At 40.9% G+C, this 72,089-nt stretch overlaps 1 protein-coding gene across 3 annotated transcripts; it reads right to left on the reverse strand.

Annotated features, from left to right (window-relative positions):
- Positions 1 to 14,099: 14,099 nt before the first annotated feature.
- Positions 14,100 to 27,096, reverse strand: LOC148024790 (DNA replication factor CDC6B-like). Of its 3 annotated transcripts, none has more exons than XM_087694440.1 (16): positions 26,355 to 27,096; positions 25,913 to 26,021; positions 25,603 to 25,823; positions 21,565 to 21,639; positions 21,339 to 21,478; positions 21,052 to 21,158; positions 20,874 to 20,933; positions 20,697 to 20,770; positions 20,184 to 20,234; positions 19,351 to 19,400; positions 19,100 to 19,247; positions 17,287 to 17,370; positions 16,675 to 16,737; positions 15,201 to 15,296; positions 15,030 to 15,119; positions 14,100 to 14,939 (listed from the first exon to the last, which is right to left on the reverse strand). In XM_087694440.1, the coding sequence occupies exons 1-16, from the start codon at positions 26,853 to 26,855 to the stop codon at positions 14,907 to 14,909; spliced, it is 1,902 nt and encodes a 633-aa protein (XP_087550566.1). In that variant the 5' UTR covers positions 26,856 to 27,096; the 3' UTR covers positions 14,100 to 14,906. The 3 variants fall into 3 exon arrangements, with proteins under 3 accessions (XP_087550566.1, XP_087550565.1, XP_087550568.1); XM_087694439.1 differs by having other exon boundaries at positions 14,101 to 14,939; positions 17,287 to 17,376; positions 26,355 to 27,094; XM_087694442.1 differs by having other exon boundaries at positions 14,103 to 14,939; positions 17,287 to 17,376; positions 21,339 to 21,460; positions 26,355 to 27,091.
- Positions 27,097 to 72,089: the final 44,993 nt, after the last annotated feature.

The raw sequence follows: 72,089 nt of genomic DNA on the forward strand, positions 1-72,089 counted from the left end.
CACTTTGTTGAGCTATTTGAGCTTTTCACAAAAAATACAGGGATAGTACAATGGAGGAAAAATGTTCAAGTGTATTATTCAAGAATTCAAGAAAATGACTAGGATACTATGGGGCTGACAAGAAATATCTCCATCTAGTGTCTTTAATTATACCAATACCTCTTGTTTCTTGTGTCTTTTAAAAAAATTCCTCCAAAAATACCTAAAAATGCTTTTTAAAATCTATAAAAAGGAGGTAAAATACTTCAAATTTGAAAAATCGTAATGATAGCTCTCTCCTATTGGATGAGAGGCTTTCTCTCTTTAAAACTAAAAGGCCTAAACTTAAGTCCAAATCTCCCCTAATGCTTGTCCTCAATGACCTCTCTAATAAAGTGGTAACGCACCTCAATATGCTTTGTCTTCACATGGAAGACCAAATTCTTGGCCAACTGAATAGCACTCATAGAATCCAAATGCAATGTAGAACGACATCAATAATCCAAGGTCTACATGTAGATGACCTGACTAGAGAGCCTCCTTGCAAGCCTCAATAGCTACAATATACTCTACCTCAGTAGTGGATAGGGCTATGTATTTTTGCACCCTGTACATCCATGAAATAACACCTCTAGCAAAAGTGAAGACATAGCCAGAGGTGGATTTCCTATTGTTTACATGTCTTGCATAATAAGAGTAGGTGTAGCCCACGAATCCTCTATCATGTCCACCATAACATATACACATATTTGCAGTAACCTTAAGGTACCTCATGATACCTTTCACAACATCCCAATGCTATCTTCCAAGTGTAGCCATATAGCATGCCTCAACTCCCACTACAAATGCTATGTCAAGATGAGCGGCTATCATGGCATACATCAAACTGCCCAGTGTGGATGCATAAGGGACCTTGGCCATCTTGACCTTTTGTTGATTAAACTACAAACAATCTACTTGACCAAACTTCACATAAGAAGATAAAGAATAGCCAATAGGCTTAACATTCTACATATGAAACCACTCAAGGATATTCTTAAGTTACTCCTTCTGCGATAAGTAAAGAAGCCCCTTAGAGCCATCACTTGTGATGTGCATCCCAATAATATTGGAGGCCTATCCCATGTCATTTGTTTCAAAGCTCTTCTTCAGCTAACTTTTCAAGGCATCTAGCTCATCGTGCGTGCTCCCAACAATCAATATATCATCCAGGTAGAGTACCAAAATCATAAGTTTGCTATCATGGGCCTTCTTCATGTATAAACACAGATCCATGTCACTATAGGTATATTCATATGAATACATGAAAGTACTAAACTTGTGGTACCATTCCCTAAGTGCCTACTTAAGACCATAAAGACTCTTTCTCAACTTGCACACTAGGTATTCCTTGCCTTTTTCCTCAAAGCCCTTAAGTTGTTGCATATAAATCTCATCATGCAAGTCCCCATATAAGAAAGCTATATTGGCATCCATCTGATAGAGGTCTAGATCCAACTACATGAAAAAAGTCAATACCAAGCGTAGGGTAGTCATCTTGACTATAAGAGAGAAGAATCATTGAAGTCAACACCATGCTCTTGCTTAAAACCCTTAGCAACCAATCTGGCCTTATAGGCTGCCTTGGGGTATCCAAGGGTACTTTCCAACTTATACACCCACTTACATGGCAATGCATGTTTTTCACTAGGCAAAGGAACCAAATCCCACATATGGATTTTCTACTATGAGTCATACTCTGACTGCATGGCCCTCCCCCAAGAGTGATTTTCACCTCTATGAATGGCCTCATCATAGATAAGAGACTCATCAGCATCTGTCACCATAATATAATCCATAGAGACTCATCAGCAGCTATCACCATAATATAATCCATAGAGGATACACACCGATGTCTAAGTGTCATGACATCTATCTCTAGTATATTGCCACAAAACAAGCTATGGGCCCTATACATCCCATCTAACATCACTGTCATGGGCCATTGGAGCATTAGCTATTGCATGTTATATAGCTAGCTACACAAGAACGAGAGGCTTCTCTTGAAATATCACCCTATGTACCTCACAACAACCTACTCAAGCTGCTTATACGTTTTCTCCTTATGGAAAATAACATCATGGTTGTAGATGATCTTTTGAGATAGTGGATCCCATAGGCGATAGCCCATATCACTTGCATCCCCATAATCAAGAAAGATGCATTCCATAGACTTAGAATTTAGCTTATTGCCCTTCTCCTTAGGAAGATGGCAGAAAGCCTCACAATCAAAGATACAAAAATGAGCATATGATGGAGGCTTTTCATACCATATCTCCTTGGCAACCTAATAATCAAGAGTAGTGCATGGGGATCCATTAACCAAATGGATGGTAGTAGTAACTACCTCAATCCAAAAGCATTGTGGTAAGCCTACCTAGCTAAGCATACTATAAACTTGCTCATGAATTGTCATATTCACGTACTCAATGTCATACCATTCTGGGGTGGGGTATATGGGGTGGTCAACTGATGGTTAATACCCCACTCATTACAAAACAAATCAAAGGATTTAGATACACATTTGCCCCCATTGTCAGATTATAGGCATTTCAACCTATATCCAAACCGGCTCTCAAGAAAAGCAAGCCAATGGTGAAAGGTAGCCAAAACTTTTGACTTCTGCTTAATTGGATAGACCAAACCTTATGTGAGTAACCATCAATGAAAGTAATGAAATACTTCACGCCACCTAATGACTTGCATGGCATAGGTCCACAAACATCAAAATGAACAAGAGTCAAGGGCTCATCTATGTACATAATGCCAAACTTCTTATGCAAACTATAGGTCTACCATAAAGGCAAGAATCAAAACACTTATAGTCAAGGGACGAAAGATATTGCAAATGGATAAGCATTTTCATTCCCTTTAATGACATGTACCCAAGGCAACAATGCCATAATACATGTGATACTGCAACCATTGCCAAAACATGGTCAATGGACCTGGATGCAAGTAAGGGATAAAGAGTACCAAACTTGGCACCTCGTGTGCTAGAATAAGACTCCCACATAGATTAGCTTCCATGAGGAATCACCAAAAGATACAACATAACGTGCATCATCCAACTATCCAACTAAAAGTAGGCTTTTAGTCAAAATTGGAACATGGCATACATCATGCAAAGTAAACATGCTGCTTTAAGAAAACTATAGCTTGACATCTCCAATACCAACAATATCCAATGCCAAGTCATTACCCAATCTAACAGGTCATATCAAGTTGTGGTAGAAGTAGAAGTGCTCTCGATGAGGGGTAACATGAAATGAAGCCCCTCAATAAATTATCCAACATTGAGCATAGATGGATGAGGCCACAATCAACTACAAAACATCAAGAGAAGAAGCTACAAGTACATAGTTATCATAAAAACTAGTTTGCACATCAGAATCAGTCTACACAATATTAATCTCTTCAATATTGACACTAAACTTGCTAGAACAATGTTACAATCATCATTCTTTTTTTGCACTTTATCATTTCCCTTTTCCTTGCATTGTGGTGGTTGAATATGACCCTGCTTCCCACAATAGTGATATATCAATGTGGACTTATGGCCAAAGACTTACTGCAAGACTGTCCACATGACTAACAATGAGACTTCTAAGAGTCTCTCCCATAGAAATCATTACCACTCGTACCATTATTGCCTCTCATTGTCAAAGCATGAGAGATTTAGTCTACATTCTTTCTGTTAATCTCTTCATTCAAGAGTGTATCCTCTACATCCTGCAATTTCAGCCCATTAGCAGGCATATTTACACACATAGCAGCACAAAATGTGTCCCATGACTCAGGTAATGTAACCAACAAGAACAAGGGAGAAATATTGTCCTTAAATTCAATCCCCTATGAAGATAAGTGGATGAAAATAGAATGAAATTTCTTTAAGTGGGTAAACATGGAAGTTCCCTCCTATATACAAAGGTCCATGAGTTGCTTTAGTCAATAATCTAAGATGCAAGGCTTTACTTATCATAAACATTACGAAGATTATCCCAAAAGTGCTAGGCAGTCTATTGGTCGAAGACAATATTACAGTAGACTTGCTTATAGAGTGACAAAATGATTGTAGATTTACATAACTCATCCACTTTAACCCAATCCTCTACATCAAAGTGATCGATCCTTTACACCCTCATGTCTCGATTGCTTAATTTGCAATTTCTACACTAGAACCTATTAGATTTGTGCCTTCCAATAGTTATAATTTGTGCCGTCCAACTTGTCAATATTGAAGATAGCAATGTCATTTGACCCATCAGCCATAATGTAAGAAATGAAAGCACAATTCAATATAAATAGGGTGTTGTAAATGACAACAAAACAATCCAAAAGTACAGCCAAGACAATGTCTAATAGAGAAAAATCTACAAAGATAAGGGTTGTCCACTAACTGCCAAAGAATGACGATCAAGTCAAGGCATCAGCCCTCATAAATGAGGCATAAGCCTATAATTACAACAAGCTGAAAATAGTGACAATAGTAAACCCAAAGGCAAGTGTGAGAAATCAATTGATAAAATACAATCTGCAAAACTGCCGCATATATCCTACAAGAACTAGGATATATACAAACCACTCCACTAATAAACACAATGTGTAGGACTTGTATATCTTGCAACAATTGTCAAACTCAATGTGTCAAATAGAGATACATCCAATAGGCACAACTATCATGCATATAGTCATTCTCAAGATAACAAAAGAGAACAACAAAATACATAATTGACTGAGCAAGTGTAATGGAAGCTCAATACATGGTCATATGGGGTGTATGCGCATCACTGACAACAAACTGGCAGCAAATGTAGATGCTTGGCTCAAAGCATAGATCAAATCATCCCACTAGGCACTAACTGCATCCAATAGCATCTCAGAGCATAAACATAAAACAAGGATCCCAACAATCTCAATGGAATGAGCTCAAGCTCAACTACATTAATCCACGACTCTACCTAATATCCAAAGTTTCATGAAAGGGGCTCCCACTGGAACAAAAGCAAATGCCAAATGAGCAATGCTAGCTCAATATGTCATTGTATAGCATCCAAACATCCAAGATACATGTGACATACATCCGCGGTCATAAGACCTCAATAATCCTCAAGCCTACATGTAAGAGCATGGAAGCAAACCAAAGAAAAGTCCAATGCTCCAATACATGTAACCAAGTCAAATCATAGCTCAATAGCATCCAATCAGCATAAATAAGACTTGTAGAATCAATGTCATACATCAGGAGCAATAAAATTGTCAAGAAAATGAGCCAATGCAACCTCAAGATCAGCCCCAAAGCATGTCGGATCAATTTCATAACATCCACCAACTGTTGAGTATCAAATACATGTCGTACGGGCAATGCAAATGTCCATCAAGAGCTCAAACCGTAGATGAAATGTCTGACCTGTTGTTATAATAAATGTTGTCCACAATATATAGCAATAAGATAACTATCAAAATCAAGTCAATGAGAACGCAAATCAATCCCAAAGTATGTCCATACATCCTTGAATGATTCAGCACTAATGCATAGGCATACGAGCATTTGTTAGAGACAAGAGTGATCCCCAATCCTTGAGAAAGATCTATCATAGATGTGGGACAACAAGTCTATTGTAAAGTACAGCAAAGAATAGAGATATTACACCTCAAAGAGACTTCCCAAAGGATATCTAATGATGCTTGAGGAATGTTTAATAATTTTCCAATGATCCAAGTCCTGCTAAGAGCCACAGGAGTTGCAAAAGAAAGACCAGGTGCCAAGACAACAGATCAAGTGCAACCTGTTATTATTACACTACCTTGTTTGGGCTGAATATGGGTGGGCTGCGCACAATGGAGCTTCACCAATGTTCAATGCAACTAGCCAAGTGTTGCCAAGTAATATAGCAAACAATAGAGTTGTTTGATGGAAGAGGGGAGCTGCTGTGAAAGTCAAGCACAAGCTGTTTGAAACACGCTGGTCCTGACTATGATTAATACCATTATCCACATTAAGTATAATGATCACCAATGTAGCTTGTGGAAGGTTCAATGAAGCCTTAGATAAAGTCCCAACAAGCTCTGATGAACCTCGAAGAAGCTAGAATCAAATCATACCCCAAGTGAAGAAGCCACAACTACGAATGAAACCTCTATTGTAGGTCTTCAAATGCAAGCTAAAGGAATGTTGCTCCCATCCAAAGCTCTGATACTAGTGAAGGGAGAAGCCCTAAGAGGAAGCATGCGAGCTAAAGTAAGACCTATGGTGAAAGAAGCAAGAGAGCAAGAGCAAGAGACACAGGATATGGGAACTCCAATTGTCACAATAAGTGACTGGCCTTCCCTTACTCAAATGCCACTGAAAGAATAAATAATGAAGTGACAATGATTGGCACCCACCACCTACAATGTAGAGGTGTGCAGGTACTTTCAATGTAATGAATACATGGGTAGCTAGGTGCATGTGCCTTTACTCCAAACATTTGATTGTCAAACGATGCATAATGCAAAGAAGATGATCATCCTCTTCGATGCATGATGGCGTGAGTTTTTTGCTTGTTCTTCTTCATTCTCCTCCTATTTCCATAATTTGATCATTTCAAAAAGCATGCCTTTTCACAGCTTCACCACACATCCCCTTTAAAATTGGTCCATGTCCACTCAAATTTGGACCATTTTTTGCCATGCAAATGTCCTGCCACTATTTCCCTCTTGCCTACAATGTTTTAACATGAGTTTTGCCTTGAAATAGATTGTTTTAATGTGGGATACAAGTTGGACCACTGTGACACTTCCCACAATAATACTGAATTTGCACTCTATCTTGCCTTTGCCTTTAAATTGCACCATGAATTGCACCTTGGATACCTTGCAAAATGGACTTCATTTGCATCTTTGATCTTCATTTTGAACTTCAAATCTTCAAAAACCACTCCCACATCCCATAAACTAACTCAAATTTTGTTATAAATCACCTCTCATTGACAACCACGAGAAAGGAGGACTCAACCTATCACATCCACGAGCATAACTTGACAAGACAAAACACGGTGTAAAAGCATACTGACACCTATTGACCATCAACCTAACTAAAATGGTACTTGTGTTCAACTTACAAGCACTGTTAAGAAAGGGAAAAGCAATGGATGCATCCCTCTCAAAGAGACCACTCAATCCCTAGCCCAAATCTTGGTATTAGATCTATATAACACATCACAAATAATTAGCACCCCTTTAGCTCAAAAGAAAATGATAAACAAAGCATGGGCAAGGGATAGAGATACTTAATATCAACAAGAATCCACTTCATAACTCTCAGATACCTCATTGAATGTGAACTGAACAATCTGGATAACAAAACTCAACAACGGTGCACATGTCAAGAGCCCTCACACCCAAGAAAGAGAATGGAATAGTCCTCTTAGCCTAATGAAATATATCAAGTTGGCACAATAGTTAGCAATGTAGTGCTGAGTGAGAAACGCTCCCTTGATCCCTACAAATCTCACGTAATGCACAATTCCTAGACCAAGGGATGGACCATCTAGGCCCCCATACTAAATGCATCAAATTATTTCCCATGTATAAATTGTAAGGCATGTCCAACGAATATGGCATTGAATGATCTAATGCATCCAATAAAGAATTAGAAGGTAGTCCACAGCCACCTGACTCATCACCCATACCAATCATCGATGACCTAAGAAGGACATTTTTAGCGAAGAGAAATTCTCAAAGTAGCTTGAGACTAATATCATCAAATAAGCTTAAAAGGCCCTCATGACCATAGTCAAAGAACACATCTTCAACATAAGTATAATTCACCAAGGAATCCACAAAGTGGTTCCACTAATGAGGAATTAACTAGCATGTTACCAACTCAAATGTCCCAAACATATCCAAAGCAACTATTACATATAAACAATAGGATCATGAATATTGTAATCCCATTCAATTGATTGATTACCAATTGTGAGTCACTTTTCATTGGCAAATGACGAATACCACCATGTCTAACAAGATTTAGCCCTATCATTAAGACCTTGTATTCTAACATATTGTTGGTGAAACTGGCACCTAGATAAATGCTCACCTTTGTAATGGCTTAACGAGGAGGGTCTTTGATGGCAACCCATGTGAAAGAACCATCTAGCCACTCAATAACTTGATAACCTCTACTCCACTGGATAACTCTTCCTTGATGATAACATTGTTTTAAGTATGGATACTCTAAATACGGAATTGGTTTCCCCATCCAACCTTGATACTCTTTGCAAGTTTGGCCTATGTTATTAAACACTTGCAAAGGCACCAAGCTTCATGTCAACCCCTTATATATAGTAGGAATTAATTTACTTGAAATTTATTTTGTTTTGAGAATCTACTCCCTGTAGATTTGCAATAAGGACCACATACCCTTTCTTTTCTATATGTACAAATTTTATAAGGCCATCCCACTTGGGTTGTAATTTCCTTGGGAATAGTTACCAATGCATCATAATAGAGAACCATTTGTCCATTTTTAAATTTATATTTTTTAGCATGAAATTTATGAAGCACTTTCATTTGCTTCTACCCAACCTTCAAATGTAGTAAAGCTTGCAATTTGGTTTCATCAAGATGCACCAAAAAAAGCTATTCTCATAGCACCTCCTCTTCACCTAAAAATTAATTCATTGCGAACCTTATTATAAGCAACTCAATTCCCAAGAGCAAGACACATTTCTCCCCATACAAAGTTGAATGGGGTGTGCCATGTTGCTCTCTTCAAGATTGTACTATATGCCTAGATAGCCACATATAATTTCTTACCCAATCATGCTTACCGTCAAACACAAATTTTTAACAAAATCCTCACAAGTAATTTATTGGTGCTCTTTACTTGCCCATTCACTTGGGGGATATAAGGAGTAGTTTTATAGTGCTTGATCTTTAAAGCTTCAATCAAAGAAAATATGACCTTATTTAAGAAGTGTGTACCACAATCTGAAATGAACTCCTTTGGTGAACCAAATCAACATACAATTTATTTTAAGGTGAAATCAATCTTTTCCTAAGCATTATCATTCATAGTAGCATAGTCTTCAAACCACTCCATGAAGTAGTTTGTTGCCACAATAAAATACTATTTCCGCATTTTTTAGAAAAGATATATCAGTCCAACAAAATCAATGCCCCATTTTTCAAAGGCCAATGTCACTAGAATGAGGTTGACAGATTATCTTCAATTTTCCATAGTGTCATGTCTTTGACAAAGATCACAACACTTTACATATCCAAAAGAATCCTAAAAAACCTAGTCTTCAAACCACTCCATGAAGTAGTTTGTTGCCACAATAAAATACTATTTCCGCATTTTTTAGAAAAGATGTATCAGTCCAACAAAATCAATGCCCCATTTTTCAAAGGCCAATGTCACTAGAATGAGGTTGACAGATTATCTTCAATTTTCCATAGTGTCATGTCTTTGACAAAGATCACAACACTTTACATATCCAAAAGAATCCTAAAAAACCATTGGCTACCAATATCCAATACACAACCTTCTAGGTAGTAAGTTGTCCCACAAAATGACCTCCACATGCCAAATCATAGCATTCTTCTAAAATGAATGACATCTCTTTAGGTACCACACATCGACAATACACTTCCTCCATACCCCTTTTGTACAAGACACCCACTATTAAAGAAAATTGGAGTACTTGCTACTTAATCTTCTTCTTTTTTGACCAATATAGATTTTCCATCGAGTTGCCTATGGATAAATAATGTGTAATGGGGAAGCATACCTCAAGAGAATAGAGATTGTATCAATTGTACACAAATCCTCACAATTCACTGATATCAACCCACTCTTCTTTAGGCTCATTGAAGTCTACTAAACATTCAACAATTCCCTATAGCTTCAATGGCTTACCCTAACTCTCATTGAAGTCCACTAAACATTCAATAATCCCATGTAACTTCAATGGCTTACTCTGAATCTCATAATCATATTCTTAAAAGGAGATCAAGCAATTAGCTAGGCAATCAAGGATTTTGAGCTTGTTCAACAAGATACATAACCTCTTGACCTCTGTGAAAAATACCACCTCATACAAGGTATAATGCCTAAACTTCTTAGTGGCCAAAACTATAGCCAAATAGATCTTATTTGAATAGCTACAACAAAACTGTGAAACTTCTAACTTTCAACTTGCAAACACAATAGTATGATAAAGTTACACTTCCCAAATCTAGGATAGGCATTAACTAATCCTAGGCATTTTTGCAACCATAAAGATATAGAAAACTTCGCTTCTTCTAGGAGCCTTTAGAATTGGCATTTTGGATAATTTCATATTTATATCATCAAATGCCACGTTGAAGATTCTATCAACTCAAAGACATGGATCTGTGGCATAAGATTCATCAAAGGCAATGACTCAACCAAAGCATTGGTAAACCTTCAATAATATCCCATTGATGAGACAAAGTTATGAACCTCCTTGAGGCTGGTGGGTGGGCTCATCGCTACAATGACAACTATCTTTTAAGGATCGGTAGAATGCCAACTACACTCACTTCCAAATATGCGCTTCTATTGATTAAGTGTAATATAATACTCTCGATGTCTCTTAGAGCATTTACAAAATACAATGAGCTATCCATAGCAACTCCTAAATCGTCTATAAACACCTTAGGATTCTCTAGCAAAATATCACTAAAGGTCTTATCAATCATCCTCTATCAAGATCATTACACAAACTAAAGATCATAACACGATACACAAAAGTATCAAAGACTATAATGAACATCGCTTTCAACTTGTCTTCCTCAATTATAGCCATCTAGTTGTAAACCACAAGATAGTCCATGAAAGAATACATCTCTCACCCTACCACAATTGATCCAAGATCTGATCAATAAAGGAAAAAGATATAACAATCCTCGACCGTCTCTTTGTTGAGCTCCTTAAATTCCACACACAAATGGATTTGGTTGTTCTTCTTAATAGTCAATGAAAGAATACATCTCTCGTCACTAACGTTCTACCAATCTTGAGAAGGTAGTTGTTATTGTAGCGATGAGCCCACCCACCAACCCTAGGGAGGTTCATAGTTTTATCTCATCAAAACGGGATACTATTGAAGGTTCATCAATTGCCTTTGATGAATCTTATGCCACACATCCATGCCTTTGAGTGGACATAATCCAATGTAGCATTTGATGATGCAAATATGAAACTATCCAAAACACCAATTCTAAAGGCTCCTAGAAGAAGCCAAGTCTTCTATATCTTTACAACTGCAAAGATACCTAGTAGTACCAAAGTATCTACTTGTTAAGCACCTTAAATTCCACACATAGATGGATTTGGTTGTTATTTTTCCTAATTACTAACAATGAGCACCATTCAATATTCTTCATTAGGAAGATCAATCCAACCTTTCTAAATACATTAGTTCCTCAAAAAGAGGCTTTCCTAATTACTAACATTGAGCACCATTCAATATTCTTCATTGGGAATATCAATCCAACCTTTCTAAATACATCGGTTCCTCAAAAAGAGGCTCTCAAATCTCAAAAGGCATTCGTCTAACCTTGTCTCACCGGCTTACTCCATTTCTTTAATGGGATCATGTGCATGGCAATAATGGGGGAAATCCCCTTCTACTCATCATAGGTCCATGCAAAAACATCCCTAAACTCCAATAAGAGTTTCACATAATCCTTTTGCTCAACTTTAGATAACATAATATCATCTTGAAATAAGCAAGGATCATCATTACTCCATTTCTTTAATGGGATCATGTGCATGGCAATAATGGGGGAAATCCCCTTCTACTCATCATAGGTCCATGCAAAAACATCCCTAAACTCCAATAAGAGTTTCACATAATCCTTTTGCTCAACTTTAGATAACATAATATCATCTTGAAATAAGCAAGGATCATCAAAAGTCCCAAGATTTCATTCTACCACATCGACATTGTGAATCCTATCATCCACCCCCAATTGGCTCATTTAAATAGACCTTGTAGACTTCCTTTGGTGGAGAACCCTCTACACATTCACTAGAACTAGAAGTTCCAACCATAGAGGTCCCCTCAAGTGCCTCCCATTCTATAGTGGGAGATGAAGCCATTTCATTCAATGCGCATTCATGATAAGTATCTAGAATGGTCCTCTTAAAACCATGCCCAAAGATCGACTCGCCATCATTTCTTTCAACCTCCTAAGGGCCTTAACAACCTCTTTGGCTTTCAACTTATACTTACCCTTAACCACAAGCATCCCTCTCCTTCTAACATAGCCAAGTTCAATGCAAGCTAATGCGATTCTAAAAAGTGTTGGCAAATTCAAGCCATGGATCCTAATGTTGTCTGATCACATCATCCTTTGGTTTGCAAATGGCTCCATGCACCATATATCCAAAGGTTACCTACATATAATGTCGAGCATTCACAACCAACCATGTGTGAGCTTTCAATTTTGATCAATTTCACAACCTTCAAGTGTAGGACTGTAGATGAATTGTATAGTCTACCTCTATTTTCAATACCAATAGGAGCCAATTCCTTGTATTGGTACTATACCGACAATCTAATTTGGCTCAATATCCCACATGGCTCATTAAGTTGTATGTGTAAGCTTCCTTCTCCATCTACAAGAGATTGATCATGTTAGTCAATCCGTGTTTTTTGATTGGATTGAGCCAAGCTATGAGTTCTCCATGACATAAGATTGCAATAATTGAAGCATTATCCAAGTCTATAATCATATTGAAATCTCCAACCACAAGGCCTTCTATTGGCTTTGCTCCTCACTATCTTTCTCCCTGCTGTCGTGCACCATATATATTGACAAGGATTATCCTTTGTTTATTCCAACTTGCCTCAATCACCAAAATTTGACTAACTTCAAAGGGGTGTACAATTTATAGATCTCTATTATCCCTCACGATTGTGACATTTCGATCCTTTTACTATACTACCTCCAACAAAGCACTTGAATCCCTTGTAGTCAAAACATTAACCACCCCATGCATGAAACTTGTGCTCTTGCGTCAAGACAACATCAAAGCCTTAGGACTAGAGCCATCTCCAAAAGATGCTTCTCTTGAAAGCACCACTCATCCTTTAGTATTGTAGGTTGCCAACTTCATTTGATTTTTTATCATTGATATTAAGCTTAAGAATGTTGTCCAATCCTCCTTTTACCAAGCTTTTCTCACCACAAACCTTATCAATCATTACATAGGTTGAACCATTGCCCCAAGTTGATTGCCTACTAGCATGCACTTGTGCCTCTAAACTAGTAATTTTTCTCTTGAAGCCCTCAAAACTAGACTTGGACACATCTGAATTTTGCATCCATCCTCAAGTATTATTTGCTAATATGGTCCAAAGAGAGACGATTAAGTTGGGCAATTCAGCTAGCTCTTCCACAACTATTTTTGGGAATGGCAGCTTTATGCCAAGAGTTCCTAATGCGGTATGCAACATCTCATGCACCTTTCATGCACGTTATTTCCACCCCCAATGCCTTGCTTCCTCCCCTTTTGCTTAGTAACCAATGTCCACCCATCCCCATTGCATTCCTTTTGTGCCTCAAAGTCTTTGCTTCCCTTCTTTCCTTGGCTACCTTTTGCCACATCCACCCATACCATGGAGAAATCATTGGCCTCATTCCCTCAAATAGTAGCCCCAAGCCCCACAAGTGTAGACAGACCCAATGTATCAACTCCACACCAACTTAAGTCTAAGGGTACCCACACAAGGGATATCAATATCCACAAACATTGTAAGTTTCTTATTTTCAAGCAACGAACATTGTTAATTGCTTGTTTTCAAGCAATAAACATAAATTACATTAGTGAAATATTCAAGAACAAGCACACGGAGAATTAAGATTTAGGATGGCATTAACTAATCCTAAAGTAATCCTAACTGCAGGTCTCACTAGTTTCCTTCAGTTGATTATGACTTGTGAGGCATGCATTCTTATATTTCAAGGTGTTGAATACCGAACTACAAGTTTTCGGTCCTTTAATGAAAATTTTAAAGGAAAGATCGTAAATGAATACTGTGGATGAAAAGGGGTCTAACATTAGATGCTCTTAACAGTTCAGCTGATAAAACTCCTAGCAGGTCTCCACCAGTGACTCTGCTACTCCACAGATGAAGTGCTTTAAAGACCTTTGCTAATGTCTGGCAATCCTATGCACACTGGATAGGTGAGATGCATGCAAGCGCGTGCCACAGAGAGAGAGAGAGAGAGAGAGAGAGAGAGAGAGAGAGAATGCTGTCGCACTTAGCTTTCTTTCAAATAAATAGCATTCTGAACCCGTCTATTGAGAGGTAACTCTTGCTACAGCCACCTTAAATGAATAGCATCTGTGAATAAACACTTCGCCCGCATATTACCCCCATGGCTTTTGAACGTATAGGGGAAAAACCCCCAAGAGTACAGGCTTCATTTCTTGAAAGTCACTGGATACGGCAACGATGCCTCTCTAGACGGGGATTGCTTTGAGGTAATCCTATATCCCGAAGAATCGTTAGGTCTCAATGTTCTTGCCATAAAAGTTCACCATAGCTGGGCCTATGGCACATGGCTTGAAGTGTAATCCTGCTGTGATGATTGCACCACCGTTTATTCTCCCTCATCCTGTGGTGATGATTGCATCACAGTTCATATGCTCCGTGAAAGGCGGGGGATGTCTAATATAGCTCAGCAAGACCCCTGCCTTCCCTGAAAATGTACTATAATTATCATCAATTATATGTTACAGGCAATAAAATAAGATGATGTCAGGCTTCCCTGACGACAGATGAGGTGGAAAGGAATGAGATAAATTGCTCCTCTCTAATGCGGCAGCACGAGGTTAAAAGTACAAAGCAGCCATGGCCCCAATATCAGGTGAGATGGTTGCAGAAGAAGCGGACCGACTGCATTCACCAAGAAACAAATCAAGGAATCATCAGCTAGCAAAAACACGATGTATGATAAGCAGAGATTGTTGTCGCTAATGATTTTACTTGCAGAGAGAAAACTATGTCCTCTTGATCCACTTGCAAAGTCACTCTCCGTAGCCTTTCTTCTCGTGAAGAACCCAGATTGAGAAGTCCCTGCAACTCATAAACACAGTTTTTTGTTTTAAGCAAGGATCAAACAAGGGTGGCACGAGCATACATCATCAAGTCAAGTACCTGATCGGCAAGAACCCTGCAAACACTTGAAAATTCCGGAGCTGACAATGCAGGCATGTCCGTGGACTTGCAAAAGTCTAGATACCCACCATTAAGCTGAAAAGAAGACATTTAGGCTGTTAACACAATGGGTTTTGGCTGAAGCTGAATCGGTACACATGTTTTTAGTTTTCCTTAAATGAAACTCATTGACTTTGACAGTTTCTTTATTCACTCTATGGAGAAGATATGACAGTTTCTTTATTCACTGTGGCACCTATTAAAAGAATTTTCTGTACTTGGGAAAAAGAAAGAAACACAGCTCATAACTTCGTCAGTAAACTAATGTTCACTGGAAAGCGAAGCTCACTTGAAAAACTATAGCCAACATGGATATTGCTGCTGCTCAGGCTGAAGAGCTTACTTACAACTCAAGATGGCTTGGGTTCTAGGACTTCTGAACCAATGACAGGGTAAATTTGACCTCTGAAACATTATGCAAGTTGAAGGAGCTTGCAACACTTGCTGTAAAGCAGGGACCACCATTAGGTCTCTGTTATGAGATACAAATTTCGTTGACAGAATTCCAGAGGCAAAGATCATGTTGTTATGTTCCATATGGGACCAAGGTTTTTCCATGTTGAGACAAACATATAGATACTGCATACTCTTCACATTTACCAGGCAATCGACCACTTCATCTGTAACCGTTAAAGGTGGTCTTGGAGCTACACAAATCTTTAATCTGGTCAGATAGTTCCATACAGCACCAGTACTTAACAAACACATCTGAGCATCATTACTTGTAGATGCATCTATACCAAATATACTTAGCTGGGTTTTAGCTGGATTGCACGGCATAATGGACTGAAGGAATTACAGCCCACAATTTTAATACCGCCTGAAGTCCCCTCTTCAAGATCCTTTGCACAAGACAGCTAAATTGACAAGACAGAAACCACCACCCCACTATTCCCACCAATGCTTCTAAAAGATGCACCAATGCAGAAGGCCAACTTGCATCCGAGAACAGAAGCTTACATCCAACAAGTCTCACATTCTTTACTTCTGACACGGAACACCTTAGCAAGTCAATAAGTGTCTTAACACAATTTGATACACTCTGCGTACAGTAGAGGTCAAATGTATAAGATCTTTCAAACACATCAACTAAACCTCGCAGATCTGATGCTTCTATAGCACAGCACTGACTTCCTCAGGAACCCAGGCCAGGGCTTGAATTCTTAAATAGTTTTGCAGTAGCCACCCAAATGGCCACAAAATGACTTTGAATGTTTTTGCTTTTTCCATTTGAGCTGACAGGACTGTAAGATCAATTGTTCTTTTGTCACACACAATCTCTTTAAACGTTAACCTCTCCCTCCCCCTCTCCCTTCAGTAGATCACTTTGGAGATACCCTCTTCCTTCCTTCACTGTAAGTATTTGGAGAACTCAAATGCAATTCATACATTTTAGTCTGAAGAATATGCAGACCTGTCCAAGTGTTGTGTCTTTTTTCTTCTGACGAAACAAACGAACAGCTGCACACAGCACCATCTGCATGTAGTTCCCATAGACACCAATGTTCAAACACACAGAATAGATAGTAGCTTCATTACTAATTTTTTCTTATGATAAAACAAACAAACAGCTGCATGTGACACCTCTGGATGTAATTTCCATTAGAAAACAATGTTTAAACACCATGACAGTCACCAAAACAACACCAATTTAAGTACATAGAATGTGTTTCATGACCAAATGAACTCTCATGATGGCAACTTAGATTTCTTGTTTCTCCTCTGCAGTGAGCTGGGGTATATTACCCTTAGACAACACCCTCGATCCTAGAACAAGTGTGGCATTGCAGATAGAACTGCAACTGTCAAGAAGCAAAGCAACATACACCACAAATGGAACCATGAGCTAGACATGATGCCATTATTTATGGCACCACAGGACAATCCCATGGTACAAATACACGGCTTAACTACAAAGCTATCAGATGGAAAACTCGTAATTAACAGTTTCCAAGTATTTGGGCAATCTCTCTCAAACTCAAACATTAATACTGAAAAGGATGAGGAATTCTGCGACAATAATTACCTGTTGATGTTTGGGAAGGGATTTAATAATGTCCACAACAGCAGAACGAAATGTTTTTGCCAAGGCTCCTGCCATGTGGTGTATCTGAACCTGACATGTGCCATTCCAGACAGAACTCAGGCAAAAATCTCATCACTTTCATCAACAGAATTCAGCCTCATAACATAACAAAACAGAAGTCAACTACTATCTCTGTTAAATGAAAACTCAGCTGGCACAAACTTCAGCCTCATGCTATCCCCCTAGTACCCCAATTAAAAGAGATCAACAGAGCCACCAATGATTGGAGCAGTAAGCACCATCTATTTGAGATTTGAGTGATTCATCGTGCAAGAATCCGCTCTAGAAAAGTATAGGAGATTTAAAAATACAGCTCAGATACAGACCTTATCTGTCAAAGACAAAAGGCCACTTATCCCAAATTTATCATTCAAGTGAGTATTTGCAGACAAAAGATATATCAATCTATGTCAGAAAGCAAGGAAGACAAATAACATTCAACTTCTAACCTTGAGAAGAAATCTTTGTAGTCCAAAGGTCATAGTCTAGCAATTTAAACTTCGACTCATAATCTTGAGGGTTCAAGTCTTGCTAGTTGATTCACATGATTGGACACCTATGTTCACATGGTATGGTCATGTAAGTCCAAGCTCATGCCCACTCAAACACTCAGTCGCTCCTTGCTAGGGTCAGGGAGGAGGGTCTCAGTACAACTGCTCTTCATTCAACTCATAAGATATCATGTACATGCATAGGAACAATGCCAGTGTGGTACTTGTGCACTCCGCTGACTAATATGTGCAGGAGAGGCCTCTCCCCATGGAAACATGGGATGAGGAACAAGGATGAGATGGGGATGGAATGGGAACAGGCAGGGACAAAAGCAAGGAACATGGATCGGGACTTATGTATTGATAAGAATTGAGCGGTGTATATGAATTTTAATGCAGAGCTTGGGAGGGCAGGGGGTGTGTGGGTGGGTGGTTGGGTGTCAATATGTGTGCACACATCTGTATGTACAATGAGAGAGAGATTTCCATGCTACGTGTAGAAGTGAGAGAGAAACAATGCAATGACACCCCCATTGTGGGTGTTTGTTTTGTTGGGGGGGTGGTGGTGGGTGGTTGTTCTGGAGAAATTAAACTTGTATGTCAAGTCAAACTCAGTAACACAAATTTGTAAAATGGTTAGTCAATTAGATTAGCAGACTTATGCTTCAAATTAATTTGGCCGACACAGATTTATTCTTGAAATCAATTTATTTAAGACTGCATTTGGATGGCTCCAATGCAGAAAAGATGATCCTTCCAATCTGAACAGCTGATTATATATGATTGACTCATCACACAAAACTTCTTGTTTTAAGACTCCATATTGTGAGAATAATCTGCCTTAGCAACCACTTGTGCGTTGCAACCCCTTCTGTAACTGGGTACCTAGCATAGTGCAATTAAGAATGTAACTTTGGAAGCTTGGGCAGGCACAAAAGTTGTCGCCTGAAACTCCTTCAGGGCAAAAGCTTTGCAACACGAAGCCTGGCAAATGCAAGCTGTTTTTCATAGTGCCAGATAACACACCAAACACCAGTTTACTCTAACTATGACCTCATAGCAGTTATTGGTTTCAAATACGTCTGATTCATTCCATGGCAAAGTTCACATATGATTGTAAGTACAAAAACACTGCGACGTTGTGCCATGAAATCAAGAGCTCACAAGCATGCTGGATGCACACACTGCTTTATAAGATACACAAAATTTGGCAACTGAATTTGATGCTATCTATAGACCAGCAGTGATCACAAAACATTTACCAAATGTTCACCACAAACAGCATGCCTTGTTTGGCCGAGCGTTTTTGATGGTGAAAGTTGTAACTTTAATTCACCATTTCTGATGCTAATTTCTGATTCCCAGTTGCTATCCTTTCTCATTTCTGATTCCAACAGCTCAACAGCAATCCTGAGCAAGTGAAGGGACTTGACTTTGAGAGCTCAGACTCGGATTCAAAGACTGAACTGAGCCTTAGTTAGCAAGAAAAGAGTATATTTAAAAGCAGCCATACCTGCAGACATGCAGTGCTTTCCGCATATCTCCTGATGCAGCTGAAACTTTCTACATATTTACCAATCAATGTCTTGTCAACACATAGTTGAAAACAAAACCACATAAAGGACAAGAATAGATTGCTATTATAAACCCCCCCCCCCCCCCCCAAAACAAAAAAGCTCAATATACGACTACTGATAGCAGTAAATAATTTATGGAGCCATTGCCACATGTTCTCCAGGCAGTCCAAAGAATGGTGTTCTCCATCCTAGCCCTTTGATCATCATAGTTATATATCTAAAGCTTCAAGAATACTGCAAATAATAACAGAATACGAGGCATTTTACTATCTTGGCATGTTGAAATGACAGGTACTCCATGGAAAGCTGGTCAGGTAGGCTTCTGCTAGTGCTAGAAGTGCTTTTCCAATTGTACAATTTGACTACCTAAAAAGTTTCATGCACAATTCTAAAACAGTGGCACGTAAGACCCTAAATAGAACTATAGGTTTCATACTAAGTTCAAGGATGGCATTTCAGCCCAACCCTGAACTTTTGCAACCAAATTCAGTCTAGAATGAGTGCAAGCAAAACTGGATGGAGCAAAAACAATATTAAATAATTTATTTCTGTTGACAGAGGAACTGAAAGGATAGAGAAAAGAGACGGAGACATGGGCCATATATTAGAATAATTTGACAGAAAAAGGTTTTTGATTGAAAGAGAGATCTAAAAGAATATTATCAGGAATATGTGTTTAATAATGTGTCCTTAATTGATTTTTCCTGGAGGATAACGAGCATCACTTCAAGCAAGATAGGTAGAGGGTAAAATCATGAGTGAAGCTTACCCTTGCACAAAGTTCCAAAGCTGCTGGTTCGAACACCTTAAAAGGAAGAACCTGTGGCATACATGATGATAAATGATGTGGATTCACTATCTTAAGCATTTACAAGTAAAGTTACCAGTTTCCACATATTCAACTCACACCAGAAAATCTGATTGTGATCTTGAATTTCTTGCAATGCTGAAGATCAGCATAGATATGCACATTTTATTCACACCCAAGTTTTTTATGAACCAACCATTCTGTTCACACACATTTTATTTACACACACATACTAGTTTAGCAGGATTCAATCCTGCTCTTTCACAGCATCACTTGAAGAATAGTCATTAGTCAAAACCAAACTTTCCGAGGCTAAACTCTGCTCTGACCCTACATCTGAGAGTCTCAAAGCTAATGGAGAATGATACATGGTGCCCTTCTCATTAGGGATATGAGACCTACCTTACCTCTAGTTCTATTTCCACACAAAAACTATGCCTGATTCAATGGTGTGATGAATCTAGTTACAGATACCTTCAAACGCTGTTGCAGAATTGTGATCACTTGACCCTTTGTGTACGGTGAGAAAGGTATCACTACAGGACGACCTGCAATGAAAATTTCTAGGTAGTTAATTCAAGTACATTGATCATCATTATTCCTCTGTAACTGCTACCTAGTGTATGTGAGTCTTTCACAAAAAAAACTTACGACACAGCAGGCTCAGTTTGGGTAGGAATCGATCTGCCAGATCAATTGCATTTGAGATCCCTAAGACAGGAAACCAATAATAATCAACTTTAACCAGTTGAATGATATGGAGCAAGCAATAAGGACTGTTCAGCAAGAAGAATACATGTAGCAAAAGCGTTTCAGGTTATGTGCTAACCAATCAGAATACATCGTGAATCTGTTTGTGCTGAAAGCTCAAACAATTCATAGAGAATAGTTTGATCTCTGCTTATTAAATAGTCCATTTCATCAATAATAAGCATCCTGTAGCAAAAAGTAAAAGTCATACACTGGATTCTGCAATAGCAGAAAAAACTTCATTGCTGGTGTTTTCTAATTAGCAGCCTTACTGTAATTTGATCTGCTAGCATCACAAATACAGTGCTTTGTTATTTTCCTAACAGTCTATTTTTGAATTAGCTTTGAAGAAATGCAGCAGCATACAGCATTCTACTAGTAGACTTCTTTGCAGGTACAGACAAAGCATCCTTAATCTTTTTCACTCCAGCCCGTTTGCAACTCTTGGCATTCTTTGACACTGATGATGGAGAAATACAGGCAAGTATCTGCAGTAAACAAGCTAACTGAGTGATTAGTTTAGTTGTGGCTCACATAATGTAAAAATAGAACTGGACATGGCCCAAGCTAGACAGAGTACTAGTATACTTACACGTTCAAAAATGTCACTGGGGCTCACCAAAGTGGTGCAGTTGAAACTCAAGATTTCTGGAGCTGCCAATGCACCCTTAAATAAAAACAAAAGCCAATGACAAAAAAGCCTCAGTACACAGCCAGACCAGGCAATTGGGCAAAAAGACCAGGGTGTCCATTTTAAGAAAGAGTGCAACAGACATTCCAAGAGAGTTTTAAAAAAGGAGTCATAACTTAAAAGATAGAATTCTGTGTGAGAGAGAGAGACAGAGACAGAGACAGAGAGGCAATAAAAAAGACATATGCCCCTCCTACATCACACACTGACAATCATTGGTCTCCAAGGCCCATGGTGTAAGTATTGGTAAGCTGGAAACCATACTCCGGCTTGAACAGGATCCTCGTCGAAACACTTGGAGATAGTGGCATGCTCCAGCAGGGGTAAGGTAATTCTCCCAGTGAACTTTGCCCCTTGCAAATGCACGCAGCATGGTTATCAGATAATGCATTGACTGTCATCAATCTCCAGATGAAAGGCTGTGAAAACCTGCACCTTGGTGCCCAATACCCACAAGAAAACCTTCCATAATGCCAAATGAACTTGACCACCCAATCTAATGGACCCCTTATGTAAGCTATGAATCATGAATACATCTTTGGTATATTCACCGCTGATCTGATACAAACTCCCTATATAAGCTATGCACCATGAATACATCTCAGATGAATCAGAAGCATCAGCATCATCACCGTCAGTCTCACATGAGATGAGTGGTCCACCACCAAAAATAAAGCATCACCCAAGGATATTCTATTCTTCGAAAGATCTATTACTGCTCTCAACTGCTCCTGGCAGCTTCCTAGTTGCTGTCTTTTACCTTAAACTTATGTCAGATGGTATTCTCAGGCAGTTCTCACAGCTGTATAGACCAGTCATTCTCTGTTTCTTCTGGAAGTACCCCTTGACATTTGCAGTCGTCTAAATTGAAGACTCGCAATTTTCTAGTGACATCATATCAGAAATTGAGCTACCCTAGCTCATCCAAAACCCCCGTCTCTAGTTTGCTCCCTATTCCATCTGGCTTTATCCAGCAACAAGCTATTGAAAGTGAAGATCAAAGACCAATTGGTGTTTGCAAATTGTGAAGGATTGTTGAAGGCAAGGAGGAGATACATTGTCCCCAAAGCACTCTTGAGCAATGAGCCATAATGTCGTTCTTGCAGATGATGGAGTATCAAGAAGTAGACAAATTAAAAGTGGTTAGTCCAAGGCAGCAGCAAATTCAGACCAAAAATATACTTGAGCTAATGCCCTGACATCATGACCATGAAAAACTCAATCATTGCCTTATTCAGATAGCAGACTTCTATTGAGGCTTACAGGAACTTGCCAAATCAAACCAAAGGTTGTCCATGTAGAAAATTGTGTATTGACTGGCTTTGAATGAGGAAGGGGCCCACATTTTCATCACTAAGGTAAAGGACCTACAAAAGGCAACTCAGTCACACTTTGTGGATTAATCTTCCCTTCTCTTATGGAGGTTTTGCAATCCTACTTACTTGGGCTAAGTAACAGAACTCCCCAAGTCGAGGAGGTTGTTATGCTTCTACTTGTGGAGCAAAGGAACCAAATGTCTGGTGGAGGCAATGGTATGAGACAAGCACACAAGCATTAGCAAAAAGAAAAAAGCAAAAAGAGAACTCAAAAATGGAAGGCAGAAAGGTGAAGGCCAAGAGGACATGCAAGCAGAAGAAAAAAGTCTAGGCTAGGCACAATGACAGTTCTTCAAGCCTTCCAACAACACCTGCAGCTTCAAAATCGAAGACACAATGGTGCCTAGGAACCCTTCTAATGCTAATGCTAAAGTCCAATGTTTGTATCCACAAACAATGTGTTATGTGAGGAAAAAGAGAGTTTAAATCCTCACAACACCAAGTCTTGTTCAACATGTCAAAGTGAATAGTACATACTACAGCTAAGGAGACCCAAGTCAGGGATGCTCAAGTCTATGCAGCTCAAAAGTGTGACCTACCCTGATGCGAGGGTATTCAAGACAGAGATGCAACCATCACGCAGTGTGCTAAAATAAATATGTAGGCCCATGCTTGGAGAGGTTGGACCAATGGTTGAAGGTCAGTATATGCCACAGGCAACCAAGAAGGTAAAGTTCTCCCCTGGATATGTGCACTATAGCCAATTATCAGCATAGTCCACAGGATGGGCTGTGGACAGATTACCTACATAAGGAAACCCTGCACCAGCACCAGCATAGTTCACTGGATGAGCTATGGATGAATTACATACATAAGAAAACACTACCATCAACTATGAATGAATATAATGTGAACTGTGAATGAACCTGGAACCTATGTTGAATAGCTATGGACAGATTGTCTACATAATAAAACCCTACCATTAACTATGGATAATCTAATGTGAGCTCAGGATGACCCTGGAATCTGTGCTGAATGAGTGCTCATGAGCATGTGATATTTAATTAATCAACCTGGGTATCAAGTATTCCACTATTGATCCTGAATGCATGGCATCCAATGATTGGACTTGAGTGAATAGAATCGTGGATTCTGACATTGGTCCTAAACAATGAGACAATTGCATGGGAAAAGGAAAACTTTGAATTGGATTCTGCATTTATTTATATGCATTCACTCAACACATTCTTAGTCTTCATATTTGTGTGTTGCATGACCTTTCCTTGCCTATGTAATAGTTGGGTTTTTGGTGACACCAAAGCAAAACCCCTAGTGGTGATTGAGGCATAAAAATTGATGTGTAAGTTGGCCTGTCACATTTTGTGGCAGTTGAATAATCACTCAAATGAGCACTTTCCATGTTTTGCACGAAATTGGCTAAGTCTTGAAAAGTACAATTCTTTACTATTTCAACATCTAACCATTTTGGTCTCGCTAGAAGTGCCTCAATTTAAGGATGGCAAATATGCATTCATTCAAACTACAATCATTTAGCCCTGCTTTGCCTAAAAGCTATTAGAATTGGGCACAGGCACAAACAGTGCTACAAAGGTAAGAATCTCCCAAACTAATAAACACATCAAGAGGATTAAGCAATCCATCCAAGAGCTAGATGAACCCTTGCTCAAGATATAAACAGTCATCATCTTCCACTATTATATCTGATTGAATGAGGGGAATAAATAGCATAAGCAGCTAGATGGTGCTAAAAATAAAAACTAGTTGGGGTTTCCATGTCAGGCAAGTAAACTGTTTTGCTCAGATACAAAGTGTCAGAAGTGGAGCAGCGGTGGAAGCATAAACATGTGCTGAAATAAACTGCTGAAACACAAGACAAAAAGAGAAAAGAAAAGAACACGATACAAATGAGAACTCAGATGTATGCACGGGAAATGGAATCCATATATCTGAACACGAGACAGTCGCATACAACAGTGAGTCACTGGCTGCGTGGGCACTGGCACTGGCACTGGCTCCTCTCTCCACAGAGTCTGCAGATGGTGAAGATGATGATGATGATACTGACTGAGGAGGAGCACTAAGTATAAATAGGCTGAAAAAGTGGGGAGCAATAATGCTGGTCGGACAGCATTTAATGCTAGCTGGCTGGTGCATAAAAATGCTCCACTGGCATAAAATGCCACACCAGAAAAATACCTAAAATACCTAATAAAAATGCCCAGCCCAGATCAAGCTCAGACTCACACATGAGCTGACAAATACTCTGCTAACACAAAGACCCAAGCTATTAGACTCAGATGCAGAAATCCATTTGACTCATGGAACCTCTTCAGTGAAAATCAAAAGTAAATTGATAAGGTTGCTCAGCCTCCTCATAACTAAGGCAAACACATGAAGGCTTGGCAAACAATTCGTGTGCAAAGATAAAGCTTATAGAAGTATGTGTCACATCATAGCAAATACCACGCCAACTAAGAGAACCCAACCTTCACTTTAACAATGTTTAATGAAGATATTCAAAGATAGCATACATATGCAAAGAATTATGAGAATTTCTGCATCCAATGTACAACTAATACATCAATAACCCAAAAAGGATAACCTCGTTTGCCCATATTTCGGCCATTGACTTGACTTTCTCCATAAGCAATGACTTTCCCGTTCCAGGGCACCCACAGATGTAAAGGCTTCCAGGCTGCTGCTGCAAAATGTGCATCTTACAAAACTCAAGTATTTTGTTCTGCTCCATGTCTCTACACAGCATATCATCAGGCACCGTTGAAAGATGTAAGGCTGCCTTCACAACCTGCATATGGCTTGAGTCTGCAATATATGATAAATTGTGTGTGAATCAAAAAATGTTGTTTACAACTTAGTTAAAAGTAACTTGGAAGCAGCAAGAGAGTGCCCACTTGATGCATTGAAATACTGTTGCTTTGCAGATCTTTTGGGTGATGTTGCAACACCCCTGTTGTGAACTTTCGACATGCCAACTTTTGTCTTTCTCGGGCTTTCATATGTCTATATAACAAAGCAACAACATCACCAAGTTATCGATATGAGCAATTGAAGTGTATAGTTTTTAGGAACACAAAAGTTCAGGATAAATGCAAACTCTTCTGAACTAAGCAATGTGGAGTGTGCAGGACATGTCAATTCCATAAAGTGGCCATTTCCTCTATGATGACGTGTGTGTTCCATATTAATTGCATAATTTACCATTTCTTCCATAGTTAAATGTGCTCTACGTATGAATGCCTTGCTGTAATAGAAGCTTTATATTGCATATGGCAAACATCACTTGTTCATGGAGATCCTTGCCAGAACTAGGTTAACAGAGCAATGAGCTGCCACCTGCGTCGATTGTGCAGTTGTTTCGTCATCATGTTGGGAACATCTCCTTTCTTGATTTAACGAATGGTCCTGATCAATTGCCTTCTCTCCATTGTCAGAGATCCCGGATTCAGCTCGGGCCTGACCTGTGCTCTCTGTTGGCTGGGATTCAATCAGAGGAAGGCCTACACTATCTTCTGAGATCCCGGAATTCCCATTTACTTTGCCACGCAGCGCTGCAGATTTTGTTTTGCCGCCCTTGCATGCCCGTTTTTTTGAGGCAAAGCCGCGAGTGGGCCGTTTTCTCTTCTTGGCGCTCGCGATATGAGGTGCTTCGTGCACAGCCATGTCCATCTGAGGCATAGTACTGCTATGATCCCCACAACCGTTAGTCAGGGATGGTTGATGCGGGTGCACTTCACTCTTCTTCTTATTCTTTTTCTGAAGAGATGCTTGTTTCGGCGGATGGCTTGCACAGACAGTTGCTTTCTGCGATGCAGCCCCGCTACTCAGGCCCGCCATTGAAGAAGGAATCGGTTTGGACCGGGAAAGCTCGCGAATCAGCGCGCCAGTTAACGCATGTTCTATTTCTTGGATGCGTTGCTGTACGACAATGGGGTGCACAGTTAATTCCTCGTCTGAAAGAATCACGACGGAATACAGAGACACGGAGAAAGGGTGGCGCGCGCGCGAGAGAGAGAGAGAGAAGAGAAAGGGCGCGCGCGGGAGAGAGAGAGAGAGGAGAGAGAAGAAGAGAGAGCGAGAGAGAGACAGGCGCGCTCACGTATGAAATGCTAGCGCGGGAAATCCTCTCGAGCTATGATGGGGCAGGGCCATCCCATTGAGCCGCGAGCTCGAACCCCGGAGGGTTTAAGCCGCGTTCCTCCCGTGCTGGGTCGAGGGGCCTTACAAAGTTTCAACTTCCACCCACTCATCGCAATGCAATGAGAGCACGGGGGTAAGGCCACCCGGCGCAACGCAATCCTTAACACCACACCACCTCAAAATTTGGTCATTGATCCATCCCTAGGGGTCCATAGCAGCTAGTCAAGGGCATGATTTTACAACAATCTCCTCATTGTTAAGTGAAAAAGGTGCACTACAAACTTAAAACCTTAATCAACTCTTTACAACAACCCCAAAACTCAAGATCAGCCAAACTTTGCAAGGATCCACATCTACAAGTAGGGGGTTGCCCTGCCACTTTACCCATCCTTGTTTTGCAAGTTCATCTACAGTCAACACCCTATTTCACTATTGTCTGCATCCCTTTGCAGGATATCCGAACACATGGTCCTACCCATCAACCAAGTGTCCTATTCAACCCTCCATTCTTGTTGTTTTGCTACACATGACCTATACTGACCATTTCAAAGCTATCCATTACCACAAGATTGTTGACATAGCTACATTTAGTGCTTAGCCTTGCCATACAATTAGCTAATGTCATCGTTCCATCTGGTCATCTACAACCTACATTTGCTTTTTGCAAAGCCATAGCCCTAATCGCACATTCCTCCAAGAGCTAGCAACTATTGCATTGTTGTTATTAACTTCATGAAATTAGTCTTTCTTAGTCTCAACCCTATGTTTTTGGGATAGTACAGCTTGCACTATTGTTTTTTCATCATTTACAAAAGTCAATCATTGCTCAGAGGTTGCTTGCTACAATTCTGAATACTTTCAAAACATGTACAATCTCCAATTCATCTCTACCTAGTCCTTTTTAAGACACAAAGGTTCAAGGTTTTGTATTCATTCTTGCATAATGTGTTTATAACATTTAGCATCCATTCACTCTTCTATTTCTCTGCATTGTCACACCAGTGGTGATCAAGGATAGTCCCTTCCCACAACCCAAAGACACTAGAGAAAAGGAGTGCCAAAAATATGGATGAGTTTGTCTAAGTGAAGAACTCAATTTAAGAAAACCATGAATACAAGGCCAAACACGAACAAAATAACTAAAATAGCGATACCTCTTGTAACCACTAAACATATAATAAGTAGAGCATCAACATCCACAAAATGAGACTAAAAGGTCCCAAGTTCAAATTAAATCATACACACAATTCAATATAAAAATATGAGATGATGACAAAAAATCACTATACCTCAATTCCCAATGGTTATGATTCATTGAGCCACAAATTACTTGCACCAAAGTTGCAGAAGTTTGAAAAAAACTTTACTTCATTCAGCAATGGCCGTTAACCACTTGTCTCCATCTTTTCTTTTGGGTATGACCCTCCTCTCTCTTTACACAAGCAAAATTTCAATTGCGAGAAGGGCCCCTACTCCCTAGTCTTCTCCCTTATTTTCCTTCCCCTTAAATATGATATGATTTTTAATAAGCCTTTAGGCTTTTTAGAAAAATCTTTATGCTTTTGGCTTTTCTAGTACCTTATTTGACTCATTGCCCATGCAACCACCCTTGACTATAAGGTTCACTAACATTAATCACCACCATAGATGTAACTACTCTCTCTACCATTGCAAGATGATCATAGCAAAGATCACACTAGTCTCCTCAATGTTAAAAATATGCCTTCACTTCATGTTGTAGTATGCATGCCTTAATTTCCTTCTACCATAACTATCAAAGCTAGATCTAATCACGAGTCCTCAACATGGTGCTAGAGACTTAGTCGACAACTTCAAAACTCATAGATAGGCATGTTCATGTCATCTTTCTCTTCACCTCAACATTCAACTCCAATCTAGGGCTTAAAACATGTGCCCCTCAAAACACTATGAACCTCACCCTTTTCTCATCAATCTTTCACAACATATGGCGATGCCCCATGCCTATTGCTCGATAACTAGGCCACCATGTTGTCATAATAGCCCATTATAGATGTGGTTGCCCTAACATACTGGCTTCTTTAATCAAAACACATAGGACTGCCCTACTACAGTCCCAACCAAACATACATGCTGCAATCTTTGCTCCAACCAATGCCTCTAGCCAATATGCTTGCAAAAGTATGCCACAACCACCTCCTATTTGGTCGTCTCACCACAAACATATGCTTAATAGCATCTTTGGCAATTTGTGAAAGAAAATACATGTAGCCTTATCGCATGTGCATGATATCATCTAACCAACACGGGAAAAAAAGAGGAAGCTCTTCATAATAACACTTGACTCAAAGCACAAGTCCAGTCCCCACGTATAAGGCAACCACTCTAGAATCATGCAATCTATCTTCAAATATGAAGCACTACACTCTCTGTCATTCTTTGGCATGATAAGTATCTCTTACATAATCTCATGTCAGTGCTTCCTCTTGTGCATGCCTATGTTGATGTCTAACCTCAATCTTTGTTCCGCTGCCTTTTTCAAAAGTAACATTCATTACCATAGTCTCATTAAAACCTCTAAGCTAAACATCAAATAGTGGCATATGCTGATGATAGGAACAATGCTCCTCGTGAAAATTTTTCGATTATAATCGTCCTGTTAAGAATGCAAAACCTTGGCTACATGGATAGAAAGACTCGACAACTAGCCTTCCTCTCATCATGCTATGACTAGTAGCTCAAAGTGAAGCTCTACACTCTAAATGATTGTTTCTTTCACAATAAATGCTTCCTTTATTATGCAACAATGGCTTAACCAAATCGTTGCCACCATAAAGTCTCCCAAAGCCTCTTCAAATCCTCAAATCCAATCATGTATATTGCATATATTGGAACCTACTTGTGGAAAATTTTTGCTAAATGAGATGATTGAATCTTGCTACTTGGGGCTTGCAATGTGTCCTAGCTAAAACATGCTTTAGAAATATACTTGATGCTCAGTCACATATGAATTGAGAAGAAGTGTAAAGTTGGAATACATGCCATGCAATCACACAATCAATGTAATACACGAAAATACATAGACCAAGGTGCTCATGTTTCTTTGCTAGAAGAAACAAGGAAAAAGGGAAGGAAGACTAATAGATATTTGTGGATACATGAAGAGGGATTGAATTAGGTAACTTAAGATAGTTGTGGAGTGATTTGTGTAGAGATTACTGTCAAGATTGTGGGAGAGAAGGAAGGAGTCTCACTTGTAGCTTTCTTGCTTGCACAATGGGGGAATACACACAGAGGTGGAGGCTGAAAACAGTTTTCCTCTTCTTAGTTGTGTAAGCCAAAAAGAACTCAAGTACATAGAAATAGAAGAACCCTATATATGGGTCTCAAACCAAACTCAACTAACTAAGGTGGCATACTAACTGAGCCACAAACTAGAGTAGATAAGGATAGCTGTCATCTAGCTATTATTCATGGGCGGTATACCAACCATATCTGCAAAACTGACAAGTCGGTGACATAAATGCACAACGGTCACCCTGGCATATCACGAGTGGAGCTCGATATCTCAATACTCCCCTCGAGCTCAATCCCAATTCCTGCACACCAAGCATGTCTCTGAACTTGCGCAGCTTCTCCGCGCCCAAAGCCTTTGTGAATATGTCAGCTACCTGATCCTCTGTGCTGACATAAACTAGATTAATAAGACCTAGTAAAACCCTCTCCCGCACATAGTGATAATGCACCTCAATGTGCTTTGTTCTAGCATGATAGATTGGGTTATTTGCCAAGTGTATACTACTCATGTTGTCACAATAAATGACAATTGGCCCATCTATAGGCTGATGCATATCATTAAGTAGCTTATGCAACCAAGCTGCCTCACATGCAGCCATTGCTGCGCCCCTGTACTCAGCCTCTGTGCTTGACAAGGCAATTATAGGTTGTTTCTTGCTACTCCAAGTGACTGCAGCACTCCCAAAACAGAACACATATCCACTGGTAGATCGTCTATCAGAAATACTACCAGCCCAATCAGCATCAATGTATCCATGCAACTATATCTGAACCCTAGTCTCATAAAGTAGTCCATACTGCAATGTGGACTTCACATACCTGAGTATGCTTCTAGCCGCATCCAAATGCGGTTTCCTTGGAGCCTGCATAAACTGACTTACCAATCCAACATCATAGCTCAAATCTGGCCTGGTAATAGTCATATAAATCAAACTTCCTACTATGCGTCTGTACATAGTAGGGTCTTCCAGAAGCTCACCTGCATCTGTGCTCAGCTTCACATTTTGCTCCAAAGGAACTGAAATAGACTTACAACCTGTCATCCCATATTTGGACAGCATGTCCAATCCATACTGCCTCTGCAAGAGCTGTATCCCACTTGGTGATCTAATCACCTCGATGCCCAAGAAATAATGCAGCTCTCCCAAATCCTTCATCTCAAACTTCTGCTTCAATAGCATATTCACATGAAGAATATCTTCATCACTGTCACCTGTCATAATCAAATCATCAACATAAATGACAAGTAGCATAATACCTTTCTCTGTTTTTCTCACATAAAGTGAGAAATCTGCCTTGGAAATCTGAAAGCCAATAGTGACAAGATACTGTCGTATCTTGTCAGACCATGCTCTAGGTGCTTGCTTCAAGCCATACAATGCTTTCTTCAACCTGCAAACAAACTCAGGATGAACATCATGCACATAACCTGGTGGCTGCTCCATATAGACCTCTTCTTGCAAATCACCATGCAAGAAGGCATTCTTTACATCCATCTGATGTAAAGACCATTCCTTTGATGCAGCCATAGCAATGACTGCTCTTACGGTTGCCATCCTTGCAACTAGATTGAATGTTTCTTCATAATCGATGCCATATGTTTGTGCATACCCCTTGACTACTAATCTTGCCTTGTATCTATTCACAGAACCATCTACATTGTGTTTCACCTTATAAACCCACTTACAACCAATTGCATGCTTATCTTTAGGCAAAGGTACCAATTCCCATGTAGCATTTGCTTCCAAGGCATCCATTTCTTCATCCATGGCGTTCTCCCATTTTTCTTTTCCCATGGCTTGCTCAAAAGAAGTGGGTTCTGGTTCATGTATCACTTTGACCATATATGCATAGTGAATGGCTGTAAATCCATCGTATTTCAGCCTATCCACAAGATACCTAGCTCTGGTAGACCTGCGCAAAGTAGGTTCACTCCCAGGTGCTCTCAAAACATCCCTGGTCTTCCTTACTCCAGGTGTAACAATAGAAGGAATACCCAACTCATCATCAATGCTCTGTTCTGAGCCACTGGATTCACCATCCACATACGAGTGACCTGCATTCACATCAAACATGGGCTGATCCACCTTCTCTTTTCCTTTTTGTGATACCTACATACCACTATCTACATTGCTTTGAGAAGATTCTCCTGATCTCAATCTGCATGTCCATGGCCAAGAATATGAACCACTGCTAGAGGACGCTCCAGGTCCACTGATATCTTGTGACTGCTGCTGTGAATTCTGTGCAACATTACTATTATGTGCATCTACATTATCAATCATATTTACTGGTTTATACCAGCTACTCATCTAATCAAAAACAACATCCCTACTCACTGTAAACTTACGAGTAGAATGGTTATAGCATCTATACCCTTTCTGCTGCAAAGAGTAACCAATAAAGATGCACTTCTCAGCTTTTGGATCCGACTTGGATCTCAACTCATCTAGCACATGAACATAGGCAATGCAACAAAAAATTTTCAAATGAGAAATATCTGGTTTCCTACCAGTATACCTCTCCTCTGGAGTTATCCCATGTATTGCTGCAGTGGGAGTCCTGTTCATTATGTAGACTACTGTAGCAACTACTTCAGCCCAGTAAAAATCTGGCAAGTCTTTTTCGTTGAGCATGGCAAGAGATACCTCTCCAATATGCCTCTTTTTCCTTTCTGCAATTCCATTTTGTTGTGGGGTATGACTGCATGAATATTGCTACTTTATGCCATGCTCCTGCAAGAACCTTGCAAACTCATTTGAGAGGTACTCTCCCCCTCCATCTGACGTTAGGCATTTTATTTGCAGGCCTGTTTCTTTTTCAACCATAGCTTTAAGAGTTTTGAAATGCCCAAAAACTTCACTTTTCTTTTTCATAAAATACACCCAAACTTTTCTACTACAGTCATCAATAAAGGTGACAAAATAATGACAGCCTCCAAGAGATGCAGCTTTAGTAGTCCACACATCAGAGTGGATTAATTCCAATGGCTTCTTACTCTCTTGAACATGTCTAGGAAATGGTTTCCTTGCATGTTTTCCAAATTGGCAGGCTTCACATACCTTATGCATTTCTGCAACCTTGAATTTAGGCAATCCTGCAACAATATTTTGGGCCTGCATTGATTTAAGTCGCTGTATATTAACATGACCAATGTGTTTATACCAGATATCAATATCTGCAACAACACCAGTCCCATGTGCAAACATTGCTGCACTCAATTCAGGCATGTCTGCATCCAACGTAAACATTCTGCCCTTCTTATTTCCTTTTGCTATCAAGCGACCTTTATTTTTTATATCCTCAACAAAGCATCCATATGGATTAATTCTGACCTGCAAGCCCTGCTCAACCATTTGACCAACAGAAACCAAATTCTTGGTGATATTCGGGACATGAAATACATTGGACATGTATTTCTTTTTTCCATCCTGCATAGACAAATGAATTTTTCCAATCTGCACAATAGGATGTGCAGTATCATCACCAGTCTCCACAAATCCTGATTTTTTCATTTTCCTTGCATCCTCCATCCATTCTACATGACATGTCATGTGGTTTGATGAACCTGAGTCAACATACCATACATCGTTGCTTTCTTCTGCACTTGTCACAGAATTGTTCATGTGCTGCACCATAAACAAATACTCATTTCTGTCATCACCCTGTCTACTAGAAGATGCATAATTCCCTTGTTGCAATTTTCCATTCATGATGTCATTCTTCTTTTTATAGCAGTCCTTAGCCATATGACCCATTTTACCACAGTAGTAGCATTCAACATTGCTGTTTGCATTTTGGCCTCTTTGCCATCCACCACGACCTCTTTGGCTCCCCCTGTCTCTAGAGTTACCACGTCCTCCTCCATAGGATTGGTTTTCTTGAGTCTGCTGCATATTCTGATTTCTACCACGGCCCCCAGATCGGCCTCCTCTACCTCTGTCTCTACCTCTTCCAGCATTTGAGTAGAAGACAGTTTCTTTTGAAGTTCCTCCTGAAGAAGATGCACCACCATTTCTCTGCTCCTCAGAAATTAGAAGAGCAATCAACTCCTCAAAATCAGGAAATCTTTCACGAACTGAAATGGATGTCCAAAACTGCGCATAATCCTTTCCTAGACCATTCAAGGTCACAAAAACTAAATCATCATCTTCCACTGGAGACCCAATGGAAGCAAGTGCATCTGCAATCTTCTTCACCTTCATGTGGTAGTCATTGATGCTCATATTTTCTCTTTGCACATTATGCAACTCTTGCTTGAGCTGCATTTTCATGGCTTGCGTATTTGTGCTATACATTTTTTACAAAGTATCCCACGCCTCCTTTGACATACTTGCATCTTGAATATGCACAATCATAGAGTTTGAAATGCTAATAGACAGCCAGTACATAACTTTCATGGCTCTCTCATGCCATGCTTTAAATGCCTGCATTTGCTGTTGATTGGGAACATCAGGAAGAACTAGTTCTTCTTCATTTCTTACAACAAATTCCCAATATCCTTTTCCCATAAGGAAATTCGTCATTCTAAACTTCCTTGCTTGGAAGTTGTTATTGTCAAGCTTTTTAGTGACAATCTGTGAGAGAGAATCAGATGCCATTATAGAACACTGCAAAAAATTCTGTCACTATAAAGAACATAGCTTCCAGCCTCACAAGGGCAAATCTGCAAAACTGACGGAAGTGGTATTTGACCACACAGTCACTTCCTAGTGACGATTTTGCATCAACAGGCAACAAGGATGATTCTGTAACTTCCAATGTCTCTGCGCACAGGCATACGATGCAATTTCTACAGTAACTTTTCACCAACCTGTAGAATAGTGGTCGCACAGCATAAAACTGTGTCTTTTCCTGAGTGCGTGCAGAAAACTTCCGCCTCCAAAACAGGCTCTGAAATGGCCTCAAATCAAAAAAACAGGGTCGCAAAGGGCTAAAGCCTTCACCTGCAGCATATAATGCCCTCTTGCTTCATTATGAGGGGTGTCTCAACTTGAGACAATGCACTCTTGCACTTTCCGGCTATGCTACTTGCAGAGACTTGCTCCCAAAATAGAAGAATGAAAGCAATATTGTTCCTCTTACCAGAACACTGCGAACTTGGCTTGCTTTCTTGAGCTCCTTACCACAAACAAGGCTCTGATACCATGTCAAGATTGTGGGAGAGAAGGAAGGAGTCTCACTTATAGCTTTCTTGCTTACACAATGGGGGAACACACACAAGGGTGGAGGCTGAAAACAGTATTCCTCTTCTTAGTTGTGTAAGCCAAAAAGAACTCAAGTACATAGAAATAGAAGAACCCTATATATGGGTCTCAAACCAAACTCAACTAACTAAGGTGGCATACTAACTGAGCCACGAACTAGAGTAGATAAGGATAGCTGTCATCTAGATATTATTCATGGGCGGTGTACCAACCGCATCTGCAACTGACAAGTCGGTGATATAAATGTACAACGGTCACCCTGGTATATCACGAGTGGAGCTCAATATCTCAACAATTACGAATATTCATTACTTTCTTAGGGAGTTCTATTTTGATTCAAGTACAATCTATTGCTCCTAAATTAAAGGCATATTGTGGATAGATTTGAGATTGGCCTAGTTTGCTCTAATCTAGTGAATAAAACAAGGATTTTGGGTTGAGAGACGACTTTTTTGAAGCTTTGGGACAATATATTTTGATATATGTTGGCTATTTTGGATCTAGACTATTCTATGGATGTTCAAGGGCCTAGTTTTGGTCAAAGACACATATTTTGTGCTTGGCTTTATATATAGCACTCATTGAATCTTTTAAGATGAATTAATTTGGGATTCCTTTGAGCCATAGCCCCATCATGCACCATGCAAAATGCAAACACAGTTCCTTTATCAAATTATGTTCCTTAGCCTCACCTCTCATCACTCATTGGAAGAGATAAATGTTGCACTCCTCTCCACCCATCCAAATTTCACAAATACTCAAGAAATAATGGTCCTCGTGATGTTGACCAAGGTAGAAAGCCCATCTCACAACTGAAGGAGTCCTTCACGACCCTTAAACTCGCCCAACAATCATTCTCTCTTAGCATAAGGTTCCTAGTTTAGTGATGAGTATCTCAAATCTTATGCATGCAAATAATTGTATGTGCACAATGAAGGATGCTTACAGCATATAGCTGCCAGCTGAGCATCATGCCGTGCTAGTGCTCAATGATAGTGCAAAGAGTGCATTAACCCAACCCATGGCATGGAAGTATTTAAGGTGAATTAGGAGATGACCCTTGAGTGTAGTGCATCCAACAAGTGCAACATAAAGTGCTCGTGAATCCATAAATCCTGTGATGTGTAAAGATATCGACAAGAAAGTATAATTGATTTAGGATGTCTAATAATTGCAATCAAAATCTGCGATATTTGTAGAAAGTCTGGCCACTTAGCTGCTACCTGTTGGAGTAAGATTAGTTCTCTTCAACGAGGGAGTAAATGGCCAGGTCTAGTTAACCATCACGCACAAGGGAATAATCTCCAACAAGATGAGGGACCAAGACAAATACTACAACGAGGAAAGGCTATTGTAGAGGAGTTGCCTCATGGTAGTGGAGTCAGTCTTATTGAGGCCGTACATGTCAATGACGCAGAAGATTCTAATCTATGAGCTGTAACAAGAGGTCAAAAGACTAAAGAGAGTGACAAAGGAAATGTAGAACTTGTCGAGGGACACCCTAAGCAAGATGCTAGGGGAAAGCAAGTCCTGAATCTTGATATGGAAGGTGGACCTCTAAGGCTTATTGAGAGTAAAGTTAATCCTGAGAAGGATAAAGGATTGCCAAAAGAAAGAAGGCAATAGTTAAAAAAAAGGCACCAAAGCCACCAATCCAAAGACCAAAGGAGAGAATGGTTTGGCATGAGAAGAGAACTTTGGCTAACTACCACGACTTTGACTTAGTAAGTTCTCTTTGCGAAGTTAAATAAGATGTGAATCTCCTGCAATTGATTAAACTATCTCCATGAGTACGTAAGGAATTCAAGAAAATCATGCGTATTGGGTATATTGTAGAACCTTTGGGCATAGCATGATGTCACAACGTGTAGGGTTGAAGGTCACCACAGGGGTTTGGCAAGAAAACTGGACAAGATAGATGGAGATGTGTCTTCAAGAGATAAGTAGATTACAATGAATGTTTAAAGGTTTAAGAGGTACTTCACGGTCAATCATAGGGGTTTGAGAGAGAATAATGTATGGGGGTTCAAGAGCTTAGACTCCGAAGATGGTAGAGATAAGAGAAGGGTTAAAGGTTTCAAGCCAAGTTTTTGAAGATGTTGATAGAGCTTCCAACTGCATGTTCTTAGCAAAGATCACAAGAGTATTATCTCAAATCAAACTTGTTTTCTTGATTGTAAGAGCAATCGCAAATTATAAAATCAAGTACAATATGCTATCATGTATCATAAACAACTCTGCATCCCATCATTCATACATGATGCCATAGCATGAATCAACTTTGCATGATTACATTCAATGTAGTCTGTTAGGGACAAAAGCTTATGAGTCAATTACAAGGCTTGTAAGGCAAAGAGACTTGCTTCAAGAGAGCTTCAAATTGAGTTCCTGATAAGAATAAGTTACCACAGCCAAGAAATAAGAGAAAAAGATCCTCTTAATTTAACTCAAAGCATCTACCAATGATCTACAAACATTGCCCTGCCATAGGGACACATAATACTTGCATATTTTGACAAGATGTCTTCTGTAGAGTAGGAAATGAACTAAAAGAACAATGTTGTAGCTAAATCTCTGAATATGGCTGAAGATATCAGCCCCAAATCAGCCAAGTATCTTTCAAAATTCACCTCTAATGATAGCATAAACTTCCCTTAACATGGTGTCGGTGCATTTGGTATCGAGAGTCCACCATGGGGGTAGGAGACAGCATGGTGAAGGTAGATTCAAGGAGAGGAGTAGACGGAAGAGAAGGGGTTCAAAGAAATTGAAGACGTAGAAGAATACTCCCAAAAAGAATTAGAAAATGTAGAAGAATACCAAGATATAACTCTAATAGACAAAAATGTATATAAAATAATACATTCCTCTACGCTACTCAGATCGCCAATCTGATGCTTCCATTGGTTCCAAAAGGGGAGTAAAATACCAGCACACCTATACACCTAACCAAAATTCTACTAGATCACTCCTTCTTCATCTCCCCCTTCAGAGTGCTGTTCACTGTTTGAAAATAATAATCGTACGTCGCACGATTTCTCAACCTCTCTTTTTACATAAAATCCTCTCAAATTGACTGAAAGCTACATGTTTTCTTTTACATGTCATCCTTATCTAGAAGTTGTTTATAGTTTTATGGATTTTTACAAGAGATAATATCTAAAATATCATAAATTGGCTAAACTTGTCCAAAAATCTAATATTTTGAACTATGGACGCTAACACTAATGTCTAAAATGGCATTCGCTCTCTAAATCAATAAGAAAGCCACACTCTAGATTTTTTTTACACGGTGTGCACATAGCGGCACGACATCCACCCCTTCCTAACCTGCACATCCTCTGGCATGTGCCAAAGTCTTACGGATCTATAGTGTTAGAAGAAGTATCTTCTGCCATGTCAATGTCTTCATCTTCTACCTCTTCTTCTTCCTCTCTGTCTTCATGCTTTTGAATTACATCCAAGTCTTCTAGCTCATATGTTGAACTTTCTATTAGTTTCAAGAGCTTGATTCTTTTTCCAGCTACGGGTATCTTCATGCTTGTCCCATCCAATTCAGCCAATGAATATGTGGCATTGTCATGAACGACCTTTACCACATACAGGCCAAAAGCAACGCTTTACCATCTTCTTAGAAGCACTATATTAATTGTCTAGGCTACTGTCATAGGCAAGCACCTAGTCATTTTATTGAATTGCTCTTGGTCGAAGTCGATGTCGCTTATCAAATCTTCTTTTGTTTTTTAGTCTTGTTGTTTTTAACTTTGCAATAGCTACTTGAACAACTTCAGGCCTTCTTTCTAGCTACCATATGCGCGAAGTGAGCAACTCTTCTCTATTGATGCCTTCCTCCCAATGTAGAAGACTTCATGTGAGAATATATTCTTCAATTGGCATAATTGGTTGTTGTCCATGCATAAGTTCAGCTGGCATAAAGCCAGTCACTGTACTGTGAGTAGTCCAATCAGTCCATAATGCAAAAGGTAGCATTTTAGGCCATTTTTTGATCTTTTCTCTACAAGAATTTGCTAGAGCTTTGAGAATAGGTTGATGACCTCTCTCACTCTTTCCATTGCCTTCAGGATTGTAGGCTGATGTTAAAGCCAACTTAATACCCAATTGAGTAAAGAAGTTGTGTGCCTCATCAACATCCAACTCTCCTCTATCTGCAGTTACTTTACCCACACAACCATATCTACAAAACACTTCTTCAAGAAAAAAATGACAAACAACTTGAGTGGTCTTGGTTGTTAAGGCTTTGTCTTCAACTTGATTGGTTAGATCCTCTCTTGCAAGCACTAAATATCGCATATTCCATATTCCTGTAGGCATAGTTATAAGATCAATAACCCATCTATAATGTATAGACAAAGGATAAGTCGGTTGTAATCCATCTTGATGCTTGACCATAGAATACATCTGACACACATAACAAGTTTTAACAAAATGTGCTATGTCCCGATACATGTTTTTCCACCAATATTTTTCTTTGACTTTACTAAGGGTTCCCCATATGTCTCTATGGCTAGCCCACAGGCTTTCATGAAATTCCTTCATTACCTGTTGTTGCAATCTTTTGTTACCTAAAACTCGGATAGGCGCTCCTTTCTTCTTCTTTGCGTGCTTCCATAGACGCCCTTCTTTAAGAAAAAAGCCATAAGCTTTCCTCTTAATATGCTTGAACTCCTCATCAGTCCAAGTCTCCTTCTTCTTCATTGTGCTCAAATATTGGCCAATCTTCAGCCAATCTTCTTCATAGTCTTCTTCAAGGAAATGAACTAGAACTTGAGCAATGCAATGAGCATGCTGGCTTCTAGTTGACCACCCTTCTTGCATAGATAAATCTTTGATCTTTGTTGCTATATGTTGATTTATAGCAGTACATCCATCTGATGTAGAGACCATCCCTTTGATGTAGCCATAGCAATGACTGCTCTTACGGTTGCCATCCTTGCAACCGGACTGAATGTTTCTTCATAATCAATGCCATATGTTTGTGCATACCCCTTTGAAAGGTGAGAAGGATCGAAGCTTGCATGCGAGCTATGGTGGGAGAGCAAGAGCAAGAAAGAGAGAGACAAGAAATGGGAACTCCAACAGTCACAATGTGTGACCGGGCCTTCCTTTATTCAAACTGTCACTAAAAGAATAAAGAATAAAGTGACGTGACGGGCGCCCGCCACCTGCAGTGTGCAGTGGCGGGTACTGTCAGTGTAGTAATACACGGGGCGGCACGGCGGAGGCGCCTTTACCCCCAACAACCTCCCACTTAAAGGCGAATCTGCCCTAGTGAGAGAGAAAAGAAAAAGAAAAGACAGTACAAATGTACATAGGTGAGGAAAGGTGACATCTCATCCAACACCCATCAACCTCCTGAGGAAGGCAAAGCGCTCAGTAGTGAGGCTCTTCGTGAGCAAATCTGCAGGATTCTCGTCAGTGGAGATCTTGACAAGGTCAACAGACCTGTCCTCCACAACACCACGTATGAAGTGATACCTCACCTCAATGTGTTTCGTCTTCGCATGGAAGACCTGATTCTTAGCCAACTGAATGGCACTCATAGAATCCGAATGCAGTGTAGGTGTAGCATCAATCCCAAGGTCAGCAACTAGACGGCCTAACCATATGGCCTCCTTGCAAGCCTCAGTGGCTGCAACATACTCGGCCTCAGTGGTAGACAAAGCCGTACACTTCTGAACCCTGGACATCCAAGAGATAGCCCCTCCAGCATAGGTGAATACATAGCCAGAAGTGGACTTCCTACTATCTGCATGTCCTGCATAATCGGAGTCAGTGTACCCCACGACCCCTGTGTTGAGATATCGAGCTCCACTCGTGATACGCCAGGGTGACTGTTGTATATTTATGTCACCGACTTGTCAGTTGCAGACGCGGTTGGTACACCGCCCATGAATAATAGCTACATGATAGCTATCCTTATCTACTCTAGTTCGTGGCTCAGTTAGTATGCCACCTTAGTTAGTTGAGTTTGGTTTGAGACCCATATATAGGGTTCTTCTATTTCTTTGTACTTGAGTTCTTTTGGCTTACACAACTAAGAAGAGGAAAACTGTTTTCAGCCTCCACCCTTGTGTGTCTTCCCCCATTGTGCAAGCAAGAAAGCTTCAAGCGAGACTCCTTCCTTCTCTCCCATAATCTTGACATGGTATCAGAGCCTTGTTCGTGGTAAGGAGCTCAAGAAAGCAAGCCAAGCTCGCGGTGGTCTGGTAAGAGGAGCAGTGTTGCTTTCATTTCCTTTTTGGGAGCAGATCTCTGCAGGTAGCATAGCCGAAAATTGCAGGAGTGCATTGTCTCAGGTTGAGACGCCCTTCGCGGTGAAGCAAGAGGGCAGTATATGCTGTGGGTGAGGGCTTTAGCCCTCGGCGACCTTGTTTTTTTTATTTGAGGCCATTTCGGGGCCTGTTTTGCAGACGGAAGTTTTCTGCACGCACTCAAGAAAAGGCTCAGTTTCATGCTGTGCGACCACTGTTCTACAGGTCGGTGAAAAGTTACTGTAGAAATTGCATCGTATGCTTGTGCGCAGAGACATTGGGAGTTTCAGAATCATCCTTGGTTCCTGTTTATGCAAAATCGTCACTAGGAAGTGACTGTGTGGTCAAATACCACTTTCGCCAGTTTTGCAGATTTGCCCTCGTGAGGGTGAAGCTGTGTTTTTTGCAGTGACAGAATTTCTTGCAGTATTCTGTAATGGCGTCTGATTCTCTTTCACAGATTGTCACTGAAAAGCTTGACAAGAACAACTTCCAGGCATGGAAGTTTAGAATGACGAATTTCCTTATGGGAAAAGGATATTGGGAATTTGTTGCAGGAAATGAAGAAGAACCAGTTCTTCCTGATGTTCCCAATCAACAACAAATGCAGGCATTTAAAACATGGCATGAGAGAGCCAGGAAAGTTATGTATTGGCTGTCTATCAGTATTTCAGACTCTATGATTGTGCATATTCAGGATGCAAGTACGCCAAAGGAGGCATGGGATACTTTGTCAAAAATGTATAGCACAAATACGCAAGCCAGGAAAATGCAGCTCAAGCAAGAGTTGCATAATGTGCAAAGAGAAAGTATGAGCATCAACGACTACCACATGAAGGTGAAGAAGATTGCAGATGCACTTGCTTCCATTGGGTCGCCAGTGGAAGATGATGATTTAGTTTCCGTGACCTTGAATGGTCTAGGAAAGGATTATGCACAGTTTCGGACATCCATTTCAGTTCGTGAAAGATTTCCTGATTTTGAGGAGTTGATTGCTCTTCTAATTTCTGAGGAACAGAGAAATGGTGGTGCATCTTCTTCAGGAGGAACTTCAAAAGAAGCTGTCTTCTACTCAAATGCTGGAAGAGGTAGAGGCAGAGGTAGAGGAGGCCGATTTGGAGGCCGTGGCAGAAATCAGAATATGCAGCAAACTCAAGAAAACCAGTCCTATGGAGGAGGACGTGGTAACTCTAGAGGCAGGGGGAGCCAAAGAGGTCGTGGTGGATGGCAAAGAGGCCAAAATGCAAACAGTAATGTTGAATGCTACTACTGTGGTAAAATGGGTCATATGGCTAAAGACTGCTATAAAAAGCAGAATGACATCATGAATGGAAAACTGCAACAAGGGAATTATGCATCTTCTAGTAGACAGGGTGATGACAGAAATGAGCATTTGTTCATGGTGCAGCACATGAACAATTCTATGACAAGTGCAGAAGAAAGCAATGATGTATGGTATGTTGACTCAGGTGCATCAAACCACATGACAGGTCATGCAGAATGGATGGAGGATGCAAGGAAAATGGAAAAACCAGGATTTGTGGAGACTGGTGATGATACTGCACATCCTATTGTGCAGATTGGAAAAATTCCCTTGTCTATGCAGGGTGGGAAAAAGAAATACCTGTCCGATGTATTTCATGTCCCGAATATTACCAAGAATCTGGTTTCAGTTGGTCAAATGGTTGAACAGGGCTTGCAGGTCAGATTTAATCCTCATGGATGCTTTGTTGAGGATATGAAAAATAAAGGTCGCTTGATAGCAAAAGGAAAGAAGAAGGGCAGAATGTTTACATTGGATGCAGACATGTCTGAATTGAGTGCAGCAATGTTTGCACATGGGACCGGTGTAGTTGCAGATATTGATATCTGGCATAAACGCATTGGTCATGTTAATGTACAGCGACTTAAATCAATGCAGGCCCAAAATATTGTTGCAGGATTGCCAAAATTCAAGGTTGCAGAAATGCATAAGGTATGTGAAGCCTGTCAGTTTGGAAAACAGGCAAGGAAACCATTTCCTAGACATGTTCAAGAGAGTGAGAAGCCATTGGAATTAATTCACTCTGATGTGTGGACAACTAAAGCTGCATCTCTTGGAGGCTGTCATTATTTTGTCAGTTTTATTGATGACTATAGCAGAAAAGTTTGGGTGTATTTTATGAAAAAGAAAAGTGAAGTTTTTGGGCATTTCAAAACTCTTAAAGCTATGGTTGAAAAAGAAACAGGCTTGCAGATAAAATGCCTAAGGTCAGATGGAGGGGGAGAGTACCTCTCAAATGAGTTTGCAAAGTTCTTGCAGGAGCATGGCATAAAGCAGCAATATTCATGCAGTTATACCCCACAACAAAATGGAATTGCAGAAAGGAAAAACAGGCATATTGGAGAGGTATCTCGTGCCATGCTCAATGAAAAAGACTTGCCAGATTTTTATTGGGCTGAAGCAGTTGCTACAGCAGTCTACATAATGAACAGGACTCCCACTGCAGCAATACATGGAATGACTCCAGAGGAGAGGTATACTGGTAGGAAACCAGATATTTCTCATTTGAAAATTTTTGGTTGCATTGCCTATGTACATGTGCCAGATGAGCTGAGATCCAAGTTGGATCCAAAAGCTGAGAAGTGCATCTTTATTGGTTACTCTCTGCAGCAAAAAGGGTATAGATGCTATAACCCTTCTACTCGTAAGTTTACAGTGAGCAGAGATGTTGTTTTTGATGAGATGAGTAGCTGGTATAAACCAGTAAATGTGATTGATGATGAAGATGCACAAAATGGTAATGCTACACAGAATTCACAGCAGCAGTCACAAAATATTAGTGGACCTGGAGCGTCCTCTAGCAGTGGTTCACATTCTTCGCCATGGACAGGCAGATTGAGATCAGGAGAATCTTCTCAAAGCAATGCAGATAGTGGTATGCAGGTATCACGAAAGGAAAAGAGAAGGTTGATCAGCCCATGTTTGATGTGAATGCAGGTCACTCTTATGTGGATGGTGAATCCAGTGGCTCAGAACAGAGCATTGATGATGAGTTGGGTATTCCTTCTATTGTTACACCTGGAGTAAGGAAGACCAGGGATGTTTTGAGAGCACCTGGGAGTGAACCTACTTTGCGCAGGTCTACAAGAGCTAGGTATCCTGTGGATAGGCTGAAATATGATGGATTTACAGCCATTCACTATGCATATATGGTCAAAGTGATACAGGAACCAGAACCCACATCTTTTGAGCAAGCCATGGGAAAAGAAAAATGGGAGAAAGCCATGGATGAAGAAATGGATGCCTTGGAAGCAAATGCTACATGGGAGTTAGTACCTTTGCCTAAAGGTAAGAATGCAATTGGCTGTAAGTGGGTTTATAAGGTGAAGCACAATGCTGATGGTTCTGTGAACAGATACAAGGCAAGATTAGTAGTCAAGGGGTATGCACAAACATATGGCATTGACTATGAAGAAACATTTAGTCCGGTTGCAAGGATGGCAACCGTAAGAGCAGTCATTGCTATGGCTGCATCAAAGGGATGGTCTTTACATCAGATGGATGTAAAGAATGCCTTCTTGCATGGTGATTTGCAAGAAGAGGTCTATATGGAGCAGCCACCAGGTTATGTGCATGCTGTTCATCCTGAGTTTGTTTGCAGGTTGAAGAAAGCCTTGTATGGCTTGAAGCAAGCACCTAGAGCATGGTCTGACAAGATAGGACAGTATCTTGTCACTATTGGCTTTCAGATTTCCAAGGCAGATTTCTCACTTTATGTGAGAAAAACAGAGAAAGGTATTATGCTGCTTGTCATTTATGTTGATGATTTGATTATGACAGGTGACAGTGATGAAGATATCCTTCATGTGAAAATGCTATTGAAGCAGAAGTTTGAGATGAAGGATTTGGGAGAGCTGCGTTATTTCTTGGGCATTGAGGTGATTAGATCACCAAGTGGGATACAGCTCTTGCAGAGGCAGTATGGATTGGACATGCTGTCCAAATATGGGATGACAGGCTGTAAGCCTATTTCAGTTCCTTTGGAGCAAAATGTGAAGCTGAGCACAGATGCAGGTGAGCTTCTAGAAGACCCTACTATGTACAGACGCATAGTAGGAAGTTTGATTTATATGACTATTACCAGGCCAGATTTGAGCTATGCTGTTGGATTGGTAAGTCAGTTTATGCAGGCTCCAAGGAAACCACATTTGGATGCGGCTAGACGCATACTTAGGTATGTGAAGTCCACATTGCAGTATGGACTATTTTATGAGACTGGGGTTCAGATACAGTTGCATGGATACACTGATGCTGATTGGGCTGGTAGTATTTCTGATAGACGATCTACCAGTGGATATGTATTCTCTTTTGGGAGTGCTGCAGTCACTTGGAGCAGCAAGAAACAGCCTACAGTTGCCTTGTCAAGCACAGAGGCTGAGTACAGGGGTGCAGCAATGGCTGCATGTGAGGTAGCTTGGTTGCATAAGCTACTTTATGATATGCATCAGTCTACAGATGGGCCAGTTGTCATTTATTGTGACAACATGAGTAGTATACACTTGGCAAATAACCCAGTCTATCATGCTAGAACAAAGCACATTGAGGTGCATTATCACTATGTGCGAGAGAGGGTTTTACTAGGTCTTATTGATCTAGTTTATGTCAGCACAGAGGATCAGGTAGCTGACATATTCACGAAGGCATTGGGCGCAGAGAAGCTGCGCAAGTTCAGAGACCTGCTTGGTGTGCAGGAATTGGGATTGAGCTCGAGGGGGAGTGTTGAGATATCGAGCTCCACTCGTGATACGCCAGGGTGACTGTTGTATATTTATGTCACCGACTTGTCAGTTGCAGACGCGGTTGGTACACCGCCCATGAATAATAGCTACATGATAGCTATCCTTATCTACTCTAGTTCGTGGCTCAGTTAGTATGCCACCTTAGTTAGTTGAGTTTGGTTTGAGACCCATATATAGGGTTCTTCTATTTCTTTGTACTTGAGTTCTTTTGGCTTACACAACTAAGAAGAGGAAAACTGTTTTCAGCCTCCACCCTTGTGTGTCTTCCCCCATTGTGCAAGCAAGAAAGCTTCAAGCGAGACTCCTTCCTTCTCTCCCATAATCTTGACACCCTGTATCCTGGCTGCCATAGCAAATACACATATCTGCTGTGCCCTTCAGGTACCTCATGATACCCTTCACGGCATCCCAATGTCTGCTGCCAGGTGTAGCCATATAGCGTGCCACAACACCAACTGCATGTGCAATATCTGGACGAGTGGCTATCATGGCATACATTAAACTGCCCACGGCTGATGCATAAGGGATCTTAGCCATCTCGGCCCTCTGCTCATCTGTCTGCGGACAATCGGCCTGTGATACCTTCACATAAGAAGGTAATGGACAGCCAATAGGCTTTACGTCCAGCATGCAGAAGCGCTCAAGGACTTTATGAATGTACTCCCGCTGTGAGAGATACAAAAGTCCCTGATGCCTATCGCGCTTAATGCGCATCCCAAGTATATGTGAGGCCTGTCCCAAATCCTTCATCTCAAAGCTCTTCTTTAGCTGAGATTTAAGAGCATCTAGCTCATCATGAGCTTTCCCTACTATCAGCATATCATCAACATAGAGTACCAAGATAAGCAAACTGCCATCACGGGCTTTCTTCGTGTAAAGACACGGATCCATAGCACTCCTGCTGTAGCCCTGTGACTGCATAAAGGCATCAAACTTATGATACCATTCCCTAGGTGCCTGCTTCAAGCCATACAAGCTCTTCTTCAACTTGCACACTAGGTGCTCCCTGCCAGGTTCTGCAAAGCCCTTAGGCTGATCCATATAGATCTCATCATGCAAGTCCCCATGTAGAAAAGCCGTCTTGACATCCATCTGATATAGATCTAAGTCAAGCTGTGCAACCAAAGCCAAGACTAAGCGCAGGGTGGTCATCTTAACCACAGGAGAGAAGACCTCATCAAAGTCCACACCATGTTCCTGCTTAAAACCCTTTGCTACCAATCTAGCCTTGTATGCCGGCTTGGGGTGTCCAGGGGTACTTTTCAGCTTGTACACCCACTTGCATGGCAAAGCCTTCTTGCCCTTAGGCAAGGCAACCAAATCCCAAGTCTCATTCTTATGCAGGGAGTCTATCTCAGACTGCATAGCCCTCTCCCAGGAGTGACTGTCACCCCTGCGCATAGCCTCATCATAAGTGAAAGGCTCTCCTGCATCTGTAACCAAAACATAATGCATAGAGGGCTGAAATCTGTCAGGTGGACGTCTATCTCTAGCAGACCGTCTCACCGCAGGCTCTGCTGCCTGTCTAACTACATGTCCAACATCCTGGCCCTGTGGAGGAACTGCTGCAGGCTGTACTACTGGCTGTGCTGGAGCTTTAGGCTCCTCCTGAAAGATCACTCTGCGGATCTCAACCACCTTCTCAGGCTGCCTGTGCATCTTGTCTTCATGGAAGACGACATCATGGCTGCGTACTATTTTCCGCACCTGCGGATCCCATAGGCGATAGCCCATCTCTCCTGACTCACCATAGCCAAGGAATATGCATTTAATGCTCTTTGGATCCAATTTACTCCTCTTGTCCTTGGGCACATGGCAGAATGCCTCACATCCAAATACACGGAGATGCGCATAAGAGGGTGGCTTACCAGCCCAAACTTCCTCTGCAACCTGGAAATCCAATCCACTGGAAGGCGATCGGTTTATGACATGCACTGATGTACTAACTGCCTCAGCCCAAAAACTCGGGGGTAGGCCTGCATGGCTAAGCATAGAGCGCACACGCTCCTGAATAGTCCTGTTCATGCGCTCAGCCAAACCATTCTGGGGTGGGGTGTAAGGGGCGGTCAACTGACGCTTAATACCCCTGTCATCACAAAACTGCTCAAAAGCATGCGAGACATATTCTCCCCCATTATCTGTCCTAAGGCATTTCAGCCTATACCCAGTCTGGTTCTCAACAAGAGCAAGCCATCTCTGAAAAACTGCCAAGACATCGGACTTCTGCTTTATGGGATAAGCCCACACTTTCCTAGAAAAATCATCAATGAAGGTAACGAAGTACTTCGCGCCACCCATAGACATGCAAGGCATAGGCCCACAAACATCGGAATGCACCAATGCCAAGGGCTCACTCATGCGTGGCCTACCCGATTTCTTATGCGTAGACCTATTCTGCTTACCATAAAGACAATGATCACACGAGTCAAAACATGCATAATCCAAAGGCGGAAGATACTGCAAACCAGATAACATTTTCATTCCTTTCAAAGACATATGCCCCAAACGGGCATGCCAAAGTGATACATGTGGGATAGAGCCCACTGCCAAAACATGGTCTACAGAAGACCCAAATACAACAAGAGGATAGAGGCTGCCAGCCTTGGCGCCTCTAACAAGCACAAGTCTGCCTTTGGTAATCTTCCAGGTAGAATCCCCAAAACAGACATGAAATCCTGCATCATCCAACTGTCCTGCAGACATAAGACTACGCGTAAGCGCAGGTACATGACGTACATCCCTGAGCAAAAAGGAACTGCCAGTGGAAAACTGCAACTGAATATCTCCACAGCCCACAATATCAAGAGACCTGTCATCTCCAAGTTTGACTGATCCAGATACAGTACGGTAAGAGTGAAACCACTCACGGTAAGGCGTCACATGGAAGGATGCACCTGAATCCAATAACCAGCACTGTGCATACATACTAGGTGTCTCAGTCAAGTGTGAAGCATCAGAAGAACTAGCTGCAAGTATAAACTCATCACCACCATCGGACTCTTCAGTCTGCGTGACATTAATTTCCTCAATCTTGACGTTGGACTTCGCAGGTACTATGCTGCGATCAGAGGACTTCTCCTGCACTTTATCTTTCCCCTTATCCTTGCGCTTCTCATTGCGCAACTCATGACACTGTGGTCTAATATGGCCCTTTTTCCCACAATGATGACAAGTGACATTTGCATTGCGTCCACGCGACTTACTACGCGACTTGCCACCACGAGATTTAGACCGACCCTTCTGCGAGTCACGGCCTCGGCCATTACCACGGTCATACCTGTCATTCCTGCCTCTAACTGTCAAAGCATGACTACCACGAGAGGCATCCAAGTTTTTGCGATTCACCTCTTCCTGAAGAAGAGCACTCTCAACATCTGTCAATTTTAGAGTAGCACTAGAGGCACAAAGAGCAGTGCGGAATACATCCCATGACTCATTCAGAGTTCCAAGCAAGAAAAGAGGAGTTACTTCCTCTCCAAAGGTGATATCCTGCGAAGTCAGGTTCTTCAGTATAGCATGGAACTGGCTCAAGTGAGCAGACATAGTCGCATTATCCTTCATGCGCAGATCCATAAGCTGCTTCAACCAGTACATCTGACTCGCCGGACTTTTCTTATCATAAAGATTCTTGATCTTATTCCATAGATCCCATGCACTCTGTGCTTCCTCAAATACATTATAATGTACCTGTTCAGTGAGAGACAATACAATCGTGGACTTGCATAGCTCATCAAGTTCAAGCCAGTCGTCAATGTCCATAGTTTCAGGCTGCTCCCCACTCAACCGAAGTGGCTTAATCTGAGATTTCTGCACCAAAACCTGCCATATTTGACTCTTCCAGTAAGAGTAGTTGGTACCATCCAACTTTGTAATGTTAAAGATGGCACTATCATGCGAAGATGACGCCATTATGCAGGCTGGAAATGCCCAAACAGTCCAAAACTGCTTGCTGTTTTACTGCAGAAACTGCCCAAAAATGACCAAAAACGGGGTCCAAAGGGTGAGCAAAGTGTGCCAAAAGTTGCTGCCCACTTAGTACTAGGTGCGGTACACCAAATCAGGATATTTCAGCATGAAAAGTACACCTCAGTCCACCAATAACTGCTTGCTGTAATAAATTGCAGGTATGCAGTCTAGAGAGCAAACTGTCCCAAAATAGGATCCAATGTCAAGCAAACAATGCTAGGTCCAAAGCCGGCATGAAACGGACATAAGCAAGGCCAATGACAGTGAAAAGAACATGAGCTCAACACCAAGCATGTCAAAATAACATCTGCTCAAAGAGAAAGATCCAAATATGAGACTCAGCTCATAAGCATCCTGTGAACCAAGAGTACATCAATGCATATCCATAAAGATCGGAGTATGATCCCAAAGTCTCAATGCGTATGTAGCTGCTCAAGACATAAACTGCTCCAAATACATGTAAGTGCTCCAATAGCATGCAACTGTCAAAGGTCAAGAAAGCATGTAAAATGCTCCCACTGGCACAAAAGGCGTACAAAACGAGCTCAGAAGCTCAAACAACCCAAGAGAAAGCACCAGTGATAAGTGACCCTGTCAATGCATCAAGCGCATCCGAGAGAGCATGACATACATGAAGCACCGGTCGTATTAACCATGAAGCAATACATAAGCCCAAATAAGCTCTCGGTCAACTCAATGACATCCAAATAGCAACCAAGATCAGTGATCAAGTAAGCCGGGAATGCTCAAATACATCCAAATCCAAGCTCCAAATGTCGATATGGCATATACGAACCAAATAGCATATGTCACGAACCAAAGCATGTAATGCAAAAGCCTAACTGTCAAGCAGAGACATGAGGCATAGGCGGTCCATGAGCATGCCGAGTCGGTCCAAATGCCAGTGAAGACGAAGCTAATGCGAAGCTCAAAAGCATCCCATAATCTCATACATATGCTCCAAGTCGTCCCCAAATGTCAGAGACATCATGCCAAAGCTCAAAGCATACATCCGGTATCGGTAGGTAAGTGCCAAAGCATGTAAAGTACCTTCAGCCCACTGTTATTCCAGCATGTATTTACTGTTCTAAACAGTAGATTTCAGCCCCGAATTCAAGCCAAAATCATGGTCAAACCAAATGCATACATCCCCAATACATCCGGGTAGGAAATAGACCGCATATGGGCATCAAACAAGGTAACCGGAGTAGGGTATAAGCATCAAATGCCAATGCCAAGTGTGGCTGCCCTATTTCCAGCACTGTATAACAGTAAATAACAGTCCCAAATCTGAAGAAATCAGCCCCGAAAGATCAAGACCAATACCCAAAGCTTGAATGACATCAAACATGAAGTCTATAGCCCTCTTGATCAAGGTAGAGAGCAAGAAGCAATGGCCAAGTGTGGAGCTGAAGTAGATGAGTGCTCACAGCCTGGAAAAAAATGATGCAATCTGCCCTGTTGGTGCTGAACTTGCTGTTGCTCCACATGGGCTGAAAAGGGGGTAATGGGGGGCTCAATGATGGCCCAAGGTAGGCACATACCAAGCCATGAAGGCCCAATGCAAAGGGGAGGGAAGATATGAGCTATGGAGCTCAAGAAGAGTGGCTGCCCTTTGTTCCTGCCCTGTTTCAATCTGAGAATACGCTCAAATGCCTGCAAATGCTGAAGCAATACCTCAAGGGCAAGGCCCTGATGAAGCTCAAGAAGGCCAGGATGGAGCTCGGGAAGCCGGGGAGAGTCGGGAGCTCAAGAGGTCGGCTATGGCTGTCGGGATGGAGACCCAATGCGTGAAGCGAGTCGATGCGAAGGTCGGGAAGCACCGAGTCGAGCTCGAGCAAGAGAATGCCAAGCTCTGATACCAGTTGAAAGGTGAGAAGGATCGAAGCTTGCACGCGAGCTATGGCGGGAGAGCAAGAGCAAGAAAGAGAGAGACAAGAAATGGGAACTCCAATAGTCACAATGTGTGACCGGGCCTTCCTTTATTCAAACTGTCACTAAAAGAATAAAGAATAAAGTGACGTGACGGGCGCCCGCCACCTGCAGTGTGCAGTGGCGGGTACTGTCAGTGTAGTAATACACGGGGCGGCACGGCGGAGGCGCCTTTACCCCCAACACCCTTGACTACTAATCTTGCCTTGTATCTGTTCACAGAACCATCTGCATTGTGCTTCATATTATAAACCCACTTACAGCCAATTGCATTTTTACCTTTAGGCAAAGGTACTAATTCCTATGTAGCATTTGCTTCCAAGGCATCCATTTCTTCATCCATGGCTTTCTCCCATTTTTCTTTTCCCATGGCTTGCTCAAAAGAAGTGGGTTCTGGTTCCTGTACCACTTTGACCATATATGCATAGTGAATGGCTGTAAATCCATCATATTTCAGCTTATCCACAGGATACCTAGCTCTGGTAGACCTGTGCAAGGTAGGTTCACTCCCAGGTGCTCTCAAAACATCCATGTTCTTCCTTACTCCAGGTGTAACAATAGAAGGAATACCCAACTCATCATCAATGCTCTGTTCTGAGCCACTAGATTCACCATCCACATAAGAGTGACCTACATTCACATCAAACATGGGCTGATCTACCTTCTCTTTTCCTTTTCGTGATACCTGCATACCACTATCTGCATTGCTTTGAGAAGATTCTCCTGATCTCAATCTGCCTGTCCATGGCGAAGAATGTGAACCACTGCTAAAGGACGCTCCAGGTCCACTAATATTTTGTGACTGCTGTTGTGAATTCTGTGAAGCATTACCATTTTGTGCATCTACATCATCAATCACATTTACTGGTTTATACCAGCTACTCATCTCATTAAAAAAAACATCTCTGCTCACTGTAAACTTACGAGTAGAAGGATTATAGCATCTATACCCTTTCTGCTCTGCAGAGAGTAACCAATAAAGATGCACTTCTCAGCATTTGCATCCAACTTGGATCTCAACTCATCTGGCACACATGAACATAGGCAATGCAACCAAAAATTTTCAAATGAGAAATATCTGGTTTCCTACCAGTATACCTCTCCTCTGGAGTCATCCCATGTATTGCTGCAGTGGGAGTCCTGTTCATTAAATAGACTGCTATAGCAACTGCTTCAGCCCAGTAAAAATCTGGCAAGTCTTTTTCATTGAGCATGGCACGAGATACCTCTCCAATATGCCTGTTTTTCCTTTCTGCAATTCCATTTTGTTGTGGGGTATGACTGCATGAATATTGTTGCTTTATGCCATGCTCCTGCAGGAACCTTGCAAACTCATTTGAGAGGTACTCTCCCCCTCTATCTGGCCTTAGGCATTTTATCTGCATGCATGTTTCTTTTTCAACCATAGCTTTAAGAGTTTTGAAGTGCCCAAAAACTTCACTTTTCTTTTTCATAAAATACACCCAAACTTTTCTGCTATAGTCATCAATAAAAGTGATAAAATAATGACAGCCTCCAAGAGATGTAGCTTTAGTAGTCCACACATCAGAGTGGATTAATTCCAATGGCTTCTCACTCTCTTGAACATGTCTAGGAAACGGTTTCCTTGCTTGTTTTCCAAAATGACAGGCTTCACATACCTTATGCATTTCTGCAACCTTGAATTTGGGCAATCCTGCAACAATATTTTGGGCCTGCATTGATTTAAGTCGATGTACATTAACATGACCAATGCGTTTATGCCAGATATCAATATCTGCAACTACACTGGTCCCATGTGCAAACATTGATGCACTCAATTCAGGCATGTCTGCATCCAACGTAAACATTCTGCCCTTCTTATTTCCTTTTGCTATCAAGCGACCTTTATTTTTCATATCCTCAACAAAGCATCCATGAGGATTAAATCTGACCTGCAAGCCCTGCTCAACCATTTGACCAACAGAAACCAAATTCTTGGTGATATTCGAGACATGAAATACATCGGACATATATTTCTTTTTCCTATCCTGCATAGACAAATGAATTTTTCCAATCTGCACAATAGGATGTGCAGTATCATCACCAGTCTCCACAAATCCCGGTTTTTCCATTTTCCTTGCATCCTCCATCCATTCTGCATGACCTGTCATGGCACGAGATATGGCACGAGATACCTCTCCAATATGCCTGTTTTTCCTTTCTGCAATTCCATTTTGTTGTGGGGTATGACTGCATGAATATTGCTGCTTTATGCCATGCTCCTACACGAACCTTGCAAACTCATTTGAGAGGTACTCTCCCCCTCCATTTGACCTTAGGTATTTTATTTATAGGCCCGTTTCTTTTTCAACCATAGCTTTAAGAGTTTTGAAGTGCCCAAAAACTTCACTTTTCTTTTTCATAAAATACACCCAAACTTTTTTGCTATAGTCATCAATAAAAGTGACAAAATAATGACAGCCTCCAAGAGATGCAGCTTTAGTAGTCCACACATCAGAGTGGATTAATTCCAATGGCTTCTTACTCTCTTGAACATGTCTAGGAAATGGTTTCCTTGCCTGTTTTTCAAATTGACAGGCTTCACATACCTTATGCATTGCTGCAACCTTGAATTTAGGCAATCCTGTAATAATATTTTGGGCCTGCATTGATTTAAATCGATGTACATTAACATGACCAATGCGTTTATGCTAGATATCAATATCTGCAACTGCACTGGTCCCATGTGCAAACATTACTGCACTCAAATCAGGCATGTCTGCATCCAACGTAAACATTCTGCCCTTCTTCTTTCCTTTTGCTATTAAGCGACCTTTATTTTTCATATCCTCAACAAAGCATCCATGAGGATTAAATCTGACCTACAAGCCCTGCTTAACCATTTGACCAACAGAAACCAAATTCTTGGTGATATTCGGGACATGAAATACATCGGACATATATTTCTTTTTCCCATCCTACATAGACAAATGAATTTTTCCAATCTGCACAATAGGATGTGCAGTATCATCACCAGTCTCCACAAATCTCGATTTTTCCATTTTCCTTGCATCCTCCATCCATTCTGCATGACCTGTCATGTGGTTTGATGCACCTTAGTCAACATACCATACATCGTTGCTTTCTTCTGTACTTGTCCCATAATTGTTCATGCGCTGCACCATAAACAAATGCTCATTTCTGTCATCACCTTGTCTACTAGAAGATGCATAATTCTCTTGTTGCAAATTTCCATTCATGATGTCATTCTGCTTTTTATAGCAGTCTTTAGCCATATGACCCATTTTACCATAGTAGTAGCATTCAACATTACTGTTTGCATTTTGGCCTCTTTGCCATCCACCACGATCTCTTTGGCTCCCCCTGCCTCTAGAGTTACCACGTCATCCTCCATAGGACTGGTTTTCTTGAGTTTGCTATATATTCTGATTTCTACCACGGTCTCCAGATCGGCCTTCTCTACCTCTTCTAGCATTTGAGTAAAAGACAACTTCTTTTGAAGTTCCTCTTGAAGATGATGCACCACCATTTCTCTGCTCCTCAGAAATTAGAAGAGCGATCAACTCCTCAAAATCAGGAAATCTCTCACGGACGGAAATGGATGTTCGGAACTGTGCATAATCCTTTCCTAGACCATTCAAGGTCACAAAAACTAAATCATCATCTTTCACTGGAGACCCAATGGAAGCAAGTGCATCTGCAATCTTCTTCACCTTCATGTGGTAGTCATTGATGCTCATATTTTCTCTTTGCACATTATGCAACTCTTGCTTGAGTTGCATCTTCCTGGCTTGCGTATTTGTGCTATACATTTTTGACAAAGTATCCCATGCCTCCTTTGGCATACTTGCATCTTGAATATGCACAATCATAGAGTTTGAAATGCTGATAGACAGCCAGTACATAACTTTCCTGGCTCTCTCATGCCATGCTTTAAATGCCTGCATTTGTTGTTGATTGGGAACATAAGGAAGAACTAGTTCTTCTTCATTTCTTACAACAAATTCCCAATATCCTTTTCCCATAAGGAAATTTGTCATTCTAAACTTCCATGCTTGGAAGTTGTTCTTGTCAAGCTTTTCAGTGACAATCTGTGAGTGAGAATCAGATGCCATTACAGAACACTGCAAAAAATTTTGTCACTGCAGAGACCACAGCTTCAGCCTCACAAGGGCAAATCTGCAAAACTGACGGAAGTGGTATTTGACCACACAATCACTTCCTAGTGATGATTTTGCATCAACAAGCAACAAGGATGATTCTGTAACTTCCAATGTCTCTGCGCACAGGCATACGATGCAATTTCTACAGTAACTTTTCACCGACTTATAGAATAGTGGTCGCACAACATGAAACTGGGTCGTTTCCTGAGTGCGTGCAAAAAACTTTCATCTCCAAAACAGGCCCCGAAATGGCGTCAAATAAAAAAAACAGGGTCACCAATGGCTAAATCCCTCTCCCGTAGCATATATTGTCCTCTTGCTTCACCACGAAGGGTGTCTCAACCTGAGACAATCCACTCTTGCACTTTCCGACTGTGCTACCTGCTGCTGTAGAGACTTGCTCCCAAAACAGAAAAATGAAAGCAACGCTGGTCCTCTTACTAGAACACTGCGAACTTGGCTTGCTTTCTTGAGCTCCTTACCACGAACAAGGCTCTAATACCATGTCAAGATTGTGGGAGAGAAGGAAGGAGTCTCACTTGTAGCTTTCTTGCTTGCACAATGGGGGAATACACACAAGGGTGGAGGCTAAAAAACAGTTTTCCTCTTCTTAGTTGTGTAAGCCAAAAGAACTCACATACAAAAGAAATAGAAGAACCCTATATATGGGTCTCAAACCAAACTCAACTAACTAAGGTGGCATACTAACTGAGCCACAAACTAGAGTAGATAAGGATAGCTGTCATCTAGCTATTATTCATGGGTGGTGTACCAACCGCATCTGCAAAACTGACAAGTCGGTGACATAAATGCACAACTGTCACCCTGGCATATCACGAGTGGAGCTCGATATCTCAACAAGTCATTATGCTACTATCCGTGGCATAGATGGTCCAAAAATACTAGATTTTTGGATAATGTTAGCATATTATTTATTGTAAATATCTGAAAAAGATAAAAAAAAAGCAAGTTGCTTTTTCAGCTTGTTATTGGATTTTTCATAAAAAAGAAAGAGGGACGAAATCGTGGGTGTCGTGATCGCACTTGACAGGCTGAAAACTTCACTTTGAATTGGAAGAAGAGGAAGGAGTGAACTAGGAGATCCCTAACCAAGTGTCGTGTCCTGGGGTTTTACCCCCCTTTCAAAGCCAACAGAGCCATCAGATTTGGGTTCTGAGTAGTAGAGAAGGAGTTGATATTTTGATGCACGTTTTTGGTCTACAAAGGAACTTTAGGATATCTAATATTGTTTTTGAGTAGCGCCAAACAAAGGATTTCAGGTTCTGTTAATACATATTGATTCAATTCATTGTGCTTTGGTCTTTGTTGTGTTCACCTCTTGTCTATTATTTTTCTTCTCTTCCATCTTCTATCTCTACTTCATTCTACCTCTGATCCCCAGTGGATACAACCTTTCGACAAAAACCCCTTTGACATTGGTGAACCCGATGTGAAAGGTTGTCATAAGAAGGAAAGACAAGATGGGAGAACCTTTGAACACAATCTCCAATGTTGTTTTGCAACAATTGGTGCAAAATATGAATATGCTTATGCATATATAACAACAACAACAACAGGTGATGGAGGCTTCTGATCAAACAAAAAGTGTTGTGATGAATGCTCTGCAAGCAGTTGAATGTGAGATGAAGTTATTTAATGGCAGAAATGTATTTGTATATGTACATACTTATGCTCAAAAGATGGAATTCTTTGGGGTGGCTCAAATTGCATGGAGTTGGTATTTTGTCCGGATCATTGTACATGAACTCAAAGCACAAATTACTGAATTATACATGCAAGATGCTAACTGGGTAGCTTTCAAGAAGACACTTAGGGAAGAATTTTACATTGAAGATACCAGTTTGATTACGTGCAAGACTTTTCAGGAGTGGGTTTTACAACCCAATAAGGATCTTGTGGCTACAAAATTGTTAAGAGAATTTAAAAGTCGATTTGAGTAGTTGGATCTTGCAGAACAGCAAGCTCTTCCAAGTCAGAAAATTGAATTGTTTCTACAAGCAGTAGATCCTGAGCTTCAGGAGAAGCTTAATGATTTGCTAGAGGATCAGACTATAGAGACATGTCTGAAAACAGAGTGGAGACATGTCAAGGAAGCTATTATCGCACTTGTGAAAAAGCATAGACAAAGAGAAAGATTGCATGTCTCTAGCTTGCCCAATGTTATGGGCAAAACAATTGAAGTATTTAGTAAGCCACCTGCTTTTGTGGCTAACCCTATGGCTGTACCTACTATTGTTCTCTCTGTTAGGGAAGATTTCTTAGATGAATTGGTCAAAGGCATGCGGGATCTTCAATTGAAGGTTGCAAAATTGGATGAAAAAGGACAAGAGGAAAGGGGACGGGAGCAGCCCCTAAGCCAGAAAAAAGATGTATGTGGTGTGATAGTTTGCAGCATGAGAGAAAGGAGTGTGCTACCTATTAGGAGGCCTTGGCACGACATCACATCTTTTGGAAAGATGGGAAGATCCATGCACAAGAAATGAGATTGCCTCTTGCTTTGAATTTTGGAAAGGGAGGTATGCATAGGTTGTTGGAAGACTTGGCTATTCGAAATGCTTATGCAGTGGTACATGCTTTTACTTTTGGTCTACAATTGGATAGAATGCATGGCCATGTCCAAAGACTGAAATATAGACACATGCTTTACATGTAGTTGAAAAGAGAAAGGTTACTGATAGTGAAATGTTTCATGTAGGGCAAGACATTCATGACATAACTCATTGGGAATCACCGGTGTAGATGCATATTCAGTGTATGCATATTTAACAAAGGTACAAAACACAGATGCACTTGTGGAAGAAAAACGAAAGAGAGATAAAGATAATGCAGGGATATCTAAAAGAATGACAAGAAGACATGTGGATCAACCTAAAGCTACAAATTAGCCACCTCCTGAGCATGTTATGAAAGAGGTTAGTCAGGAGCAAAAACATGATAATAAACAAGAGGGCAAAAAGCCACCATGATATAAGTTGCAGTAGTTTGACATTGAGACAACAATAGATCTTAAGAAAGTTCTTAAAGAACGGATCTTAAACAGTCGGGTGGAATTTGCCTTGGGAGAGGTGCTTGGCATCGCTAAGTAAGAATTTCATAATGAGATCATTGACACAATTAAGAGGAAGCATTAGTTTCTTGGTGATATCACTAGTGCATTGCTACAATTTAAAGAGAAAACTGGTTTGTTGGGTATTCAGGTTGAATATGAGCATGAAGTAAGTCGGGATTATCTATGCAGGATGCTACTAATCAGTGGAATGCATATGGAAAAGAGAAGAAAGTGGTTGAAAATGCATTGTCTTGTAGCAATATGCATGGTGGAGTAAGGCAGATGCAACAATATGGGGAAGAGACTCTAGGATTTATTCCTCAAAGTCATTATACAAGAAATCATTGGACTAGGGCTACCACTGAAACGGTAGCAAAAATAGGAGAATGTGAATGTCCTTGTGTTGCTTTACTTGACCATGGGTTTGAGATAAATGTCATTGAGCGTGGATTGTATGAGAATGGTGCATGGCCTGTGGACACTGATCATGGTTGGTATATGAGGGCTGCAAATGATTCTTCGGGAGAGCTTTATGCTGCATGTCCTAATGTAAAAGTGATGATTGGTGATGTACAAGAAGAGCAACACTTCTTTGTGCAAGGTAATTCCTCATATGTCAATCTTGGGACAACCCTATATTATATGAGTGAGTATGGAAACAAAGGTGCTTGATGATGGTTCTACTTATGCAAGAGTCAGAAGCGAGGATGGGAGCAAAGTAATCCAATTTTTTAGTATTTGTTTTAATCTTCCTAGAAATCATGATGCACTTCGAGAGTCTCCTTTGGCTCCAAATGCACGGGAATTCAAAGACCTGGATTTTCATTAAGCACTATTGTAATGCAGGGCTACAGTAGTGTTGTTTAGAGGATGTACTTGTCTCTTGATGGAATGAAGCATGTATTTAGTATTGGTTATTCTCAGTTTATAGCAAACAATTCATGTTGGTTTAAGCCTATGGAAGCTATGTGCAAGGTTGAACGCATATCCATGAAACAGGCTATCAAGAAACTGAGATCATTGGGGTTGTTACCTGAAAATGAAGGCATTTCAAGCATCTTTTATGGGCTGAATATTAATGACACTATGGCTGAAATTTCAGAAACTATACATGTAGAAAATGAGGCTGAAAACAGAGTGTTGTTAGTATGTTCTTTGGACATGTATGATGTTATAGCATTGTTTGTTCAGCACGAAGGGTTACAATGGGCTGGAGCACTTGTAAAGACAAAGTATAAGAAAGTTGACAAAAAGATGAAACCAATTGCTTTTCCACTTCCACTAGAAAGTGAGGGTTTGTATGAAAAAGTGTCAAGGCAGCCAAGCTTATGGGATCCTAAAGATATAGGTCATTAGTTTACACCTAAAACATTACAAGAATTGAAAGTTGGAGCAGAAGGGTTTCTTTTGCCTACTAAAAGAGATTGTTTATGGTGGATGTTAGCTAGGCATGGAAAGGCATTTGCATTTCAACCAACTAAAATAGGTTGTGTGGATTCAAATTTTGTCTCTTCTATGGTAATATTTACTGTGCCACATGTATCATGGAACTTGAGGCCTATTCCAATGCCTAAAAGCTTACTTGCCAAAGCTGATGAATTTACTAAATGAAAAGATTCGCATAAAGATCTTGGAGCCCTCTTCAGCCCCATAATCAAATCGTTGGTTTACTATGCCCAAAAAGAATGGGGCTTTGAGATTTATTTAAGACATGCAACTGGTCAATAAAGTGACCATAAGAAATGTGGGTGCATGTCCTGTAGTTGATGAATTTATAGAGGCTTTTGTAGGCAGAGCAATCTATTATTTGGGTGATCTTTACTTGGGATATGATCAGTTTTAGGTTGCAATTGAAAGTAGGGATATCACAACCATGAAGACTCCCTTGGGGTTAGTATGGATGTGTACTCTCCCATAGGGTGCAACAAACTCAGTGGCACACATGACAAATGCTATGAATACGGTACAAGGATGTTATACCACAATTGACAATGCCCTTCTTGGATGATGTTCCAATCAAAGGGTGTGCAGTGGATGAAAATGATGAAGAGATGGATGCTCATGGGTGTAGACAGTTTGTTGTAGATCATATTGTGGATTGTGAGAGGATTTTGACGTGTCTAGAAGAGGTGCATTTAACTCTTTCTGGACAAAAGTCTGTCTTTGGAGTTGAAGAGGTTTTCATTGTTGGGCATATGTGTGGGCCCTATGGGCAAAGTCCATCACTAGCAAAAATAGATGGGATCGATAGAATGCAAGATGCATGCACGGATGTATCAGAGGTGCGTAGATTCTTGGGTGCATGTGTGTTCTATTTGATATTGATTCCTCACTTTGCACATGTAGCCGATGCTCTATATCAGCTTTTGAGGAAAGATTAGAGATTTCATTGGGAAAGGAAGCATAAGAAAGCAATGAAGAAATTGAAGCAGCTCTTAAAATTTGCTCCTACATTGAGAAAGACTGACTATTCATATGGAAATTCTATCATTATTATTGTTGATACAAGCCCAATCGGAATTGGATGGGAAATTGGGCAAGATGATGAGAAAGGGCAAATATATTCAATTCACTTTGGTGCTAAAGGATTGAGAGAACAATAGAGAAGGTATCCATAGGTAAAAAGAGAATTATGGGAAATTGTGACAACCCTTAAATGTGATAAGAAGTATTTTATGGGTGCTCATGTAGTCATTGAGATTGATTGTTTGCCGATATTGGGTATGATTACTAGTTGTGCTACCCCGGACATTGCTATGCTCCAGTGGATTGCATACATCAAATATTTGAACATTGAATTTCAGCATGTTGCAGAAAGTGATAATCTAGTGGCAGACATGTTATCTCAGGCACGCTATGAGAATGAAGATGGAATGATGGATGAGGAGGAAGAAGATGACTTTCTTGTGGTTGAAAATGATGTTGTAAGAGTGAATTTAGCAATGCAAGGTGTTGCTACAGCAATAACAGAAGCTTGGACAACAAAGAGAAGACACTTTAGATGTTTTGCATCTTGTGTAGAAGCGTTTTTTTTGGAAGACAAATATGCAAGAGAGTGGCTGAGAATTGGTCAATATCTCAGTACATTAACAAAGAGAGATGAATGGTTAGATGAGGAGTTTAAGGAGATCAAGAGAAAAGCCTATGGATTTTTCTTAAAAGATGGATACTTATGGAAACATGCTAAAAAGAAACAGTGTATGCCATTGCAATTTTTGGGTGACAAAGCTTCACAAGTAAATGTTATGCAAGAATTTCACGAAAGCTTATGGGCTGGTCATAGAGGTGTTTGGGGTACTTTTGCAAAGATTAAAGAAAGATATTGGTGGCAAGGTATGTATAAGGATGTTGCTTACTTTGTGAAAACATGTACGGCATGTCAAATGTATTAATCTGTGAGACATCGGGATAGATTGCAGCCCACATATCCATTGTCTCTTGATTTTTAAGTGGATGGTGGATTTAGTCACGATGCTTACAAGTCTTTGGCAGATGAGATATCTTGTGCTTGCCTGTGAAGACTTGACTAATCAAGTGGAAGGGAGAGCTCTACATACTAAGACAACAAATGCCGCGTGTACTTTTCTCTTAGAAGAGATCTTTTATCGATAATGGTTGTGTGGGAAAAATTACTGCAGATAGGGGTGAGTTGGATGTAGATGAAGCTCATGGTTTCTTTGCACGGTTAGGGATAAAGCTTACTTTAACTTTAGCCTATAACCCTGAAGGAAATGGAAAAAGTGAAAGGGGTCATCCACCTATTATGAAGGCATTGGCAAAAGCATGTAGAGAGAATATAAAAGAGTGGCCACGATTGCCCTTATGCTTTGTGGGATGACAGAACAACTCATAGTGCTGTTATAGGATATATGCATGTAAAATTGATGTATGGACAAAAACCTATGATGCCGATGGAAGAGATGACAATCACATGGAGTGTACTACCTTGGGACGAGGAGTTGAATCAAGAGGAGTTGTTAGCCTTACGCATTAGATAGTTGGAAAGAAAGTCGGAAGACATAGAGGTAGCAATTGCAAAGTTAAGGGCATCAAGGATACAGAAGAAGAAATGATTTGACAAAAGACATATTTTGAGGTCAAGAACTATACAAGTTGGGGATTGGGTATTGGTTTATGATAGCAGTTTAGACAACTAGCATAGTGCCATGTGTAAAGTTTCCAAAGATGGTTTTGACCCTATGTGGTAAGAGAGGTGATCCGGGTTTTTACAACACGGGTTATTACCACAAAATTTGGCCAAAGCCCCTATCAAGAGCTTACCATATCACTTTGGGTTTACTCTTCAAGCACTAGGTATGCTACATTGCTTCTCGATTATGATAACTCTAGCAAATGGGGGGAACAAGTTGTTAGGAGACATGTCAATGTAAAGGGTAAAAGAGATGGTTATCTTAGTGAAGATGAAAATGGATTACACCTAGGAGTTGAGTGAATGCATAGATTTTTCAAAGGACTAGCCTCCAACTACACATGGGCCTCGTCTGCATCACTAAGATTTGGAATCTATCACTATCATTAGAGGACACCTCACCCTAGCACACAAGTCAATATCCACATCATGGTGTCATTTGGATCTTGCACAAAAGCTTACAAGCATGGACCCCTTTTGTCACATGCTTATATATATTTATATACATATGGGGGACTAAAGTCAAAGCAGCTTTTAGAAGCTGTTTCTTATAATCTCAATAACTCCCAAGAAAAAGTGAATTTCAAGAAAATTCTCACTATGCCCGATCGGTTTCGACCTGGTCTACAAAGTTACAGAAGAAACTTTTTTCAAATTTCTCACGGATTTGAAGTTACGAAGGCACAAACTGTTGGCTACATGCAATTTTCTTCTCTCTTTCACCACACCAACTTTCCACTTTGTCCTTCTTGTAAATATATTATAATAATGTGCTTTGGCATCCACCTCTTGTAATCTAGCTCCATTTCTCTATGTTGTCTACCACCACCCTTGGCTTCTTGCATGATGACCAAGGTGGGGACTTGTCCCATCCACTATGCTCCATATTTTCAAAGATGCCATATATAATCTAGGATTATGTTAATCAAGAAGATTAGCTTAATCTAATCCCTCATGGAGGCTATATAAAGAGCCCATGGAGAATGAAGAAGGGAGAGGAAGGACAATGACAAGCCCATGAGAGCATTCTAGAATATCCTCATCTCTTTGAGGTGAGCTATAAGTGAGTTCTTTTATTATGTAGCATAATGGCAAGCTTTCCTCTACCTCTTCTCCTATTATCTCCCTCTCTTCTCATCTTCTCATTCCATGTAGCATAATGGCAAGCTTCTTCTACCTCTTCTCCTCTTGTCTCCCTCTCCTCTAATCACTCTCTCTTATATTCCAATATGGTGTCTAGTACAGTACATATATTCTCTCTTGTAAATTTGTGTCTTGGTTCTCTTGATTCTCTTTGAGAAAAGGGATGTCCTAGCCCAAACTCCCTTTGGCTAGGTGGTGCCCCTCTTTAGTTTTCTTAGTAAGGATTGGAGGTTGGATGGGTAAGAGGCAACCTGTTCATCATTTCAGCCCTCATTTTTTGTGCCCCCGCTGAGGACATTCTCAACCACAATTCTCTACCTCCTTATGTGGAATGATACAACACATGGTGGTGCATCCTCTACAACAAGTTCCCCAAGTGGCTCTTCCTCAATGCCTTCACCAACTATTTTTGAAGCTGGTTGAAGTCCACGACTCCCAGAATTGTCTCCTAAAGAAGCTCAAGAAAGAAAGTATGCCTATCGGATGACGGCATGCATGCGGGTAAAAGGTGTTCACTTTAGAAATTCCATTATCTCACAAGGGAAAAAATTATGTCGCCATCAATTGCTAAGTTCTCATAATTGTGGTGAGTGTTTTGCAAACAAAGTGAAGGCCCTTCCGAGAGGTCCTCGTCTCCAAATCATCAAATCCCTCTCTCTCTCTGGCCTAATCCACATCAAAGGAGGACAACTATGCATGAACGGTGTTGAGTTTTGTAGAAGTGCAAAGTATGGAGACTACCTTCAATTGTTGTTAGCTCGAAGGTTGGGTGTGGTTGAAAAGGTGGCCATCACACCTTATGAAATATATGTCATTGAGGATTGACACACCAAGGCAAGAACAATCACTGGTGAGCAAATTCTTTGTATAGCAAAGTTGGTGGGCTCCAAAAAGAAATACTATGGGAAACATCCTTCATAATTCAAGAAAGTGCATTCCCTCTACTCCCTTAAGTAGTCTCCACTCATGAATAATAATAATGGCCTGAATTTCTACACCTTCCACTCTATACAAAACATCCGAGTTAATGTATGCATCAGTAGGAAGATTTTCTTCTAGCAGCGTCTTGTCATGTACTTTGGGGCTGAAAGATTAAGGGAGATTCTTGTATCACAAGAACCTATAATCTTCCCAATACTAGACTACAATGCATCCTTCAATATGTCTTTATCCTATTATAATAGTTTCTCATGAATTAGAAGGAGTTGTATGGACCTATCCGTCCACTTGCTATGCAAACTGTACATATTGTAGCTAGCACAAAGCTTAGATTCCAAGGCATTATTAGAAGCATACTGGGGCCTAGACGTCTTGCTGAAATCAATGCATCTGTGAACCCATTCATCCTTTCCCTTATAAAATACAACTTAAGTCTAGACGTTTTCATCTTCATACTCTACTAAGGCAACATGGCATTTACAAGTTTTTTTGGGCGGGCACAAAGGGGAGAAAGCTCTAGACTTTTTGGATGACTTAGAAATGGCCTTCCTAGTCACAGGCCGGGATGATGAAGCAACCAAAGTACGGGCCTTTCCTTTAGTTTTAAAGGGTGATACTCGAGTGTGGTATTAAGCTCTCCCAGAGGCTACAAGGGGTAATTGGGAGAATCTCAAGACCGCATTCATGCACAAGTACCAAGATATAGAGCCACTTGAAGATATTTGGAGACAACTCTTAGATCTTCGCCAAACCTTACCAGGGGAGTACCAAGCATATGAAGGCATGTTTATAAAATTGTGGGATAAATGGACAGCCTTTTTAGCCGAGGGAGAAAGAGTACCTGATTGCCTTAAGAAATATTGTTTTCTAGCCGGACTCCATCCTCTACTAAGGGAGAAGGTCAAAGGAAAGTTTCCCACATCCTATGAAGAATCAGTCACTTATGCGAGGGAGAAAGATAGAAAATTGAAGTATCAAGCCCAGTTGGGGGGGGAGTTGAGCCCATGCAGGTTTTACCAACCATGCCAAGGCCTAGAGAAATAGTAGAGGCCCCACCTAAACCGGAGATACCACAACAAGAGCTCCTACAATGCATTACTAATCAACTTGAAAGCCTTTCATTAAATTTGGTGCAAGGAGTACGACACCCTCCCCTCATAAATGAAGGCAATTTAGGTCCAAGGAGGCAAGAAAGAGAGTATGTTTGCTATAATTGTGGGGAGACTGGCCATAGTATGTACTTTTGCCCTCATCCTAGGCGTTTTCCACGAAATGGGTTCCAACCAAGAAGGAGGGGACAACAATTGACACCACCTAGGGAAAGGTTTCTTCCACCAGATCCAGGGCCTCCACCATCGGTTCAAGTTCTCCAGCATCCTTGACCACTTGCAGAGGTGCCGCCCTTGCCTGTCCAACCGCCAAAGAATCATGATGTTAGGATAATTAGTTTAGATGAGAATGATGTCAACGGGAAGGCCAAAGTGGTAGAGGTTGAAGCAATGCCGGTGAAGAAAGCCCAGAGAATTGAGAAAACGGAGCCTACACCACCAAAGGAGGTTGAAAATATGGAAGAGGAGGCAGAGTCATCAATGGCTGCCAAGACACGCAATAGTAAAAAGAGGAGGGCTCGCTCACGCCGACACATTGAGCCAGATGACTTTTCCCTGGGTAAAGGTACTAGAGCTTATGATTTGCTTGCTGATGTGAGGAATCAAGGGCCAAAAAATTCATGGCCCCAATTACTACATCTATCTCCAACAGTGCGGCCACAATGGTCAAAGATGGTAAGCATTAGACCCATGAAGAATAGACATGTGAATGCAATCCAGGCTAGAAAGATGAAAGATATTGTGCCTCTAGTGGAAGCCGAAATCAATGGGCAGAGAGTGTCAAAGACATATGTGGATGGAGGTGCAGAGATTTGTGTCATGACGAAAAAGTTGATGCATCGTTTGGGATTAGAGGTAAATGAAACTACTAAATTTGGGGCCAAAATGGCTAACAATGTAGTAGTAAATTGTTTGGGAGTTATAAAGAAAGTCAAGGTAAAGGTGTGTGGAGTGCAATTGGAGCTTGACATGTATGTGATGCTAGTGAAGGGGGACGGCTATCCGCTCATTCTTGGGCGACCATGGCTAATGGGAATGAAAGCCAGACAAGATTGGGAGACAGGGGCTTTAGAGCTAAGGCCACAAAAGAGGCTGCATAAAAAATGGAAGAGCACTATCTACAACATGAAGGAGGGCCGACAGGAGGATCTTTTGTTGGAGACCACCGCTGATGAATGGAGTTCCAGCGAGGGTTGGTCATCTATGACAGAGGGAGAGTCTTCTAATGAGGAGGAAGAAAGCTCTCTAGAAGTGATGGGGATTACATTAAAAGGGTCTTCTAGTAGTGAAATTCCATAGCAGCTTCCAAAGGTCGAGAAGGAGGGGTTAGAAAAAATGTTGGCTAAGTATCTATCAGTTGAGGAGAAGGCAGCCTACATGGAAGTGGTGATAAAACACTCTGCACTTTTTATTTCTGATTATGAACACATCACAGGTGTGACTGCAGTACAACATCACATTAATCTAAAAGAGGGAGCACGGCTAGTAGTGCAGCGACTACGACGATTGGGAGTAGTTCAACAAAACGCTCTACTTACTGAGGTGCAACGACTTTTAACGGTAGGCTTCATCTATCCAATAGGGGATTCAGAGTGGGTTTCACCTGTGGTGGTGATACCCAAGAAGAATGGAAATTGGAGAATTTGTGTGGATTACAAGCTGCTAAATACTGCAACTAAGAGAGATCACTTTCCTCTTCCCTTTCAGGATGAAATACTCAACGAGGTGGCCGGGCATGAGAGATACACTGTTTGTGATGGGTATTTAGGTTATTTCCAGATCCGAATAGCTGAGGAGGATCAACAGAAGACCACCTTCATTACACCTTGGGGTTGTTTTGCTTACAAAGTAATGCCATTTGGATTAATAAATGCCCCAGCTACCTTCCAGCGATTCATGAATTATGTTTTCCAACCATATTTTGGGAAATCCATCAGGGTCTTTATTGATGATTTTTGTATTTATAGTTCTAAGGCTTTACATCTAGGAAAGGTGAATGAAGCTTTCAACCGCCTTGCACAAATGGGGGGGGCAATTAAACCATGAGAAGTGTCGCATTGGCGAAAGCAGTGTAACTTTGTTAGGGCATGTCGTAAGTGAGAGGGGCATTGAAGCAGATCCAAACAAAGTTAAGGCCCTATTGGCGGTGCCATCACCATCTTCTGTAAAGCAACTAACCTCTTTCATTCAGAAGGTGCGATATATGGGGCGGTTCATTCATCTCTTCTCCCAATTAATATTTCCACTGCAACAGTTAACCCACTCTGAGGAGCTCCTATGGAGTGACGACAGCGAAAGGTGCTTTCACGAGGTGAATAAGGCTCTTAGCACCCTGCCTATAATTTTATAGCCGTGTTGGGATCATGAGTTTTTTGTCAATCCAAGTTTTGGGGAAGATGCTCTAGGGGCAGCACTAATACAAAAGGATGCTAAAACTGGCTTGACCGGTTTACTTTTCTAGTAGAGTAATGACAGCGTTAGAACGAGGGTACAAGATGGTCAAGGTGATGGTTTTGTCTCTAATGTTTGCTGTAAGAAAGTTTCATCCTTATCTTCTCCCTAGGCCATTTATAGTGATCACGACAGAAGAGCATTTTCCCTATGCCTTACAGCACATGGATGTTTCAGCTAGAATCGCTAAGTGGGTGATACAACTCCAAGAGTTGGACTACACCTTCAAGGTGGAGGATTCTACTCGAGCTTGCCTAGCTGATTTGTTGACCCATAGATGCCATCAAAAGAAGGAAAAGGAGAAGGGAAAGGTAAAAGAGGAGACACCTCCTCTTAAGGAGCCGCCACGGGTGGAGAATGCCCATGCCCTCTACTTCGATGGGGCCTACAAGCGTATTAAAGACAGAGCCGTAGTAGGAATAGTGGTGTTCTGTCCCGAAGGTGACAAACTTTATGGAAAAGGTATCAGCTTGGAGAATGTCCATTCTAACAATGAGGCAGAATATCAAGCCTTGCTTTTAGGTTTGAGGTGGTGTCTTTCACATGGTGTCACTCGACTTAATGTTTTTGGGGATTCTATGCTCATTGTTAAGCAAATGAAAGGAATATGGGCTTGTAAAAATGATAACTTAGCAGTGAAAATGAGGGAAGCTAAAACTCTCATGAGAAAGCTATAGAAAGCGCAAATCTATTTTGTGCCAAGGCGCACAAATGGCGACGCAGATGCTCTAGCAGCTGAAAAATTGAAAGAGGTAATGGTGGGCATCATTACAGTAAAGCTTCCCTTGTTTCAAGGTAAGTTTCAAATACAAGATGTGCTTTATTTTCTCGAGGAAGGTGAGGCACCTACACATATGAGTAAAAGTGAGAAAAGGTGGCTAGCTACTAAGGCCACTAAATACCGCTTGATAAATGATGTGTTGTATTGCAAAGGAAAGGATGCAATGCTTAGAAGGATGCCAATAGCAAAGGAGATTTTAGATGTGATTAAGAGCTGCCATGAAGGGGTTTGTGGCGGACATTTTGCTCAAGAAATAACCAGTAGGAAGATTCTCCAAGCCGGTTTTGTGTGGCCTAGTCTACATCGAGATGTGCAATATTGGTGCCGCACTTGTAACGATTGCCAAAAGGCCGGACCAAGGAAGCTAGTGCATGAGGAACAAAATCCCATAACTACATATGGCCCATTTGAGGAATGGGGGATTGATGCAATAGGGCCACTCCCACGAACTCAATCTGGCAAGGAATACATCATAATGGGAGTGGACTACATGATGAGGTGGGCAGAGGCTTCAGCAACTAGTAGGATCACAGCCCAAGAAGTGGGAAAATTTGTGTTTGAAAATATTTGTTGCAGGTTTGGCACACCTTTGGAAATTATCTCTGATCGGGGTCCTGGGTTTAGGGTGAACCTAGTAGGGGAGCTAATGGAAAGGCTAAAAATCAAGCACATGCATTCTACTCCCCACTACCCACAGTGTAATGGTTTGGTAAAAAAAGTAAATGGGCTGATTTGTAAGATAATTACCAAGCAGGTACACATGCACCCCAAGCACTGGGATAAAAAATTAAATGCAGCTCTTTGGGCCTACAGGACTTCATTTAGAACCTCACTTGGCTATACTCCATTTCACCTCGTCTATGGCCAAGAGGCTTTGCTTCCTATAGAGGTGGAACTGGCCAGTTTGCGTGTTTTAATATCCAGTCAAGAGAAGAATCAAGATAAGAAGTTAGAGGAAAGGATCTTGGATCTAGAGAGGCTGGAGTTAGACAGAGAAGCAGCAATCCAACATTATTCCATGTAGGCTGAAGAGAGGAGGAAGACCTTTAATAAGAAGCTGTCTAGCAAACACGTAAGGGAAGGATCACTTGTGCTACGCTATGATAACAGAAAGGATGCTAAACTTGTGTTCAAGTGGGAAGGGCCATTCATGGTCATAAGGAGATATCCAAATGGAAGCTATAAGCTAGGTGACATGGATGGGAAGGCTCACAAGACAAGGGTAAATGGATGGCGACTGAAGCCTTATTTTCAAAGAAATATGAACACTTTGGAGCAATCATTCAATGAAGAGCCACCAATGAGGGGGTGCAGTCCTCCTTGCTCTATTGGACCATCATTATCAAGCTAGAGGCATGAATACCTCTAGCCTAAGGGGAGGGCTAATGATCCGGGTTTACTCTTCAAGCACTAGGTATGCTACATTGCTTCTCGATTATGATAACTCTAGCAAATGGGGGGAACAAGTTGTTAGGAGGCATGTCAATGTAAAGGGTAAAAGGGATGGTTATCTTAGTGAAGATGAAAATGGATTACACCTAGGAGTTGAGTGAATGCATAGATTTTTCAAAGGACTAGCCTCCAACTACACATAGGCCTCGTCTGCATCACTAAGATTTAGAATCTATCACCATCATTAGAGGGCAACTCACCCTAGCACACAAGTCAATATCCACATCATGGTGTCATTTGGATCTTGCACAAAAGC

The sequence above is a fragment of the Lygodium microphyllum genome, chromosome 15, assembly GCF_053477565.2.
Source record: "Lygodium microphyllum isolate KBCC chromosome 15, Lygodium_microphyllum_v1.1.10, whole genome shotgun sequence".
Taxonomy (NCBI): domain Eukaryota; kingdom Viridiplantae; phylum Streptophyta; class Polypodiopsida; order Schizaeales; family Lygodiaceae; genus Lygodium; species Lygodium microphyllum.

Coding starts and splice junctions, on each gene's coding strand:
- LOC148024790 (XM_087694439.1), bottom strand. CDS start 26,855: ATGGCGGGCCTGAGTAGCGGGGCTGCATCGCAGAAAGCAACTGTCTGT. Junction 21,159..21,338: donor AAGTCTACTAGTAGAATGCT/GTATGCTGCTGC, acceptor TTTTTGCTACAG/GATGCTTATTATTGATGAAA. Junction 20,771..20,873: donor CAAACTGAGCCTGCTGTGTC/GTAAGTTTTTTT, acceptor TTTTCATTGCAG/GTCGTCCTGTAGTGATACCT.